At 43.2% G+C, this 64,233-nt stretch overlaps 1 long non-coding RNA gene across 2 annotated transcripts; it reads left to right on the forward strand.

Annotated features, from left to right (window-relative positions):
* Window positions 1-3,439: 3,439 nt before the first annotated feature.
* On the forward strand, window positions 3,440-59,319 carry LOC119234427 (uncharacterized). Of its 2 annotated transcripts, XR_008549864.1 has the most exons (8): window positions 3,440-3,618; window positions 12,493-12,663; window positions 26,705-26,808; window positions 52,501-52,549; window positions 53,340-53,586; window positions 56,800-56,920; window positions 58,853-58,986; window positions 59,089-59,319. It is a non-coding gene; the product is annotated as an uncharacterized LOC119234427 (long non-coding RNA). The 2 variants fall into 2 exon arrangements; XR_005122612.2 differs by lacking the exon at window positions 12,493-12,663.
* The last annotated feature ends 4,914 nt before the right edge of the window (window positions 59,320-64,233 follow it).

Consider the following 64,233-nt stretch of genomic DNA (forward strand, 5'->3'; position numbering starts at 1 on the left):
TGCTAAACTTACACTGGCCCACATGGCTGGCACCATGTTTTTATTGGACACTAGTGCCAGCTCTTCCCTAGGTCTGGGAACCCCTCCCTCACTGCCCACATCTCCACCAGGCCAATTGGTTCATAGAATCAAGACTGACCTGTTCATGGTGAAAATGTCTCAGCATCTCTGACATCAGTTGTTCTGAGTTTCGATGTTAAGTAGGAACTCTGTATTCCTGACCACTAGTATTTACCATGATCTGTAAAATATTGGCCCTTAGGAAATAAATTTCGTTAATAAAGAAGAGTGGTGGCAGTTGCTATTTTTCAAGCACCTACTCAATACGTGACAAGCTTTCATATATATATATATATACATATATATATATATAGTATATTTTCATCCTTATAACCATCTTGAGAGGGAGCCATTCTGAGATCCATTTCCAGATGCAGAGCAAGGTCATAGAGGTGAAATCCCTTGCCCCAAATGATGTAATTGGCAGCATAACTGGTCTCAAAATCAGGTCTCCCTGTCTTCCCAGACTGTTTTTCACCCGTGGTATTAATCACTAAAATGTCCATGAAAATGGCCTTCCTGAAAGAATTGTTTCTCCCTACGGTGCAGAGAAGTGCAGGGGATCACACAGTGCAGCTGGCGGGGGGGGAGGGTCTCCAGGCAGGGCTGGTGTGCAAAGCCCAACTCCACTCTTGCTGCTCTGCACCCCTAGGCATTGCCAGCTCTCTCCCCGCTGCATCAGCGGGGAGCGGAAGACCACTGTTTACTATTGCCCACCACCTCCAGCACAGGGGGAGCAGGATTGTTTTATCTTTAGAGGTGACCCAACCACTGCTTCACAGTGGTTCCAGCCACACCGAGTTCCATTCTCCTTTTGAGCATACAGTTAATCTCCTGCCTCGGAGCCTGTGTACCTGCTGGCCCTCTGCATGAGTGCTCTGCTCCTCATCTTCACGTGGCTGCTTCCTTCTCCCCATTCAAACACCAGCTCAGTGTCACTTCCTGAGAGACCTTTCTAAAGACCCTCACCCACCACCCCATCATCCTCTATCACGCCACCCTGTTGACGTGCTTCATGCATTGATCACTAGCAGGACTCACCTCCACATCTTCCTGGATTTATGCTTCTACACTCCTCCAGAATGCAAGTTACTGAGGACTTGACTTTATCTGCTTTGTTTCCCCTGCCCCTGACACATGCTAGTGAGTGGATGGGGAACACTGAGGTGCTGGGGGCTTCTTACTCCCTTGTGTCTCTCCTTGCCATCAGGACTCTGAGTTGGGCTAATCTCAGAGCCATAGTTCTTCAGCCACCCAGATTGCTGGGGCTGTCCCTCAGTGGGGGCATTTCTAATACGTTCTGAGGAGATGCCTACTCGGATGGGCCGGGGACTGAATTTGGAGAAGAAAGAATACCTGCTGCTGGATAAGCAGGTGTGACTTGCCCTTCATCTGTTGCTCCAGATTATCCACTGGAGCTGCTGTTTCAGAGCAGCTTCCTACTCAACTGGATTCAACAATTATTTCCTGAACATGGTCTGTGTCTCAGGAGTGATGAGGCCTTCATTCTCACTGTACTTCTGGGTAGATTTATAGGTAAGAGAGCTGAGGCATAAGGAGTTAAATAAAGGGTTCAAAGTCACAAAAGTAGGAGAAGGTGAGGTTGGGACTTGAATTCAGGGATTCTGGCACCCTGCCCAGATAGACTCCCATCCTCCCCTGCTGTGTCTCTGAGGTCTTAATTCCCAGAAGCCTTTGGGTATGGTTCACAGGTGCCAGAGAGCTTGGTAGGAGGTTGGAAGGTAAAGTTTGGAGAGTCTGGAGTTGAGCAGCTAAGATTATAGATTTGGGCCTTAGAGATGTAAAGGTTCTGTTCCTGGGTCTACTCCACACCAGCTACCTGACCTCAGACTCAGGATATGATTTCTCTAAACTTCAAATTGGTGCCTATTTCATAGGACTGTTGCTAATGTTAAACAGAGGATGCAAGCACTCTTCCAGGTAGACAGGTGGGTGCAACAGGCCAGTGAAGTTATTTTACATAATTCTCATTGCCTTGGCTATAGCAAGGCTGGGTAGTGGAGCAGCAGGTCTGCACTGCCTGAAAACCCTGGGAGCTTGGGGCTGAGGAGTTGGTAAGTGGAGGACCCAGTTCTCAGTCCTCCTACTGGGAGAGCCATATGTTGCTGTAGAAGGAACAAGAAGCATCTCTCCTTCCTTGCAGGGAGTAATTCCCAAGGAAAGGGGGAGAAATTTGGGTATCTATGCTACCATTTATCTAAGAAGGAGAGAATACAAGTGTACATATATTTATATGTATTTGTTTATATTAAAAGAAAACTATGGAAGAATAAGCTAAAAAGCAAAAATGGCAGCCTATGGAGAATGGAGAAGAGAGGCATGTGGTGTCATACCTTTTTTTCTAGATTTGATGTGGAGCTGTGTAAGTACCTAAAGAATTATAAAACTAATTAAAGCAACATTCAAGAAAGGCAGTCCCTAAAATTGAGAGTAAAATGAAGCAAATGAACTTAATGTGTAGGTGGCATAATTTCACACAAGGGAATTATTTCAAATGATTTTATGAAATATTAATTTAACTTAACATCCATAAGGAGGATATATCCTAACACAAAATTAACTGTAAAATAAAAATTTTAAACTGCCCTCAGAAATATAGCTATAGATAAAGCAAATTGGCAATATGTTAATGTCATTAGACTTGTTTCAGTGTGAGTGAAAAAAGATTTTGCAAACAAAATTTTAGTGATAAGTAAAACAGTACTTTCAAGTTTAATATCAATAAAATTAAATATGAACAAGATCAAATATAAAATCAATGTAAAGAGACAATTTATCAAGATATACTATCTATAAAAAAAAAGTATTTCCTCCTAGAAAGACCAGAAATAATAACCAACACAGTAGCAATGAACCTCCTTTATACCTAGATTTTGTCTCTATAGATTATTTCTTACTAGGGAGAACAATCATTCCCTCATCTGAATCTCAGAAGAGTCTGGAAACCTTTGTCATACCAAAAGACAGATAGGCTGTGAAAATCTCCTGGAGGATCTTTAAAGAATTGAGCTGATTCTAAGAGTTTCCCACTAGCAAAAATTGGAACCATTTGCTCATCAGTAAGAATGAAAACCAATGGGTATTGAAACACACTGTTTAAGCCCATGAGTTCATGATGATACTGAAAAAAAAAAAAAAAAAAAAAAAAAACAGCTCAAACAATCCCCTGTGGTCACCTTTGGAGGACACAGAGAGAAGCTTCTGAAAAGTGACTATTCTGTATGAATTGTGCTAAGTCATCCAGGGAACCAAGCATCAGATGAAGGAGAATTTCTTCCATATGGTAGGAAGAATAGAATTTGAATACTACCATTTTTTAACCCCCTGACATAATAATGGATTAGAATGCTAGTGGGTCTCCTGTGAACATGGACACTGTCTGTGAAGTATTCTTGCCAACAAACCAAATCTAGATCAGAACATGCCTCTACCCTGCATTGAACTACCAGACTGCAGAAATAACAGGACAGAGAAAACCACTCAATGACACCATGAGGAAGTAATCAGCAAAATTTGGGGTGTGGAGGACCCTACAGGGTAAGTCACCTATTTCTTAATAAATAAGTCATTGAAACTGAGACAGGTGGGATACATTGATTAAAAGACACGAAAGAGACACATCGATTGAACGCCAGTACCTCTTTGGAACCTGAGTCCAACAAATCATCTATAGCCAACATTTACAGAACAACGTGGAAAACTTGAGTATTTGATAATATGCCTGAGTATTTGTCAATATTCAAAGGTTCTTGCAAATGTTTTAGTGATGACACCAGTATGTTGAAAAATATTTGTTATTTAGCATGACCTACACTAGTATTTAGCAGTGAAATGATATGACATCTGGAACTTCTAAGTAAATGTAGTGTGGGACACTGGGTTGGTGCATGGACATGAAACAGGATTTCTGAAGATGAATTTTTGTATGCATTTGAACTTTTATATGCACTTGAGATGTTTCATAGTTTGAAAAAAAAAGCAGACAATTCTTGGGGCAGGAGGGGGCAAAGAGGAGGATGAGGGTGAGCTGAGGGGAGTGGTGGGGCAGGGAAGAGACACACCAGGGAGTCTGAGAAAGCGGCTGGCTCTGTGGCAGCCAGGGTGAGACCTGAGACTGCCCCTTGGCCACATGGCAAGGAGGTGGCACCTGGGCCGGCCTGACTCGTCCTGGAGACTCCAGCCTGTCTGGTAACCTCACTTAAGGTTATTTGATATGAAGTGGCTTCAAGGAGGCCAAGAGCTCTACGAATATTGGCAGGTACGCAAGACATCAAAAACTGTCCAACTTTAGAGGTTGGTGGACAAGGCTACACTTAAAAATTTAAAAATTACAATAGAATAAAATATTTGTGGTAGATTACTAACCAAGTAGAAATGGAGTTTATTATTAATGTAAAATGTGCATCTACATTAAAAGAAAAAAAAAAACAGTAAAAAGGTTCTCATGTAAAAAAAAATATGTATATTTAGGCAAAAAAAAAAAAATTACCTAAAAGCAACAGACACTCTTTGGTAAGCAGTGTCTGTTGAATTTGTTGTTGAGATGATTGGCAGTGAGGTGAAGGAAACCTGTTTCTACTTTCAACAAGAGATTATCATTGGACCAGCTTGCAGGGAAAGCTGAGTCAGAGTTTTAGTCACACACCACCCCCTCCTCGTCTTCCACGTCTCCCTGGGGATTGTCCTGTGGGAGGCAGGTGAAGATGAGGGGCTAACGTCACCTATGATGTTGACACCTCTGAATAAATGCACAGGAGGTGGGGCTAAAAAATTCCCTGTGCAGGAGAAGTTTCTCTAAAAAACTCAGAGTGGTCTCCTTTCTCCTTGGGTGGGGAGCAGGGGAGGAGGCCACCCCACCCCCTGAGGCTGGTGCTGTGGCATAGTGACCCTGTCTGGGGCCAAAGCTGCTTCTTGGACACTTGCACATCCATGGTCCCTTTATAGGTATCACCTTTGCTGCAAAGGCTCACCTAGGGCCCCAGGAGGACAGCGATGTATCAATGACCACAAAGGGGCTGCCCAGCTCACATGATTTTAATCCCATCAGAACTCCAGGCTTTTTGTTGGGCGATGGAGAAGTCAAGACTCCCTCCACTGAGGAATTTATTTGCTTTCCCCTGTCTAGTTTTAGAGCATAGAGCAGGAAACAGATACCCATGGTGAGACTAGGACTGGCTCAGGTAACTTGCAAGGTTGGGACAGAGACAGACTGTTCTCAGATGAATAGTTTTGCAGGTCACCACCTCCCTTCCAGGAGTGCTATCTGACCTTTCTGGTCCCAGCTCCCCAAGATGAGTCCTGCTTCCAGAAACTTTCAGAGGCAGAATTCTGGGTCCTGTGATACCTCCTGGACATCCACCAGATGTCATTTCATTGGCGTGATGGTGCTGTCTGGGCTCCCCATCATTTTATGGGGTATTGGTTCCCAGTGCAGCCTTTGAGGAAAGTTTGGCAGCCTCATCACCTTCCATTTTCCAGCAGAAAGAATAAGACTCTTGAGGACTAATGGAAGCGCCACAAAGAGTCCGGCAGATAACAGAACTGGTGTCAGACTCTGAGTCTTTCCTGTTCTTTCCTGGCCTTGGTAGAAGGACCAGCATACAAATTTGCCGAGTGCAATCCATGAGCAGATATGGCCCAAAAAGCCAATAGGCGGGTTTGTTTGACAATTAACAGTTGCTAATTTAGGGCCTCCCTGGTGGCACAAGGGGTTAAGCACAGCACTGTGAAACTATCTATAGCCTCTGCTGTGACCTGCACCCACATGGTGCAGCAGACCTCTCCTGTTAGCCCGCTGCCCTCAGAAATGTATTTCAGTCAATCCTCCTGGTCTGCTCCCTACTCTGTCTCTTGTGAATCCTCTCATGTCCCACACTCTGGTTTGTACCCCAGTTCTTGTATGCATAAACAAATAAATTAAAAAAAAGCAATTGCTAATTTGGACTGTTAGCAACATTTAAAAATCAGGAGGTTTTTTGTGGTGATGGTGGCATTTCTGGTCTTTTTAACCAGAGGTCAGGGAGCAGGTGCAGGGACAGGCAGGACACGTGCCCTTCTGCTGGTCACCAGCTCACATCACTCATTTACATAACCAGCAGGACCCAAGATTGTGTTTCATCTCCATTATAAGCAGAGGATGGCTTAGGTTGCGGGAGAAGTATAGCTGGTCACTACAAAGTTAACCTGTCTCAACCTCTCCCCCAAAGCCAGCTGGGGGGCTGGACCCCAAACACCCAACCCTATCACCATCCTTGTGGTGGACACCCTGGGATGCTCAGAGAATTGGGTGCCGTGAGGCGTTGAATTACGCCTTGAAGAGCACATTAAACACCAACCCAGGAAGCGTTCTGAAGGCATTAATACTAAATAAGCCTTATCTTCAGAAACATTCACCTGCTGTGAGCAGATATGTCTTCATGAAATATGAAATCCCCCCAAATTTATTAAAACCGCCTGCGTCGTAGCGGGAACTCAAACTGAGCAGCCCTCCGTTAGAGCCTCGTTATTATTATGGCATTATTTATTTATATCCGACCCTAAGACAGACATGATGTAATCCAGTAATTAAGATTGTTATGATTGAATATTTATTAAGCACCTACAATAAGCCAGTCACTGATCCACATAAAATGAGTCTTTACCCTCAAGAGGTCCTATGTTGCTGCCATGGGGAGCTCTGTGACTCTCAGAGGGGAGCAGGGGGGAGTTTAATGGATTTTGTCTTCCCTGAGCAAGCTTGAGAAATGATGCTGATCAGAAATTGGACCCAGTTTAGTCTCGCTGTTCAATCTGAATGAAATGAAAACAATCCATCGCTGCCTTAGAAGAGAGATGGGAGTGCAGAGGGGCTGTCCCTAAAAATGCCCCCAGGAGCCCAGCGTCGGGCTGGACTGCCCAAGGCAAGAGGCAGAAGCAGCGTGGTCTGCTTTTGAAAGTCACCCGGGCCTAGACTGAGTGGTTCTTTTGTACTTCTCTTAAAATTAGCCTGACTCCCATGTATCACAAGCCAGCACTTGCAGGATCCCCACTGTGTGTCAGAGGTTGGAGCTGCAGAAGGCAAGCAGACACGACCTCAGGTCCCCAAGGACATCAGCCTCCACATCAAAGCCCTGTGGGATGCTTTCCCCTTCTGCCCTCCCCAAAGTGTCCTGTGAAATTTCCCCTGGCCTTCCCTCTCTCTCTCTTTCTCCCGTCCTGTCTTCTTCCTTCTTTCCCTTGCACTGAACCACTTTTCCTAAAAGGATCTGCTGAGCTGTGCGCTCCGCTAGGCAAAGAGCTTGCTCTCTGGACTCTCTGCTTCTCACTGGTGACTATTTGTAGTGGAAAAGTAAATGAAAGCACAAGCACAGGATGCCGTCGATGAATGAAACACAAACGTAAAAGTGTACCTGGCATTGAAACACGATCCTCTGCGACCAACTCTACTCACTTATAATTTTTCCCTAGCAGATTATTTCTCTGTTTGGGAAGGACATGGAATGTCCCCTGGGTTCTCTGATGCCTTTGGTAGGAGATGTTTTGAAAACTGACACATGCATGTTATGCTTCCCTTAGCACTAGCCCTGATGCCTATATTTGGTTCAGATAAAATCTCCTTTATCATGAAAGGGACTCTGGTTGTTTCCACAAAATAATCAGTTTTTTAAAGTTGTGATTTTAAAAAATTGCAATAAAATACATATACCATGTAGTTTACCGTCTTAATTTTTTGAGTGTACAGTTCTGTATGTTGTTGTACAATGTTGTTGTACAATCATGTACAATGATCACCACATCCACCTCCAGAATGTCTTCATCATTCCAAACAGAAATTCTGTACCCATTAATCAACTAACTCCCCATTTACTCCCCTCCAGCCCCTGGAGAACCTTCCACTTTTTGTAACTATGAATTCAGCTAATCTCAGTACCTCGTATGGATGCAATACTGCAGCATTTGTCTATTTTGACTGGCTTATTTCATTTAGTATAATATCCTCAAAGTGCATCCCTTTTGCATTATATCCAAATTTCCTTCCCTTTTTAATGCTGAATAATATTCCACTGTATGGATAACTGTCATTTTGCATATCCATCGATTTGAGGACACAGGAACCCCCATGAGCTGCTTCTCTGTAGAGCACAAGGCCTGGGGCCATGGGTGTTCAGAAGGTCCTTATCTCTGATTCTTACTTTACTGCAAGGGATGTGGAGAAGCCAAAGTGGAGGGAATGAAGCATATGCCACACAAGTATGCCTTTTGCATAAATTGCTTTTTGGGCGACAAACACATAAACAAATCTTCATTTATAGACAACCTTTCCTCACAAACAAAAAGCCCCACCAATTAGACTGGGCTTGAATTTAGACTAAGATTAGACTAAGATTCTAAATTGCCATAAAGCAGGAAAACCCTTTAAAACAAAGGATTGAGTAACCAGGTAAGTCACTCAGAAACATGATGTCACCTCCCTGGACATCAGTGAGAAGTATGTACACCAGAAAATGGAATTGCCATTCACCATGGTTTTAATCCAGAGTAAGATCAAGCCACCAGACCCAGGCCACACCCTTCAAGAACTATTTTAAAAGATTGCTGTCGAAATGCCAGGTCAGCCAGACTGAAGAGACCTCCAGAGTGACTGGGCTTGAAAGAAGAGCAAGACTTAAAGGCAGAGCTGTGACCTCAGGGAATGTTCTTCACCTCCTCTAAGGAATGTTGGCCAGCCCTCCCCGACCCTCCCAACCCTTCTGGATAAAAGGGGATTAAGAGGCATTCAGAAAAGAGACAAGAACTGGCATCAGGCTTCAAAGTCCAGTTTGTCTCTTACTAGTTATAGGGGTATGGACAGGTTACCTTATCCACCCTCTGTCTCGGTGGTCTTATCTATAAAATAGGCATAATAATATCTACCTGGAAGTTTTTATATTGGTTAAGTAAAACAATGTATGCTCAATCCTTAGTTTCATACTTAATCCAAGCTTGGCACATGGGGGACGCAGCTCAGCTGAACAAAACTGTATTATTTGTGGTCCATGAAAGTGGCTCCTATGCAGACCCGGTCTCTTGCAGTTGAAGCCAATGGGGTGAGCATGGCAAGATGCTTTTTTGCCTTTAGTAAGAGCATTGGGCAAAAGTCATCTCTTTCACCCAAATCTTATGCGTCCCTCCCCAGAAGACAAAAATAGCTCAGTCTTTGATTTAAGTCCCAAAGTAGAACTTGCTGTCTCCACTTCCCCAATGCCATTGCCCCCTAAGTCAGACCCAAGTCTCATCTTTCCCTTTTCAAGTTCCATTGGGTGGTCTCTTTCAAAACATTTCCAGGTGCACTTATGGTACAGTCTCTTGAGGATGGTGTGATAAGGAGACTGTGTACAGTTGTGTGTGTGTGTGTGTGTGTGTGTGTGTGTGTGTGTGTGTGAGAGAGAGAGAGATAGAGAGAGATTGAGTGAGAGAGATAGGCAGGTCTGTGGATCAGACTTTGTATTGTTATCATACCAAAAAGATAACAAGAGGGCTTCCCCTGGTGGTGCAGCGGTTGAGTGCTGGGCTGCGAGGCTGCCTGCAGCCTCTGCAGCGACGGTTCGTTCCCCAGCCGCAGGCAAGGGTCCCAAAAAGAAAAAAAAAAAAGATAACAAGAAGCTGAATTTTACTGTTTTGGGAGCTAATTTTCTAAGACTCTTACTCTGAATTCTTTGTAGATCTGATGTATGACAGAAAAAATAAAATGCATCCCCTGATACGTCTCAGACTTTGGAAGTTCTTCAATCCTGAGAGTTACTTATATATTCCAGGGATTCAGCGTTCCCGTTTCTCTGGTCACTGGGCACTCCGAGATACACCTGGGCCTGGCCCCACCCAGGCGTCCCTTGCGGCCCCCTGCTGGTGGGCACCTCACATTGCAGGTCGCCCTCTCCCCAGCGCCAAGGGGACTCCACTTCACAAGGTCACAGGGCAAACCTGCCTAAGGTACTGCTAGTGGGAGAGTGACCCAAGGAGGCTTCCCTCGGAGGTCAACTTGAATTCGGTGTTGTTTTGGGGGTTGAGGTGTTGAGAAAGCATGAATACGGTCTCTCCTTCCTGGTGAATGTCTGCGTGAGGGGAAAGGTGTTTGGGCAAGGGAAATGAGGGCACAAACTTAAAATGGTGAGGAATTCCAACAACTGGTGAAATAGGCTATCGGAAAGCAGAAGGGCCAGGAACCTAGCTGCGCTCTTCCTTTGGGATAAGGGACCTCCTCTTCTTGGCCTTCCTTTCTCCTTCCCTCCCCAGGTGCTCCGACCCTTTCTTCTTTTGTCCTTTCCTTCCCTCCCCTGACCACCCTTCCTTTGAGAAAATTCTGCATTTTGCTTTGCTGGGAAAATGTCTGCCTCCGCCTAGCCATGGCTCAAGATGTTGGAGGCAGCAGAACTAACACTAGTTTGCTGAGAAAAACTCTGTGTCGGGAAACCAAGAAAATGTCTGAAAGTCTGCAGTCTAGAGCCATCATGCTTTTGATTGCAGGAAGAAATAACATGAGGGAACCTGACTGCAGCTTCATGTCTTTAGGATACTTTTAGGATAAGCGATTCAAGTAGCCTTTGGTCCTTCTATCTTTCCAAATGCAGAGACCACTGGCTGAATTAGCTCTGTAAGATCAAGGGAGGATTTTAAAGTTACGAGCAGTGTTTATCCTTTCTCGGTTAACTGTTTGTTAGAAATCAGCCTCTTTTAGTTACTGAAAATGTTAGAAATTAACTAGATGCCTTGCTTCCCTTGTTAAGAAAAAGCATTTATTCTTTGCGTGCATGTGACTTATCTATAGACACTCAGGCCCCAGACTCCGGGGGTGGGGAGCAGTCCTTCACAGGAATCTAATATTGATCTGTGGGTCCTCGGTCCTCAGTCTGGTTTCCAGTTACCTCTTTTAGTAAATTTCTCCTTTACTGAACTTTGAGTTTGCTTTACAGTGATTATTTCAGTCAACACTTCCTTCCTTCTTAAATTGTGTTCTCATTTTAGACAATTTGATAATTTTCTTGGGGAAAAGAAGAAAGTAGGAGAAATATGCCCACCCAGAAATCTTGACAGTGGAGGAGGCTAGGCATGTGTGGAGTAGAGGGAATATGGGAAATGTCTGCATCTTCTGCTCAATCTTGATGGGAAGCTAAAACAGCTCTAAAATTCCAAAGTTTATTAACTATAAAAATAGCACAACTTCTACCCATATGCACCAGGTGCCATTCATTCATTCATTCACCCACTTTTAAAACAACGTAACTGTGATCATATCATCTGAACAATGTCATAAGCTTATTTTGTCATGACACTGTACGAGATCATTTCCAAGTAATTATGAATTCTTCTGAAACATTTTGAATGACTTAATAGTCTACGCTACAGAATTTCGATATATTTGGCTCCTTAGATGTTTATAAGTAAGACTTATTCAGGTTTATTGCCTTAAGATATGTTTGCATTGTATAATTCTGGGATCAAAGAAATACATGTTATAAAGCCCTGGATGCATTCATCTGGCCAAACTGCTCCCACTGCCACCAGCAACGTCTGCTTGTTTGACCACATCTTTGGCAGCATTGGGTGTTTCCTTTTTCTGACTCTTTACTGCTATGAGCTGTAGGAAATGAATCCTTACAAATCCCTGGTGGTTACTGAGACAGTTCATGGTGGGGGGCCACAGCACAAGACAAGGAGGGTGGGTAAAGCTGGTCATCCTTCCTGTTTCCTTGGTGGGATCAGAGGAAACAAACCAGAGAGGCAGGGTAGCCCAGGGGACCCAGGAGTCAGGATGGAGTGAGGCAGGGTGCCTTTTAGGGTAGAGACCTCAGTTTGAGTTCTTTCTCTGTTAAATTCCTGAATTTAGATTGGACAAGAGATTATTTACTGAGTCTATGTTTCCTTTAATATGTGGTAAGGCTAAAATATCCCAGGCAGAGCTGTTTGGGGAAGTGAAAGGGAGGATCTCTCCTCAAGAGGACTCCAAGTCCCCCAGTAGCCAGGTCACCACAGCTCATGGCTGATGCAACCCAGCTGGAAAGGACATGCTCACTGCCCCCCACCACATGCTGAACCCCACTTGCTGCTGAGCAACTCTGACCAGCTCTGCCCAAACTGAGTCCAGCACATCCCCCAGCAGACGTGACCAGGCCATTCAGTGTTTTGTGGGGTGATCGGGAGCAGGCTGGCCTTCCATCATCCTTCTTCTTTGTCTTTGGGATGAGATCATGCGATGCAGCTGGTAATTGCTCAGGAAAATAAGGCTCCTTTTTTAATCAGGTGCTAAAAGTGCTTTCAGCAGCCCTGTACGGTGTTGCTGACAGGCGCAGTCTCCAGCCAATTTCGTGACACTTCAAAGAGCAGAGGTAAGATTGCTTCTGGGAAATTAGCACTACCCCGCCCCCAACCTTGATTTTCTTGGACCATTTAACACAGGTCAAACCCAGAGATGGGAAATATTGATGTGTCTGCAACACAAATACTGCTGAGACCCTGCTTGAGAAGCAGAGACCAAGTCACCTCCTCTGAGTGTCGTGTTTTGTTTCTTCATCTGTAGAATGGGGAGAGACAGACTGTCTCATTGGATTATGAAGATGGAGAGCTGTGGTGAGAAATCCATAGAGCATATTGTGCCGCAAATGATTCATGTTATATTTCATTTGAGTTTTGCAAAAACTCCAAGATGCGGGGTGCATAGTTATCTGGGGTTGGATCTGCCCAGCTGCATGGCTGGCCCCTTCCCAATGCTGGTGCTGTGCAAGAAGTCCCTCCTTTTGCTGCAAGCATCTGGGGTTGAGAAAGGAAAACCTGGCTTTGTGACACTGGCCAGCATGCCCCTAGCTCCCTCCTGCTGCAAATGGAGCCAATTTGTATTTACCTTCTACCTCCAGGGCAAAGCACTTGGTAATTCACAAAACCTTCCTAACACTGGAAACAAAGATGTGTCCAGAAAGTAGGAACTCTTTCAAGCAGTTAATCAAGGTTGCACAGCTGGGGTGGTTCAGGATGGGGGTCTTTTCCACCACCTCCCTCCTGCTCCCCAAACTTGTTACCTGATAACATCTCAGGTCAAGCATGTGGCTAAATATAGCCTCTCTCCCAGCTCTGCTGTCATCGGGACTGTCAACAGTGGCGCCCCAGTTTTTCAGACTTAGCGTCAGGCTGTGATTTGACAGCCAAGCTTAGTTATGGGCTAAGGATTTTGTTTCCAGGAGTTCCACGCTCCTCCCTACTCCAATTTTAGATACAGAGACAGACCCTATAGAACTGACTGGAAGGCAGGTGGGAAGTGGGGGAGGGCTGGAGAGACCAATAGCTCAGCCTGGCCTGCTGAGAACCCTAAAGATCAGCCTTCTACTCATAGGCCCCATGGCCTTGGGAACTCACTGCCCATGGGAGCTGTAGGGCCCATCGGAGGACAAGGCTAAGGCATCATCTCACTACCAGTAGCCATGGGAATGTGGGCAGCGTTGAACCTTTTTGAGCCACAGTGGTCTCATGTGCAAGCAATAAGAGTAACTTCTTGCTTGCTGCTCGTGAGTAGAGGAATGCAGGGTTGCGCTGCCGCTGGCCCCTCGCACAGTGAGATGGGTGTGTGTTGATTCCACCACCTCTCCATCAGTCCTGCCACAGTCAGTTCAGCCCAGTGAAAATGTTCTAGCATCTCTGGGTGCTGGGTGCTCAAGACTCAGAAAATGATGAGCTCCAGGGCATACAGAAAGAATGCAGCAGAAGCAGATCTGAAATCTGTGTTTGATGATGTTCAAGTGACCACGATTCCCACAGACACTTCACCCTCCTTCCTCCCGTGATGAACAGTTGTACTGCTCTCTGGTTTATAGGTCTGAGAATTCTAAAGTAAGAAACCAAATGAGGTCAGAGGGGCACAGCTGAGTCTGGGCAGGGCTGAGGTGGGGGCTCAGCAAGGACTTGCCCCTGACAGATGGAGCAGGCTGGGGTTCAGGGCTGCCACACTGCCTGGTCCAAAACTCCAGGACCATCTTTCTTTATCAGTGGCATTCCTGGATTTGTGCAGTCTATCGTCTGCGCAGCTGAGTGCAATGGACCTTTTAGGGCCATTGTCCCCCCCCACAAGGTGACATTGATCCCTTAGAGATTCGGGATGGGCGGCACACATTCTTTCCTCATGCCTTGGAGTCCCACAGACTTCCTGGTTGGGAGGAGGGATTGAAGTCAGCTTAGTTGAAGTGATTTATTTTTATTAGCATCTATTCCCCTGTCCAGTGGTGCAATGCAGCATAGCTAGTTTGCTGGGACTTGAATCCATCCTTCATTCTGGAATCATTTGTTTTGTAACCACCATGGGCCAGGCAGTGGGGACACAGCAGTGAGTAAGACAGACAGGGCCCCTGGTTTTGTGGAACTTTTGTTTGGGTCTGCGGTGGGGGATCAAGATTAGAGCAGAGGGCAGACAAGGTCAGCCATATGGAGCCTTGAAGACTAGGGACTGGAGCTTACATTTTATTCAGAGTTACAGGAAGCCAATGGTGGTGGTGGTGGGGACTAATTGGAGGGCCAATGGGATCTGGTGTGCATTTTAAAAAGAACTCTCCTGAATGGAAAACAGGTGCTGGGGCAGGGGTCAATCAGAAGGACATTGTAGGGGTCCGGGTGGTAGAGATGGAGATTCAGAGATGGGGAGAAGGGGTAGGGCTGGATGGAAGGAGGTGACTCGGAAAAGAATTTGAATCTGAAGGCTTGGATGTGAGGGATGAAGGAGAGGAGAAACCAGCAGACCTCCAAGTGCTGGATTCCACAGCTAACAGGCAGTGACTAAATCTGTGTGACTGAGTGTTGGCCACATGTTGATTCATTTTAAAAATCACAATAATCCTATGAGAGAGGGGATATTATTTTCTAAATAATTTGCTCAAGTCAAATTATTGGCTAGTTGCCCAGGCCTCCTAGCTCCTCCAGAAAGCTAGTCCCAGCAATAGCTGTGGTCTTTTCAGGCCACCACCTGCAATGATCAGAGGCAGCTTTGCTCATACCCATGGCTAAGGGATCACATAAATACTTGAGAATTTGACATTCCCCCCAAACACATATTTGCAACCCCCCTTAGTATTTGCTGAAAGTTAAATGAACTATTCCAACTCCCTCTTAAGCAGTAGGTGAGCCTCACCCTGGAGGAGACCTAGAGGGTTGAGACCCATTCCTGAGGGCACCCACAGAAAGACCCAGAGTCCCTGACCTTGGATACCCCAGTGATGTCTTTGAACAGGCTCTCTTTCAAGTAGCCCCATCTTGATGCACAATCCAGTGCAGAGCCTACTTCAATTGCTAGCCGCCAGAGGGCTTGTGAAGTCAGCGGACAGTTAACAGTGGCCACACATGCTGGTGGGACAGATGAGAGGTGCACAAGATGATGAAAACACACCTAGAAGCCCCTGGGCCCCTGCCCTTTATTGTACGTTGAAAGTTCTTAATATGTTCAATATATCTTTGCATGGATCACTGGGCCAGTTCCCTGCACATTAAGAACTGTTCTTCAAAGTCCATCAGGACATGCCAGCTCAGAGCCAGGTTGCACTGCCCTAAGTGTGCATGGGTGTGCTCAGCACTGGAATCTCTGCAGCAGATGCAAATAAGGAGGATGGCATTTGGTATTTGGGACATTCTGGCAGAGAATAAGGTGGAGGTGTAGCCAGACAGTCCCTCAGGGAGGAAAGAGTAGTGTTTTCTTGGGGTTTCCAAGTCAGGCACCTAATTAGGTCAGGTACCCTAATTTCTGCCTTTCAGAGGAAGAAACTGAGGCTCCAACTCACAGCAGTGCCTTATAGTGCACACGCCTGGGTGGTGTGCCTCTTGCCATCACCTCCCTGGCTACACGTGTCCATCCATTGTGTTAATTGAGTGCTTCAACAGCGTTTGAAGGCAAGGTTTTGTGCTTGAATATATTGCCACATTAATAACTTCAGAACATTTCAGGCAGCGTTGAAATAGTAAATTAAGACACGACGGGCCATATATTCAGGGCAGAGAGCTGAAGTGCCATTTTATTACGTGTGCCATGGAATTAAAGGCTTAATTTTCTTTTAAAAGATGGCGATGCATCATTTCCTGCAGCCAGGTAAAAACAGTTAGCAGACATGATTTATCCTTCATTCCGTTTAAAAATAGGTAACTGGAATTCCAGGATCCTGCTCTCTGTTGTTATTTTATCTCTGCCTAGAGGGCACTTGAGACTTTGATCCCCACCATTCTGACTTGAAGGACAGGGCTATGCCCTGGGTGTGGTCAGAAAAGGGAGGCAGGGCTGCAGGGGTGGCTGTCACCCTGGGTTAGTGGAGGGGGGCTCCCTGCTAAGCTTCAGAAGGGAGGCAGGCTGCAGCTTTCCCCTGCCAGGTTGGGCAGCAAGCTGCCTCTGTGGCTGGGCAATGAGCTCTTACAGCCTGGCTTCCTTCCCTACAAAATGGAGTAACAGCAGAAGCTACCACAGGCGGATCTAAGGATGGCATGAGACTATAGGTGGAAAGAAAGTGGGTCTCCAGTGACTCTTACACATGGTGTGACATTTGCTGGCAGAAATTGTTATTAGAACAGCTCTTGTCCCCCCCCCCATAATAATGTAATACATACTCATTGAGAAGAATTGGAAAAATATAGAAAGTAAAAAAAAAAAATAAAGATCAGAGTGTCATATTACCCAAAGATGGTTAATGTTATTTCCTCTTTCAGCACACTTGAAAAATACAAAATCACAATTTTGTATCCTGGTACTCTGATTCTCTGGCTTGATATTGCAGGGTGAGTCATCTGCCTTATCATTAACAACTGTCCACAGATTCTGTGGCAGGGCTGTATTCTATTTCTTTGTAGACATGTGCGTCACCTTTACCAAGTCCCTGTTGGATCTTCACATACTTTCTTTCATGAAACATTTCTTGTTTAGTTTTCTATAATTTATAACTGTAAAAGATACTGATCTTGTTTATGGTTACTGCACTAGATTTCTGTGGGCACTGTAACAAATTCTCACTTATTAGCTTAAAACAATCATTTGTCCTCTCCCAGTGCTAGAGGCCAGAAGTCTGAGATGAAGGTGCCGGCAGAGTTGCCTTCAAAATCTCTGCTGGAGAAACTTCCTCACCACTTCCAGGTTCTGGTGGCTCCAGGCTTTTCTTGGCTTGTGGTAACATCGCTTCAGTCTGTGCTTCCATCTTCACATGGCTGTGTCCACTCTGTATGTCTCTCCTCTGAGAACCTCTTATAAGGATACCTGGTCTCTGGATTTAGGGCCTGCTTGGATGATCTTATCTCTAGATGCTTCATTACATATGCAAAGATTTTTTTCCCCAAATGAAGTAACATGCACAAGTTCTGGGGTTAGGCTCCTCTGGGAGGAGGTACCGGTCAGCCTACTGCAGCCAGGAAGCCAGGGCTTAGGAAAGTCCAGGCCATGGCCCAGGGTCACAAGGCTGTGGGCAGCCGAACTCAGATGCTCACCAGAATTTGACCTAAGCATACTGCACTTGTCTGAGCATCTTTTAAAAATTTTGTTTTAAGAAGATCTTTGACAAACAACATGGGCTTACTGCTGTCTGCCCTCCCCAGGCCCAGTCATTTTCAGAGGCAGAGCCTGAAGACCTCAGATCCACTGCTAGCAGGGAGCAGGAGTCAGGGCCTACCTGACCATCTTCCCACCCCGCTGCCATGTCCCCATCCTCTTGTGGTGCTTGGGTGTTAGCACGGATTCTGACAGAGACAATATTCACAGTCTGGCAGGCACGATGACCCCCACCCACTGCTGTCCCAATCCACTGTCCCCCCATCAGATACCTCAAATTTCAACAGTACCACTTGGATCCAGACCAGCTCCCCTAGCCCATCCTGACTGCTCTGGTTTCTCTTTTTCCAGAGGACACCCCTGAGCACATCTCCTTTGCTTCCTCACTGAGCTCTATAGGGGACATAAATCCCCCAAGTTCCCCCCCGCCCCGAAGCTCTTGACCTCCCTGTGTGGCCAGAGTTGCTGTAAGTCTTAGTCTAAGCAGGGGTGAAGTTGCCCTGCCCACTGCTTTGCCAGTCTGACCAGTATGTAAGATATTGACAGTTTATGGGATTTCCTGGGGATAGGGGTGGAGTCTGGGAGGCACCTCTGATTGGGCCTGCCACTGACTCTCCCCCTGCTGTGGTCCTGCTGTGGTCCTGAATACTCACCCCTCTAGTACCCTAGGTTACTCTTGGTTCATGTTTGTTACTAGGTCTGGGTTCAAATCCTGCTTCTTCCTTTGCTTCCTGACAGGGCCTGTGTCATAGTAACATGAAGGCCAGAGGGAGGATGGCTAGACCCCAGGAGCATGGCTGCCTGGGCTTCTGCTCCCACACAGAGGCCCTGTGGTGTCCCCCACCCACAGAAGAGGGTGTCACAGAACATGGCAGCAAGGCCATCTTCTGTTATGACAGTTTGGGGGTAGCTTTCAACCTTGGGGAGCATCAGAGTCATGGGGAGGGGGTTGTTAAAACCTGGCTCTGGAATGGGACCCAAGAATATGCCTTTCCTTCTAGGAAAGGCAGGGTCCCAGGTGCTACCAAGGGTCCACTGGTAGGAGCTGCCAGTGGGGGCAGGACGGCTCAGGACAAGTGGCTTGGAAATGTGGGTGCTGCCCCTTTCTGTCCCAAGTCCCTGCAGCTGGTGGGGTTCCAAGAGCCTCCACGGACCATAGGGCTGACATAGAGCATGTTCTCTGCCCAGGCAGAGGAGCTCTTCTGCCTCCAAAGTTTGGGGCTTGCTGGGGAGAAAGGGCAGACGTCTCCTGGCAGGGGCTGAGCAGCAGCATCATGTCCACACTACAGCCAGCTTGCTCCGGCCCCACTGATCCTCAGAGTCAGAGTGGGCCCTCCCACTGCTGCTCAGCCTGCAGTCCGGAAGGCTGTGCCTGCAGAGGGTCTGGAAAGAGGTTCTCCCTAGAGGCACTAGAATTGCTGATGAGATTAGGCTGAAGGTGATGGAGACCCACCTATGTGTGTAGAAAATCGGCCATTCACAAAGATGGAGGTGTTCCTTCCCAGCTGGATATGTGGAGGGCACAGGCACACCCCTCTGCCTTTCTCTGCCTGCTTAGCGATGTAGTGTATGTGCACATGAGTGTGTATGGGTGTGTGTGTGTGTGTGTGTGTGTTGTGTGTTGCAGAGGGGCTGTTGGCTCAGTGTTGGTGCCTGGTATATGAGGGGCCGACTCCTGGGGTTTAGAGGGAGTGGGTGCTGGATTGGTGGGTGGTGAAGCTCTTCTCGGGGATGTTTGAACTTGAGGGTCTGGTTCTCCAGCTTCAAGATCATAAGAAAAACCCAGGTTTTGAACCTAAACTTTCTTGCAGCCCCTCTTCCCGCAGACTGAGGGGCAGTGTCCAGAACAGAACAACCTACTTTGAGGGTGGGAGCAGAAGTTCTCTGTCAAGGAGACTGCCCACCTGGTACAGGATAGTCTGGGAGAGGCAGGCACAGGGGATGGGGTGAGAGGGTTCTAGCAGGCTGTTAGATCTCTGTCCACCCTGTAAGTTCCTCCAAGCCACCCTGTAAGTCCCTCCAACAGGCCCTGCTGAGCAAGTACCTTTCTAATGGGAAACACAGGAAGCACAGAGGCCCACTCACCATGACAGCATCCTCCTCACGGCGGCAGGAGCATGGCAGCCACACCAGCCCACACACAGGACTCGGGCTGTGTGCAGGGCACCCGCCTTGGGCACTCACACTTCCTTTCTCAGAGCAGCAATGAGGCAGTGGGAAAGAATCTGCTCCCACCCAGGCAGGCCTGCCGGTGACACCAGATACGACTTGGAAGCCAGCTGGACATTCCTGTGTTAGGCTGTTCAGAAATGGACCAAGGCCCCACTGCTTAGAGAGGCCCCAAGTGCCCCCTGTTCCCACCCCCTTCTTCCTTGCTGAGCTTGGATCTTCTCTGCAACGCACCCTGTCTCGAGGCGCTGGGTCTCTGACCTTGGTGAAGCCCTCGGCCGACCCCTTGCCTGCCCTGTAGCTCTATTCGTTTATAAATAGGCCCATTTCTCATCTTGCCCTGGCCCAGAGCTCCACACCCAAGAGGCAGATGCAACCTCGGGATTCCCTTTCTAGCCAAGGGCAGAGCAGGACCTGATGGGCTTGTGGGCCTGAGGGATGAGATCACAAATTCTCCTGCAAATAGTAACTCATGCTGGACAGTCAGAAACACAAATCAGCTTGCGTGTTGCTTTCCTGTGGCTACTCTGACAAATTATGGCGCACTGAGCAGCTTGAAGCAACAAAAGCTCACGCTCTCACAGTTCTGGAGGTCAGAAGTCCGAAACCCAGGTCTGGGCAGAGCCACTCTCCCTCTGAAGGTGCCAGGGAGGGTCCTATCTTGCCTCCTCAGCTTCTAGAGACCTTGCTTACTCCAGGGCTTGCTGGACGCATCACCCCATGCCCCCTCTGTGTCACATTGCCTCCTCCTGTGGTGTCTGTCTCAAATGTCTCTTTACCTTCCTCTTATGCAAGGGCACTTGTCACTGGGTTTAGGTTCCACCAGGATACTCCAGGATGATGCCTCATCATAGAACCTTAATGCTATCTGTGGAAACTCCTTTTCTAAATATGGGGGTATTCATAGGTTTGGGGAATAGGATGCGGACATCCCTTTTGAGGGTCACCATGCAGTCCACAAGCAGCTTGTTGTCACAAGGAAATTTACTGAGATGGTTGGTCAGATGAGGAAGCCTGAGGAAAGGGGTTTGCAAGAGAGGGACAAAAGCATGCAGGGGGCCTGCTGCTCTGTAGTCACAGGCACCTGGAGCAAGGGAAATCCTGACTCTGATGGGGACTCATTGACAGAGAACTGACCCCAGCTAAGTAGAGGGCTTGGGTGCAGGCTATGTGTTGCCTGGGGCTTGGCATCGGCTGAGACTGTGGGTCAGTCCTCAGCTATCGCTTGGATTAGTGAATCGTCAATAGATCCGGTTGAGCGAAGACAGCTGGAGTAAGCAGGCCACACAGAGGCGCTTGTTATTTCGGCTTTCGTGGTGATGTGGTGTGATTTGCAGCTTGGCTCATAGCCACGACACTCACAGAGTCTGGTCAGCTGTCACCGTGTCATACTCTTCAGTGAGTGAAGATGACTTGAGTGTATTTTATGGTGCATGGAAAGAACGCAGGCTCTGGGGTCACACAGGCCCTGGGTCTGTCCCTTCTGTGTCTCTCGCTGACCATGGGAGACAGCTGGCCTCCTCCAGGCTCAGACAGTTTTCTCCTGGGTAAAACAAGAAGAGACAAAGCCACCTTGAGGCTCTGCTGTCATATCAAGGTTAGATTTGATCTCAGCTGAGGTCAGAATCAAGGTCAGTGACTGGAGACATCAAGTATAGACCAGTTGGTGTGCAACACCACTTCCCAGGGGACAGTCCAATCTGAGTATGACCTGTCCTTTCTCCAAGGTCTCTGAGATATCCAGCCTCACCCAAGAATCTGTGCTAGACTAAAGGGTCTGGGGTCAGACAGAGCCCAAGATCTGGCATCCAAGGGCTTCAATCACTCAGGTCAGATAAGAAATCTTGAAAATATAGGTGGCATCTCCCTCTTGCTGAAGGGCCTGGCTCTGAGTAAGGGAGTAGCCTCAAAGGGGAGGCATTTGGTACCATGATATTGAGGCTGTGAACTGGCCTGAGTGTTCTGATCTATGAGGGTTGCTGGCAAACCTGTGGGGTCCTCACATGTCTGGAGAAAGTTCGGGTACAGCCCTCCTTTTGCCTATGAATGTCTAATTGCTCCAGCGTCATTTCTTGTAAAGACTGTCCTTGGAAACTGACATTGCATAAGGAGAAAACATGCTGAGTTATCCCAGAGATGACAGAGGACATCCTGCTATACCAAGTGAAAAAGATTTGAAGAGGGACTAGCAAATTAAAACAAATAAACAAACAGTAACCCCAGGAAGACTAGAGCTAAGAACCTTTCCTCACACTTGATCTTGCATGGCCTTGCAGTGGTGAGAGTGTGTGTGAAATCCAGGTGTGCCCTCTGTAAATTTCTCTGGTGAAATAGCTGGTGGTGCCTTTTGTCCATTTTCTAGCTGGGTTATTTGCTTTTTATTTTTCTTAAGTGAGTTTTGAAAGTTCTTTATATACTTAGATACAAGGCATTTGTGGTTTGCAAATATTTTCCTTCAGTCTTTTCATCCTTTTAATAAGATCTTTTGCAGACCAAACATTTTTAATTTTGATATAACTCAACTTTCAATTTTTTTCCTTTTATAAATGAGTGCTTTTGCTTTCAAGTGTAAGAATTCATTATCTAACTCTAGATCCCAATGATAGTTCCTAATTTTTTCCTAAAAGATATCATTTTGCAGTCAATGTTTAAATGTGTGATCCATGTTGTGTCTTAGACCTTCAGAGAAGGTTTATAGTAATCCTGACTCTCTTATTCTCTTTTTTGATTGTTTATTTGAATTTTTAGATTCAAAATAAATTTCCTACCAGGATTTTCAAGCATTGTTTCATAATCTCCTAGCATCCAGCATGTTGATACATGGTTGAAAGTATGGATGGTTTTCCTTTGTAGACAACTCAATTTTATTTTTCCTCTCTGAAAACTTTAAGGTAATCTTGTTTGTCCTTATGCCAAACCACATATGCCACAGTATTGATTACTCTAGCTCATAGTAAATCTTGAAATCTGGCAGGTATATGCCTTTCTCACATTGCCTTTTATTTTTTTCACTAGTATTAATATTTTTAAAAAATATAGGTCTTGCATATTTCATAGTAAACTTACTTGAACATATTTCACAACTGTGGGTAAGCATTTTTAAAAAACTCTTTTCCTCTTTCCTTTTCCCCACTACTGAGTTCTCACCAGTAGTGAGAGCTTGGGGCCCTGTTTGAAGTCCTGGGCAGTGCCATGGGCAGTCTCACTGGAACCTCAGGAGTGCTGGGTCCCTTTTATCAATGTAGCTGATAGCACTATGGGTTTCAAGAGGTGCTAAGCAGAAAGGGATGTGGTCCAGTCTAAATTTAAGGAAAGGTTCTGGCTAGTGTGTGTGCTACAGCCACACTCTAAGGATATGGGGAGTGGGGCCCAGCCAGAGGCAAGGACACTGGTTTGGGGACCACTGGTAGAGGAGTGGCGCTGGCCTGGATGACTCAGTAGTGGGGCAAGGGGCCTCCCCTAAGGAGGAATCAGTAGTCCTGACAGAAGCTGCTCCCTTGCAGTGGGCACTAAAGGCCTTCCATTCCTAAATACTAGAGAAAAATTAGGAGCTCCTTCTCCACTAGAGAACAAACTCCTGAGGGGTTTGCTGTCCATCTCCAGTGTGAATATCCACAACTGTCCCCTTTCCTCACTTCCTTCTTGTGGTTAGTTTGCCTCTCTGGCTCCTGACTCCTGCTCCTGGTGCCTGCTGGAACTGGGTCACAGGGGCTGTATCTCTGAGGTTGGACCCTCCCTGCAGGTTCAATCCTGCTGCCCCACACAGCATGAGTGCTGGACATTGCAACTGGCCAGACTGAGCTTAAGTTCATCATGGGTCCTTGAAACTGAGGCTTTGGGCCTTTCTGTGGGAGACTTAGTTTCTACCAGTTATCACTCAGCAGTGCCACGCAAGTCCCAGTTTCTGCGTGGAAGGACACTGGACCTAAAATCCAGTGGCTGCGCGTATAAATGCAGAGCACTCCCCATTGAAGCTGGATTGGAGAATTTCTGGAAGCAGGCTGGACAGAGTTCCATCACACATCAGTTTGCTGTTCTCTTCCACTGGAGAGGCAGAAAACATAAAAAGCCATTGGAATCTATCAGCAAATGCCTGATTGCTCTGCCAGGCAGCCAAACCTGTCCTCCACATAAACCTGAAGTGGTAGCAAGTTTTAATCATTTTTCATAGTCACTAATGAAAATAGTGCTGCCTCTGGCTGGGCAGTCCAAAGTGCCCAACAAATGAATTCTGAGTCCCAGGTGAAAACTCTAGATCTGGAAGGCCTTGGATCAACTAATGACACACCTTGTGCAAATTTTAAACCTCCCAATAATGTCCATGCGTGTGGCCTAATGGTACTACAGAGATTTTAGGATTGGTACATATATTAGTCACTTTAATTAAAATCCTGGAGTTATATTATATGTTATTTGTATGGCAGTTTGTGATGTGTTTAATGCTCCCAGTTTCAAAATTATTAAAGTTACTGTCCCTGGGCTGGCCAAAGTGATAAGCAAAGTAAGAATGTGATCTTATTCCCTCTTGATGGGGCAGGCGGGGAGGAGAATGCGTGTGGGATTTTCTTATAAAGAGACCAAATGCCAAATAAAAGAATTCCAGCTGTGCAACAGGAAAGTTGAAATGGTTTGTTAGGATCATTAATATTGCAATGAAAACTAATTAAACCTGGAGCTAGAAGAAGTTCATTAGTGGTTTGGAGCCAAGGATTTTGCTTCTGCAGAGTTGGTTATAGCACTGTGGAACTTGGAAAGTTGTCAGCTGCACTTGGGGTCATGCAGCTCTCTCCTTATTGTGGCCTCTGGACTTGAACTTGTAATACGCTCTTGGCAGAGATGAGCCAAGAGATGTCCTTGGAGTACTCTAAGTACCCTCTGTCTGGGTCCTCAGGGGAACTGGATAATGCCACACCTGGCTGGACCCTCAGCAAGCAAAATACTGAGAATGGGCTTTTGAAGACAGGGAAGGGTAGACATGCAGACTTTCTCTCTGAGCAATGAGGAGGTTTTTTTTTTTTTTTAAAGATTTTTTTTTTATTTTTTAATATTTATTTATTTATACAAGCACTTGGTACAGTCAAAAGTGTGGGAGGGTGAGAGAATTCACCAGAGCCAGAGCGGGGAGCAGAGCAGGCAGAAGGACCATAGTACACTGCTGAGGGGAGCAGCGGGCGGCAGGAGAGGTCTGCACGCCATGTGGGACCCTCCTCTGGTGGCCGGGAAGCAGCCCGGGATCGAACCGGCGCTGCAGAGGCTGCGGGCAGCTTTGCAACCCAGCGCTCAACCGCTGCACCACCAGGGAGGCCCAATGAGAGAGGTTTTTACAAGGCACTCAACTCACTTCAAACCATTAGAAAAAAGCAACTCAAATCTTCCACAGTTTTGTGCTAACTTTGATGTACATCTTGTTTGCTCTTCTTTCCTTTCCTCACAAAATTGCCTTATCATTTCTCTCCCAAGTTGGTGGCCTGAATGAGGGAAGGTTGTCTTTGTTACAGGTTGGAATTCCTGGGTAGCAGACACTGAAGATGGGGTTTAACTGGAGGGATGCCTGTTAAGGAGGGCTCTGGGACCAACCCCCATGGAAAGGAGAGGCTAGAAGCAGATGTGGGTGGAGAGAGAAGCTGGGACTTCTGGAGCATTGGGGATGCAGTAGCCTTTTAAAGGTGTCTGAAGTTGGGCTGAGCTTGCCAGTTCTTCATCTTTTGGCTTCGGTCAGTCATTGGACAGAGGCCAGCCCCAGAACAGTGGCCTTTGAGTCTAGGGGCTCAGAGTTGATACATTCTGTGAAGATGGAGGCCCCCACCCATAACACCTCCAGAGTAGAAATAGCAAGTCCTTCCTTACTGAGGCTTTTTGGGCAACACATTGTAACATCCTCTGCAGTTTTGTTCCTTATAATCTCTCTCGACTCTATCGTAACACTCGACACATGATGGTTTTTAATATATATGTGTTAATGTAGATAGAATATTTATGTTTCACACAGAGAAAACCAAGGCTTAAGGAAGTGAACAGTGGAACTAAAGTTAGAAGGAAGGTCTCTAACTCCAGAATCCTAGCCCTGGCCCCTGGCCCTTGCTTCTACTAGTGAACAATGAAGTACAGGAAGGCTGACATCTGGGTGATGGCCATCTGACCTCCAGTAGAGCCAAAATCAAATTCATCATTCAACACACTGGGAGGATAGCTAGGTTTTCGCTCTTTCAAGGCCTTTCCTTGAATCTCCAACCAAGGCCAGCCTTTGGGTGGAAGATTATCACTGCCACTAGCGGAAGGACTGGGGCTTGTCCATCAGGCTGAACAAACTTGACCTCAAGTCTGAGGCCATCAGAATGACAGATGGGCTCTGCTGTCTACACTATGGCTCAGCAGTTTTAGCCAGCCCAGTGGTTCCTGGGACTAGGGTGGGGACAAAAAGGGCAGAATGAGAACACACAAGCCTAGGGCCCCCAGCAAGTTGCCCTGAGTTGCTTTTGGATAGTTTATTACAAGATCTTAAACCTTACATAGTTTATTTACATTTTAGAAAAAAAACAAAACAAGCAAATAAATTTGATAACTAGAAAAATAAAGCAAAATGTTTGCTTTTCTTGATTTTCACCTGATTGAATTCAGCACTTTTCAGCATTCCACAAGTGGCTTACAGGAGTGCTAAGGTATCATTCTCCTTGGTCTGGGGAAGCAGTAGACAGGCAAGGGGAGCAGCAGCCAGTCATTTCCCACCACATGCAGCCCCTCCTGCTTATTTCCATATCACCTGTGTGCTGCCACCCAGAGACTATTGGGATGTGCTTTGCTGTAGGGAGCATGTCTTAAATGTTGGAAGCAAACAGTGCTGTGCATCTCCAAGAAGGGAAAAAAATCACTTTCATATTGTGGTAAGGATCTTTCTCAGTTTTCCAAGTCAAATCCCATATTCCAAAATAATGGTCCTCTTTCTCCCAGGGCCTAAAACAGCCAGACTTTAGCTGACAGATCCCAGAGACCCAAAGACTCCTGAGCATCTCATTCAAGCCCCTCATTTTATGGATGAGGACACTGAAGTCCAGGTAGGTAAATGTCTGGGCAATGGGCATAGAAATGAGGTATGTTTAATTTGACAATATTATTAACCCTGCTCATTATTCTGGAGTGATCCCATAAGAGCTCATAAAAAATTATTTAATCACATGCTTTATCTATATAGTATATTTTATGCATTATGTAATTATTGTCGTCATAATTAATGGGTCTGAGTAACTGAACGAGTAGCTGAAAGCAGTCAGCTGAGGGCAGTATTTAAATATTTTTTCTTTCACACATCAAGGTTAAACCTAGGCAGCCTTTTGCTTTTTGTTTAACCACAAGTAGCAGAGAAAGGGCATGAAGAACCCATTTGTGGGACACCATTCACCGACTCCAGTTCTTGATGGTTGGTCATCATTTCCTATTGTGGAGAAAAGAACACACCTCTGGGACATTTTGGGGTGCTCTGCAGTGTGTGAAGTTTTTTTTTAATTTAATTTTTTATTTTTATATTCCCCATACAATTGCAGCCCCCCGATTTTGACCCCAATCCCTCCTTTCCCCGCCCCCCCCCCCAAATTGTGTCTCTGGTTCATAGTTGTTTGTTGATTTTGATTTTTTCTTTCTTACAGTTATTCTTTTCCTGGTCCCTTATTTAGGTTTTCTAGATTCCTGCTATGAGTGAGACCATCCGGTATTTTTCTTTTTCTTTCTGGCTTATTTTGCTGAGCATGATCCCTTCTAGCTCCATCCATGTTGCTGCAAATTGCATGTGTTTATCTTTTTTAATTGCTGAGTAATATTCCATGGTGTATATGTACCACATCTTCTTGATCCAGTCATCTATTTTTGGGCATTTGGGTTGTTTCCAAAGCTTAGCTATTGTAAATAGTGCTGCTATAAACATAGGGGTGCAGGTGCTCTTTGGAATTAATGTTTCTGTGTCCTTTGGGTAAATACCTAGGAGTGGAATTGCTGGATCATATGGAAGCTCTGTCTTTAGTAGGTTGAGGAATCTCCACACAGCTTTCCATAGTGGTTGGACCAGTTTTGCAGTGCATGAAGATTTAACCTGAGTTTACTATATACCATAATTTCAGAGGAGTAGAAAATTCAGTAGTCAAGTCTGAATTTTCCTTGTCTACCTTTCAGAATTAGACAATTTATAATGTTTTGGGTTAAGTTAAACTGCGATAGAATAGGGGAAATCCAAAATCTTAGCGGCTTAAGAAAATCTGATTCGGGCAGCCCAGCACTACAGAGGCGATCCCATAATTATGTACTGATACAAGTTCCCCTCTTTCATCTCTGCACCCTGCTGTATAACTTTCATTCCCAAGATCACCTTTTGGTCCAGGTTGGTTGAAAAGTTCCAGCCATCATATCAGCATTCTAGCCTGGCAGCAGGAAGAAAGCAGAAAGTCAGGGAACTGCCAGCTTAAATAGACTTGAAAGCATTTCCGTGGGATAGTTCATTTCCATTCCACTGCTTAAAATCAGTCACAGACTACCTTTAACCACAAAGGAGGCAGGTAAATAAAAAGGTGGTGCATTTCTTTTTCCTAACCAAAAATCCTAACGGGATTCTATAACTTAGAATGATAGGAGGACAGTCGTTGATGTGCACAATCACTGTCTCTGTCAAGAGATTCCATGAGATAAATGCCAAGACTTTAGCACAGAGCCTGAGACATGGTTTAGTTCCTGTTTACTTAGCAGTGCTTCAGGGAGAGCTTCCACCTATTAAGCCTGAGGCTACAGAGGCGATAGGAGGAAGACTGTCCTTCCTCTCACAGACTCTCCATGTAGTGCTCAGCCAGCTCACAGAGGCACGAACATTTCCCAAGCAGACAAGCATCTTTGAGCCATCTATTTCTGGCTAATGGTACCCTTGTGGTTCTCAAAGCATAGGATTGCATGTTGCCATAAGAAAATTGGGGAGGGGGTTGTTAAATAAAACAAATCTGCAGCTGATGGGCAGCATGGTTTGGTGCGAACGGTACGAGTTGGGAGCCAGAGAATACTAGATTCATATCTGACATTAGTCTTACACGTGGCAAATCAGTTCTGGTCTGCCAGATGGGGATAGTGGCCCTTACCCCAGGACCATCATGAGGTTAGTGTCTCGAATGCCTCTTGTCCAGATGCTGCTGCTATTGTTACATCTGGCAGAGTCAGTAGGCTGCTCCACTCCTGGAGGATGGCAGGGTCCTTGGAGCAGGTTCCTGTAGACAGGAAGAAGAGTGTTAGGATATTTTTCCACAATTCTACCTTCACTCAGAAATTACTTTGTTTAAGTGCAGTTAAGAATACCAAAATAATTCTGCTGTTCAATGATCCAGTCTATACCAAAGTGCCACATGGTACCAGGTGAAGCTAATGGACAAAATGGCCCTTCAAGGTTCCGTCGATCTTACATTGCTGCATTTTTGTATTTTGGCTAAAGATGATTTTCTGAGAGTGGAGGTTCAGTGCTATTGGGAGTGAAGCTGGGAGACTGGACAGGTTGTTACTTCTGATGAGGGTCAGGGTAGGTTTGTTGACCTTATGAGCAGAAATTGCCAGAAAACTTTATATTCTCAACAAATCTACTTTTTGGGTATTCAAAAACTTCTGTGGGTTGACTTTTATAATGAGTCTGCAGTTTTTCTGTAGGTACTTAGAACCTTGCCATACAAGAGACAAATTTCATCTGCTGTCATTTGCCTAATTTGAGGCAGATTCCTCGAGATCTTATTCCTGGCTTGGGGGGCAGGGGTCACGGAACCACCTCCATCAGACCCACTGGGGGCAAATATAGAAATCCTATCCCAGCAGCATCATCAGAATCTTTGGGTCCATGCCCCAAAATCTGCATTTTAATGACTTCCCCTGGTAATTCCCCACACTAAAGGGTTTCTGTTCCTGTCTATCCTGGGTTTGCTCAGTTTGATAAAGATCTGGTGTGAAATAGTCCCACAGTGTCCCACCATTGTGCCTCCTTTTCTCAATGCGTCTCCACAAAGGGTATTAGAAATTCCATTCCTAAACACAGTGATTGGAGGGAATATTTTTTTTTTCTGTGTGTACCTTCAGATCTAGCTCATTGAATATGCCAATTAAACATAATTTTAAATGACACCAAAAATGCAATTTCCCATTATTTAGTTATTCACCTGTGGTTGTAATTTGAACTGTATGTTGTATTTGTTTGCTTGCTTATTTAGTTATTTTGTTTTAAGAGTAATATCACAAAGCCTGTACATACATATTCATAGCAGGTGAAAACTGGAAACAACTCAAATATCTCTCAGGGGATGAACAGGTAAACAGTGATACAGCCATACCATGGAACCCTACTCAGTAATATAAAGGAATATGTGTTTAGCACATGTGACAACTTGGCTGATCTCAAGGGAATTAAGCTGCATGAAAAAAGTCAATTCCAGTCTGATTCCATTTATTGATATATAAGTTCTTAAAATGATAAAATGATAGAGCTAGACAGATAAGAGATTACCAAGAGTTAGGTGTGGTTAAGGAAGGCGGTGAATGTGGCTATGCAGATACAAGGGTCTTGTGGCGATGGGCTGTATTTTTGTGTGGTGGTAGTCCCACTAATCTACACATGTGGTGAAATTGCATACAATTATACTACACTAATGAACAAGTATGCAGGAGAAATATGACTTTCTTTCTTTCTTTCTTTCTTTCTTTCTTTCTTTCTTTCTTTCTTTCTTTCTTTCTTTCTTTCTTTCTTTCTTTCTTTCTTTCTTTCTTTCTTTCTTCTTTCTTTCTTTCTTTCTTTCTTTCTTTCTTTCTTTCTTTCTTTCTTTCTTTCTTATTTTTTTTCTTATTTTTATTTTTATTTTTATATTCCCCACACAATTGCACCCCCCTTATTTTGTCCCTAATCCTGCCTTTCCCCCCAACCCCCATAGTGTATCTCTGGTTTATAGTTGCTTGTTGAATTTTATTTTTTCTTATAGTTATTCTTTTCCCTGGTCCCTTATTTAGGTTTTCTAGATTCCTGCTATGAGTGAGACCATCTGGTATTTTTCTTTTTCTTTCTGGCTTATTTTGCTGAGCATGATCCCTTCCAGCGCCATCCATGTTGCTGCAAATTGCATGTGTTTATCTTTTTTGAATGCTGAGTAATATTCCATGGTGTATATGTACCACATCTTCTTGATCCAGTCATCTATTTTTGGGCATTTGGGTTGTTTCCAAAGTTTAGCTATTGTAAATAGTGCTGCTATACACATAGGGGTGCAGTTGCCCTTTGGAATTAATGTTTCTGTGTCCTTTGGGTAAATACCTAGGAGTGGAATTGCTGCATCATATGGAAGCTCTATCTTTAGCAGGTTGAGGAATCTCCACACAGCTTTCCATAGTGGTTGGACCAGTTTGCACTCCCACCAGCAGTGCAGGAGAGTTCCTTTTTCTCCACATCCCAGGAGAAATATGATTAATGGCACTCTATCAGTATGAATTTCCTGGTGGTGACATTGTGCTGTAATTATGTAAGATATTACTATTGCCAGAAACTGAAACTTTGTATTATGTTTTCTTATGACTGCATGTGAATCTCAATGATCTCAAAATAGAAAGCTAAAAAATTTAATTTTTCTAATTAAAAATGTGAATCATGTAAAAAATGTATGTAGCAATTAAATGCAAAGTAATTACGTACTCAGATAAGACTGTGTGGATCCTGTTCTTTTATATTTTGGTGCTCTTTTTTTTATTAAGGATATATTTGTGGAAATGAAATATCAAATGAAAATATTATTTTTAGGATACCTAATATATGTTGTCAAATATATTTCCAGAAAATGTGCACAATTTGCGTATTCCCTCTCCCCCAGAGTTTGTTTTATGGTACCCGTAGCAATATTAAAGTGTTTCATTCAATGTTAAACACAAAAACAAAAATAATTTTCACTTTGCCAATTTCACATGCACTAGACAATTATTATTTGGATTCCCATCCCATTGATTACTAGTAAGTCTGAGCATTTTTTTCATATATTTATGTCTTATTGGCCATTTGCCTTTATATTCAGTTCATATTTCTATTGGGATCTTGGTAAGTTTTTTTTTTCTGATTTCTTTAAATTATAAGAATATCAACCCTTTGTTGAAAATACATTTTCCTAGTTGTCTTGGCCTTTAATTTTTAAAATGTGGCACCTTGGCTATAAGCTATTGATGATGTGCATACATAAATGTTTAATCTAGTTTTCTTTGTGGTGTTTTTAATTGATCTTCTAAGCATCTCTACCTTTTCAATATCAGTAATTATTGGCAGATATTTACTTCTATTTTCTAAGGTTTCACTTATAAAAAAAGATTCCATCTGATGACTAATCCATTCTTCCCCCCTCTTTTCCCTTCATCATCTTCTTAATTCTTACATATTTTTGAGATTTCTTTCTATGCTTACTTAGTCTGTTCCATTGATCTGTTTGAAAATTCTTCCGCCAATAAAACACTTAATTGTTGGAACTTTAGAATACACTTTAAAATTTGGCAGATGAGTTTCCCCTGCTTTTAAAAAATGATTCCAACCTTTTTCACTTGTTTATATTTCAAATAAAATTTAGAATCATTTTATAAATACTTGTTTCATTAAAAAATTCCACTGGCTTCTTGATAGTAGTTGTGTTAACTACTTCATTGGAAGGGAAAGAACATTAATTTATTTGCACTTATTTGAGGGACCCTGTAGCAAATTTGTAATATTTTTTTTTACCATTTATTAAAATATTACTTTTTCTATTTCAGTAAACTCTCATGTTGATGACACATGTACTGTAATAATTATTCTTGGATAGATTATGCTTTCAAAATCTATCTTAAAGAAGTCATTTTCTTATTATGACATTTTAGTAATTATCATTGACATTTAACAATGGTCTTGATTTATGTTTATTTATCTTGAACCTGACAATCTTATTGATTTAAACAGTTTTTTTTTTTTTTGTCAATCCCCTTGAGTCTTCTTAGTTTATAATCATATTGTCTGTAAATAACATAATGCTGCACTTCCTTTCCTGGAGGCCTTCCACTTATCACTCTTCATATTGAGCATCTCAGACAGAACTTACAATCAACATTCATTATTACTGGTGGTAAGGTTTTAAAAATAGGCTTCATTTCAAAGGTAATAAAGCTGCAATAATAAAGGTTAAGATGGGCTTTTACCCTCAAGAATTTATCATTCAGTTTCATCAAAGTCTTTTCAGTATCTGTCAACATCCTCATTTCATAACACATCTCATGGATATATTAGTAGATTTCCCATCATATGGTCTTTGTATTCCCTAGATAAAATCATTCTATCCCCCTAGTTTTTTCTAATTTTTTAACACCAATTTTAATCATTTTCTTTTTCTTGAGAAAATTTATATCGACTTTTATTTGCATGTTTGTATTTCTTGAAGTCAATTTCCATGTGAGATTTCATAAGAAATGTTGCAATTCATACCTTTGTTACATCTCATTTCACATAACTAATTATGTTTATGTCTTTCCCTTTTTTCTTGTTTAAATTTGCCAGAGATTGCTCTCTTTCTCTCCTTTTTATTCACTCACTAAGCACCAGTGTGAAGAAGATTTATTAATCACTTCCTCCTAAAATAAGGACCTATTTCTGCTTAATTGTTTTGTTATCTGTATCAATTTCTTACTTTATTTCTGTTGTTTTCATCTATTTGTTCCTCTGAGTCATTTTTTCTTCTGGTATCTTTTATGCTCTTCAATAACCTTCAAATATGTATATAATGAAAGTAGTTAGCATTACAAATTGTTTATGCTTCCACTTTGGGCATAACCTTTGAAAGCGCTTTTGTTTTTATTATTTTAACCCAAGAATCTGTAATTGAAAATATAACCTCTATGATTTGAGTTAATTAAGAGTGCTTCCTCTTTTTAATTTAAATTTCCATGGGGCTAAATTTCATTTGTTTGTTTAAACGTGGTCATCAACTTCTAGTGTACTTTGTTTTAGACTGCTGTATATATAAGTTCTGCTTTTATTTTTTTAACCTTTTGTGCCTCCTTTTATAAATGTCCCAGGATGCTCGATAAATAGCAGCATTTTTGGTAGGGTACAAAGTCTAAATTCTTCTGTTAGTCCAAACTTATTAATTCTTATTTTTATGTCTATTATTTTTTTTTCAAAGTTTCATTTATTTATGCCTACAAGAACTAGGGTACAGGTCAGAGGTGCGGGGGGGGTGGCGCAGGGTGAAAGGATTCACCAGAGACAGAGCAGGGAAAGAACAGGCGGATCTACTGAAATACACTGCTGAGGGGAGCAGCGGGTGAGACAGGAGAGGTCTGCTGCTCCAAGTGGGTAAGCTCTCTGGCCCGCTGGGATCAAACTCGTGCCTCAGAGGCTGCAGATAGCTTCACAGTGCTGTGCTTAACCCCTTGTGCCACCAGGAACGCCCTGTCTCTTATATTTAATTGCTTGTTTTGTTGAAGGTTAAAAGATATATATTAAAATCTATTGCAATGACTTTTCCTTTCAGCACTTCATTTCTTCCTTTGAGTGCTTTATAGCTACTGATGCTGTGTTACCCTGCAGGTGCTCCCCTGGGCCAGGGAAGAGGGACATGACACTGTCCTAACACCAGGGAGTGACCTGGCACTGGAGTACCATAATTCAGAAGCCCATTAGTTTGTCAGGGCATCTGCCCTCTGCATGGGGGACGAAGTGTCAGGGATGGTTATCTGCATTTTATCATTGGGAATGGGGTTAAGCGGTTTGTCCTGTGTCACACAGTGAGTCGGTGGGGAGCTGGAGTTATTAATATCTTCAATTAACTCAGGGCCCTACTTCAGAGAAGCCCAGAGTCTTCTTGTCTCGCCTAAGACTACTTACTTGCATCTGTAGCATCACAGATGGTGAAGGCAGCTTTGGTTGGGTGTGACACTCATGCTTCTTGGGAAGATGGTAGATGGGCCTTTTTATCAATCATCTCAGGATGAAGGAGCCCACACAGGGTCCTTGACCTCAAGAGCCTCAGAAGGGGAGAGAGTGTCAGGTCAGACATGATGGTACCTGGAGTAAGGAGTGTTCTAATGCCCAGCCTCTCCTGGCCTAACCAGCCCATCTTGTCACCCAACCTCAGGTCCTGGGCTTGAGCCCCATGTAGCAGCCCTTCTGGAGTGACTTTCTGCCCTGACACCTGGGGGGTTATACTTATGTTTTCCCAAGCTCTGCCTCCCTGGGGAAGATCAGGGTACAAGCCCTGTCTGAAGAGGGCCCTGCTTGTGGCTGCTGAACTCAGGACCCCCCTCGAGGGGGAGGGAGCTCCTGGACCTTACATGGAGGTGCTGACATCAGTATTCTCTTGTCCCAGCCGCCCTGTACTAATATCTCCCCTCCTTGGCTGCTCTTCCTCTCCGAGGCCCTGGAAGTAACCAAACTACTCAAAGGCCAAGTGCCTTGATAGCAAGAAGCCATGGTGTGTCTTCCACTTCCAGCTATGTTGATTCATTTTCCCATGCAGCTTACTCTTCCAAGCCACGGCTGTGAGCTCAAGACTGACAGACAAATGCCTGACCAGAGCCCCAGGGAGCTCAGGTTTGCTCTCCGCCAGAGCAGCTGGGCCGAGGCTGGCCAGACCCAGAGGACCACAGCGATCCAAACTTGGCTTTGCAAGGACTCCTGGCTGAGCAGCCCTAGCAAATGTTGGATCTCAATTCCTCTAAAGTAAGAGGAATACTTTCTCGCTTCCCTGGGGTGCCTTGGCGATGAATTATTTACTATTTGCAAAGCACTTTGTAGGGTTCAGTATCATTACACAGGGACCACAGGGCTCAAAAGCAGCCCTGGATGCCTGACAGGATGGTTGTTACTATTAAGCATTTATATAGCACTTTACATTTGCCGAGTGCTTCCCAATCATTTCTTAGTTAATTCTCCCAGCACTCCAAAGCTGTCAGCGGACTTCAGCCACCATGTTCTCTTGCCTGGAAATGAGGTTGCCGAGGTCAGGAGAGGCCGGTGGCCTCGCCCAGGGTTACCCCATGAGGTGGCATGGAGCTCAGGCCACACCCTGTGGCTGGAGTGGCTGGCTCTGCCTTTGACCTGAGAGCTAGCTGAAGATTTCGTTCCTTATAACCTTGTCATCAACCCACCCCAAGCCACCCCTAAGGCGCCCTACAAGGATTGCTATAATTTATGGCCTCAGTTGCACTCCCAGGAATGCTCTCAATTTACAGCCTCTGGTGAGGGAATGAGCACTGGCTTTGGAGTCAAAAATGTGGTTGTGCAAATTAGAAACAGTGTGGCTGTGAGCAAATTTCTTAATGCTCCCAAGGCTGGGATCCTTGATTATCAATTAGGGAGAGAAAAACCAAGGAGGCTTTTGAGGTTGTGAGGATCAGAAATATGAAATGTAGAGAACTCGGAGAATAAAATCTTAATACTTGTTAGCCCCTGATTACTGCCACGGCACAGACTTCAGCTTCAAAGATGACACAGCCAGGCCTATGGGAAATGATAGGAAGGAAAGTTTTGGATCAAATCTCTCAGCTTTGGATTAAATAAACCCACTGGGACTCCACATAGTTCCTGCCTTTAGCTTGAGATCCCCAGAGTAGAAAGGGAAGGAAAAAGAAAAAGCTGGAATTACTATTCTAGTCATTATATACTAATAAATCATGGTATTTAGAATCCATACTGCTCTTCAATATGTTTTTTTTATTTATTAATAAATATTTACTAGATATCTCTATGAGCAAGGCATAGTTTTAGGAATGAAGGGTTTGGCAATAACAAGAGAGGAAGAAAAGGAGGAATCTGGTCAGCTGGGGAGGGTGCATGATTTCTCAGTTGCTGTGTGTATCCTCAAGCCTTCAGAAGAAAAGAATCTGAAGACCCAGCATTGTTGGATTGTTAGTCTCTCAACTTCAAGAAGAGTGTTTTCTTAGAGATAGACTGAATGCTTGTGTCTCTCCTGAATTCGTACGCAAAAGCTTAATCCCCAGAGTGATGGTATTTAGAGGTGGGGCCTCTGGAAGGTGGCTGGAGCTCTCATGAGTGGGGTAAGTAAGTGCCCTTCTCAAAGAGTCCTCAGAGAGCCCCCCTCACGACTCCCACCGCGTGTGGGCATAGCAAGAACTTGAGACACTGTGAACTAGGAACCAGGCTCTCCTCATGTATAGGAGCCTTGATTTTGGACTTCACAGCCTTCTAAACTATAAGAAATAAAGGTGTGTTGTTTGTGAGCCATTCAGTCTATAGTATTTATAGCAGCCAGAACAAACTAAGCCACTTAGACTATGTCTGAAACACAGAACCCAGGGAGGAAAGCCCTTTTCCTCGCCTGCACCTTTTGCCAATAATCCAGCAATAGCCATCATTTGGGGGATGGATTTCGGGGAGCCTCACCTCCATGACTGCCTATTTGATCTTACAAGAATCTAATAGGCTTAGTGAAATAAGCAACTTATGGGGGCTTTATCCTTCCCCAGTGCTGGAACCAGTTTTGACCCCGAAATCCAGACCCTGAAGGGCTTTGTTAACTGCCATTGGTCATCCTTTCCTGCCTCCCTTTGTGGGATTTGCCTGCAGACTGGCTATGAAAAGCTTGTATGTCCTAGTTCTCTTCCTTTTGATCTGGGGAAACCAGTCAAACAACCACGGCTTCTGTCATCTCAGAGTTAAGACAGGTGCCCGAAGGTCCAGATGCAGTTCTTGGGGTGCCGACATAGACTGTGTAGACAGTCTATGTGGGAATCAAAGAACTTTCTAAGGAGGGTGCTCTAGTCAGCTGGGAGTTTGCAGTCTGGCTCGAGAAACAAGACTTCAACGCCTTGCATTTACAGACTTATAAAATGCTATGGTTCGAAAGAACCTTAACATCATCTGGTCGCTCAAGATAATGGCTGTGATTACCTGGCCATAATTAATTACTGGATGCATCAGCCTGACACTGTATGGCTAGGAATCTGTGCCCAGCCTAATGCTGAGTTTCCTTGAAATCCCTGTCTTAGGGAAACCCATTGTTGAGAAGCTTTTGAGAAAAATAGAGCTGAGACCTGAGGTTGTAAATGAACCCACGAAGCACTTAAACGTATGTATTTTTTACCTTCAATACAATAAAACTAAGACAGGATACTAAATAAAGACAAAATCATTGGCCTCTTACACATCATAAATTTGTAATAGCAGGAAGTTTATAATTAATTTCCATTTACCATCCCTTCCTCTGTAGAAACTTTTGATATCGCTTCCTCACAATTTCAGCAAGATGCTTGTAAATTCACTTGGCTTACATTCAGAGAACATTTTTAAAGGGGATAATATTTTTGAAGTATTTTCATATCTAGTAACTCTTCATGCCCTGGGCTCCCCACCTGTGCTGGATAGAATTCTTACTAGCAGACAACAAAATCCATTCTAGTTAGTTGAATCAGAAAGGGGATTTAAAAATCATATTAGTTTGCTTACAGGATCTCCTGGGAAACCATGGAATAAACTTGGCTGCCACACAGCCAGGAAAATTACCCAAGCACACTCAGGACTGTTTTAGCAAAATCCCACTGCTGCCACCACCCGCTGTTCAACACCTATGACATCAGACACTCAAATCCCATTTCAGCTGCCATTTCAGAGCCAGTTGCTCTGCTATCAAGCTTTCTGGAAGATACTATGTCCCGCTGTGTGACCAAAGCCTCTTGAAGAATCTTTCACGTCATTTTCCAAGTTCTGAGAAGTCATTTCAGCTTTGCAGGTGCTGGGTCACATGTGGAATTATATGGAAATGCAGCGGTTAGGCCCCGGTGTCTGCAGAATAAGAAGTCTAGTGAGAAGGGAGTTGGCTGAGGGACCAACCTACAACATCTGCCACTCCTCCCATGCCCCAGCCCACCATGTCGCAATAGCTTTCAATGCTTCCGGTAGAAGGCAGATATGAACTTGAACTGCATGCCATTACTCAGCAGTGACTTTTCAAATTAAATGCTTTTTTTTTGGTTCTGGTTCTCCAATAGGGCAATAATCATAAGAACCAAGATTTATACAAGTCAGTCTTCTCATCTATTCAGACCTTTGCATGGTTGGATGAGCCCCATTATGAAGGGCAACCTACCTTAACCAAAGGCCAAGGGCTTAAATGTAAATCTTGCTTAGAAACAGTCTTACAGAAGCATCCGGAATAATGTTTGACCACATATCTGGGCACCGTGGCGCAATCAAATTGACACATAAAATGAATCATCTGTTCCCAGTTACTGGTCACTCCTTTGCAAGATCTTGATGACTCTTCAAAATGGAGACCCTTAACACCTCTTACCCCCAACTTTTGTCCCCAATAACAAATTTGGGAACAAGAAAAAAAACTGTAGTAAAAACAAAACAAACATCCTCTTTGTATAATTTCCCAGAGATAACAATTACAGATGTTATAGCCTTTAAGTTTTCAATTGATATGTACTCCCTGTCAGTCTCTACTGCTCTGTCATCCTCTCCACCCCAGCCTTCCTGATCACATTTATATCTATGTCTATTTCTAGCTACTTTTTGTTTAAACAGCTTTATTGGATATAGTTCATATACCATGCCATTCACCTATTAAAAAAACTTATTCACAGATATGTGCAGCCATCATCACAGTCAGTTTTAGAAGATTTTCATCATCTCAAAAAGAAACTGATATTATTAGTTGTCATTTTCCCATCCCCCGTCTCCATTTTTTGCCCTAATAAATGACTATCTTGCTTTCTATATTGATAAATTTCCCTATGCTGGATGTTCATGTGAATGTAATTGCATGATATGTGGTGTTTTGTGACTTTTTTCACATAGCCTACTGTTTTCAAAGTTCACCTATGATGTAGCATATGGCAATATTTTGTTCAATTTTTATGGCCGAATAGTATTCCATTATGTGAATATATCTCATTTTCATTTATTCATTCGTCAGTTGATGAATATTTTAGGTTGTTTTCATTTTTTTGTATATTATATTTTCATTTCTCTTGGGCATATAACGAGGAGTGGAATTGCTGCCTTGTATGATAACTCTATATTTAATCATTTGAGGAACTGCCTTTCTGTTTCTGAAGTGACTGCATCATTTTACATTCCCACTTGCTGTGTAGGAGGACACCAACTTCTCCATATCTTTGGCAACACTTATTATTATTTGACTTTCTATTTCTAACCATCTTAATGGGTGTGAAGGTATGTTGCATTGCAGTTTTGAGCTGCATTTTTATGATGACTAACAATGTCATATTTTTATATTTGCTACTGATAACATCTGAGTTGGAGCATTTTGTTGCAGTCAAAGTCTGTTTAACTTTGCTAGAAAAGTCAAGAGTACAGGTAGGTCGTAGCTGGCATGGAAGTATGGGCTTTACTGTCAGAGGCAACTTTCTTTTCACTGTCTTTCCCATAGTGATAATCAGTCTAGAAGCTCAACTCAATTGGCTAGGTAGTGCTGGATCCCCTCACTTTGCAGTGAACCACAGCTCAGTGCTCTCTTCTGCTCCTTTCCTCTGCCAGCTTTAGGTTTTTTCTTCCCCTCCCCAGACCTCCTTCCAGACCTCAGAACATTCAGAGCCTGTTGACTGATGTCAGAGAGGCTGAGGGCACTTCAGCATTCCGATTCCATCATGCTAAACCATAAAGTTTGTTCCAGTAAGGGTTGCGTAGACCTAAAACCAGAGTATATTTGATAATGTATGTTGTGGCAAATCAGTGTTCTTTATATACCCCGGTATATAAGAAGCCTTCTAAGAAGCATGGGTGTGCTAACTGGAAGGTCTTTTGTTTGCTGAGTGCTCACAGTTATCATGCTCTGTGTAATGGCTTCCATAGACTTGAAAACAGTATTGATTTGGGTGTGTAAGTTTAAAGGCAGAAACCAGACAATAGTAAATGGCTCTCCATAATAAGAAAGGAGTGGCAAACTGAGTGGTCCTGGGAAAAATTTAGGAGTGGAAATAGTAATAGAGGAGATTTAGAGCAGCGATTGCATGCTTTTCTTCAAGGGGTAGATAGTGACTATTTTAGACTTTGTGTCCCATTGGGTCTGTCCTGGGTACTCTAGCTCTGCTAGCGTAGTGCAACTCCAGTCCTGGAGGAGTCAGAAATGGGGGTGGGGGGGGCTGTGTTACAATAGAGCAGGTAGTTGTGATATGCTGACCCCTAAGAAAAGATAGAGGAGGGAGGGGCAGTGTGTGTGTGTGTGTGTGTGTGTGTGTGTGTGTGTGTGTGTGTAGAGAGAGAGAGAGAGAGAGAGAGAGAGAGAGAGAGAGAGAGCTTGAAGTCCTATGACTTCTGATGAGCAGTTGAAATATGGCACTGGGGAGAAGAGACAAACTAATAGAAAATTTTCCACTGTGGTTCCACAAAATGCTTTCTGATGTGGACAACTTTTTTATAATGAAAACAAAAAATTGCTGACTATTGCCTCACAATTGGTGACCATGAACACAGAATCTGCACCTGTAGAAAGCAGTGCCCTCCTTAGCTGTGGGCACCCAGGAAACTCTTAGGATGATGTCGAGCGGACTCTGACCAGGATTAAAACTTTTCTGCCTCTTAATTATGTGCAGGGTAGGAGTTTTGTGTAGAGTTTTCCCCTTCCTCCTCCCTCCCTTCCTTCCTAAGAAAGGGGAGATTTGGGCTTAGTCATTATCATCATCTTGGTCATCAACAACAGTTTCTTCACATCTAAAATGCCATCTGTGTTCAATTCTTCCTGATTTTTTTAAGTGTCTTTTTATAGTTGATTTGTTCTAATCAGGATCCAAACGAATCTCATACTTTCTGTTTGGCTATAAGTATCTTAAAGCTATATCAATAATCTATAATTTATTATGAAAAGTACTCCTTCATGTCATTTAATTATAGAAGAATTGATTGTCCTGTGAATCTTCCACAGTATGAATTTCACTAATTTTATCCTAAAGGTGTCATTAAGTGTGTTTCTCTAACCCCCACATTTCCTTTAACCGGCAGTTAGAACTGGATATTTGTTTATGTTGCTTAGGTTCAGCTTTGGCTTGTTTCAGAAGGAACCCTGGCTAGATGGTATTGTGTTCTTCCTATTGTATCATATTATAAGGAACACTGTGTCTGGGGGAGCCACATGGGTCATGATTGATAGGGCCCCACCGACAGGCCATGTCAGTTTCTATTATTATGAAGTTTCTTGTCAACCTTTTACCTAATGGCCTTCTAGCCATTGATGAGTATTGCTTAATTTCGTTGTCCTGAGATGATAAAACTATGATTTTCTAATTCTGTGGAATGGCACTTAATATCCGCCCACACTTAATGTAATGTTATAATATAATTAAAAATATAAATATATGAGAATGAAAGTTTCCACAATATGGAAGTAAGCTGAGGCTAGATAGCATTATTCACATGAAAGATTCTTAACATTTTTTAAAAGATTTATTTATCTATCTATCTATTTATTTATTTATTTATACAAGCACTGGGTACAGTCAGAAGCGAGGGAGGGTGAGAGAATTCACCAGAGCCAGAGCGGGGAGCAGAGCAGGCAGAAGGACCGAAGTACACTGCTGAGGGGAGCAGCGGGCGGCAGGAGAGGTCTGCGCGCCATGTGGGACCCTCCTCTGGTGGCCGGGGAGCAGCCGGGGATCGAACCAGCACTGCAGAGGCTGCGGGCAGCTTCGCAACACAGCGCTCAACTGCTGCGCCACCGGGGAGGCCCGATTTTTAATCTATTTTCCCAGATAGCCTCTTGACTACTCCTCCTGAGAACACACTGAAGTTTCCAAAGATTGAGGGGTTTATTTTGGGAATGTATGTGGCCAGTTAAATCCCTTCATAACCAGGAGAGAAGCACCAGGATATTCACTGCAGTAATGTTTGCAACCATAAACAAACTGTAACACTCTAAAGGGAGTGTGAATGGAAGAGCGGATAAATTCAGTGTACATATAAGGATACTGTACAGAGTCAAAAGGCTTAGATTCAAGAGCTTCCTGAATCAATGCAGATACATCTCAGAAACCTAATGTTGAGTGAAAAAAATAACACAAGGACCAGAAACATTCCTTTTCATGCCAGTTATGAAACATGCCACACAATATTACACACACACACACAACCATAAAAATGAATTGAAGGCAATATGAAACTCACAATAGAGATAGTCACTGGGTTGAGGGCAGGGTAAAGGGCCTTCATTTTAGCTGACATGTTTTATCATTGGTTAAAAAAAGAATTAATATAGTATTTTTGAATTTTAAAAAAGTATAAAAACAAAAAGATGGAGAGAAAAATATATCAAAATAATCACAACGATTACTTTTAGTGGTCTGAAACATAGGTCTCTGAGGTTTTCTTCCTTTAAAAAAAAATTCCAAATAGAAGGGCAAGAGCTTGCTCAGTAGCAGCCAATACTTGTCCAAAGAAGATGTGTGTGGAGGCCTCTGAGCAACCATGCTACCAGTGTGAAGCTCTGCCTGCAGTGGCAGCTCTTAGTGGAGAGGGTCTGGGGTGGTGACATCTCCCGGAGGCCTCAGGGCTCCGGCAGTCTGGGGCTGCCAGGAGACTGTAATTCTGACTGCCTTTTTCCCAGTGGCAAACCCTGGGCCCTTTGGCTTCTCTCTTCTCCTTCTCTTGCCCTCGCAGAAGCAGACAGTCCCTGAGTGTGATTTTCCATGCTTTCCTCATGGATGTTCCCGCTCCTCTGCAAGCTTCCTCTCTGCATTCCTGCTGCACGCATTATCCAGGCTGTGCACATTTCTTCCATACCTGTTATAAAATAACAAAAAGGTAATAGCTACTGCCTGCTGAGTACTTGGTGTTAGGTGCAGACAGGGTTATTAACCGAAGCCATTAGTTTGATGAGAGATAGATGAGAATCCAGGAGAAGGTTGGCAGGGTCCAATCATCAGCCCAGGACTGGAAGTGGCCTACCTTGACCTGGGCCCAGGAACGCCAACCAGAAGAGGGTCCACTTGAGATCATTTGGGAGAGAGCCAAGGCAGGGGGTAATGTGAGAAGAGGTCATTTTCAGATGTCTAGAAGGGAGCAGGTTTGGAACATGCCCAGTGACTGAGAACCATGTCGCTGCTGCCCCATGAGGATCCAGAACTCCAACAACAGGGAGAAGGGACCAGGCATCCCATCATCTCTGACTCTCAATCCTGTGCCCATTGCCCTGCCTTTGGCTTTAAAAAGCAGAGTGCTCTGGACCTGGCTCATACTTTTGGAGCTGCCCTTGTACCTTCTTGTGCTCAGGAGCCTGCTTCTCTGCCTATTGTTCTCAGCCCAGTGAGGAAGAGGTCCCCCATAGTTTAGCTCCAGCCTTCTCTTTCTACATGATCTCCAGTCCCTCATCTGCCTCAAGGGGACCGCTGGTCCTTTTCTCAAAGTGTTTAGCATTTCTCTTGTCTTAGGGCCCAAGACTCTCAGTGGCTTTTGGGGTATGTGGAAGGACTGGCTCTGAACTAGCAGCCTGGACAAGCTCTTATTTAGGACTCTGCCTATCTGTCCAGACTGCCCAGGTGTCCAGGCCAGGACTCACCTCTCAATGGGCTCACAGGGAGCAGCATCATTACTAGACAATGCAGAGGAGGTTTTCCTTGCTTAGGCCTAGTGGCCAAGGTCAGAGACCAGAGGAGGCTGCAGGATCACATCTTGGAGGGCAGGTGACACCTGTAGATCAGCCTCCCAGTCTCAATGGGGAGGCAGCTCCGTCAAAATGCCCAGCCTTCTGCCAACGGCTGGTGGCATTGGCTGCTTACCAGGAAGCCTCAGGAAGGCAATGCATTTGGGGGGCATTCAGAAGGCCATCACCTTCCGGAATGAATGACATGGAGCACTGGTGGTTTTACTTTTACCCCATGTTTCTGGAGAAAGCCTAATGGCTTCGAGTGCTCCTCTCTGTTCATGAAATTTAAAAGGGGGAAAAGGAGCACACATAATTATAATCCCACAGCAGGGCAATTGGCTTGCCTCTGACTATTAAGTCCCATTAAAGATGTAATATCTGTGGTGTCTCAGGAGAAATTCCTACTTATTTATGCTTAGTATTAGGGCAAATATTAGTTAGCATCAAAACAGGATGCAGTTAAGTCTAATCTGATGTCACCAGCAGAGCTTGCCTTATAAACAAAATAAGTGGCAATTACTTTCAAGCTGAACTAATAATTTTTTCAAGTGATTCCATTTTGTGTTCATCGGAAATGTCCACCAAAGGAAGGTGTGTTCCAGGGAAATGCGCAGGGTGTGCCTTTTAATCACACTTTATTTAAATACACACACCGAGGCCATGGGGTTGGCTCCTCCTCTCTCCTCTCTAGGTTTTCCTCTGGGACAATAATTAGGAAATACAACCCAATATAGGAAATGAACATTGTTGCTTTTATGGGGATTTTAAACCGAATGGCTTTGCTGCTGTCACTGAAGGAGCCGTTCCTTAAAGGGCCAGCAGGTTGCTCCATGCTACCAGGTACTTCAAGACATTTGGAAAATGACTCCTGGGCCTCCTGAAAAGGCATTTTGGGGGTAGGACCCCATGCATCAGGAGAGGGTTCCTAGCACTCAGCTGGCTGTCGGTGGCAGTTTGGGGGCAAATCCTCTCCTTCTGCGTTGAGTCTTCTCTGGAAGCTAATGGCTGCATGCCCTATTTCTTTACCCTAGCAGTTGGACTTCTAGCACATTCCCTGGAGGCATAGAATCCTTAGCCCAAGCTTGTTGGCCAAGAACTTATTCAGGCTGTTAAAGCTACCCTGTCTTGCAGTTCAGCAGCCTCAGAGGATGGCACCCACACTGATGCCAGAGCTCTAGTCATTCTTGTTAGATGGGGCTGCGAATCCTTCTGTCCTCCTGGGAGCAAGGTGGGTAGGTGGTTGGAGGCAACTGCTCTGACTCTGGGGTTCCATTTACAGGCATTTTCTCTGAGTGGAGAGATGGCCCCAATCTCTTTGCTGGCAGACATGGGGGCAGAGCCAAATATCCCAATGTAAGAGGGCTGAGCACCTGTCCCCTGTGGGACCCTGGTTCCATGTCCACATTTTTGTCTAGCATGGACCATGAGAATGTCCATGAGAAGTTCTGATTCATTTCCCCTCCCCAAGTTCTGTCCTTTCCTTCATAATTTCACTCTAGCATGAGGATTTACTGGGCATTTTCCATGGATCAGGCCTGCAAGGCCGAGGGGCAGATTTAGAGATAAATGAGGCCAAATCCTGCCTGCATCACACCTGTAATTCTAATTGAGAATTGGTGAAAGAAATTACCAAATACCCCACACTGAGCCACATAAGTAGTAGACTGAGCCACCATATGGTAGGTGGCAAGTGGTCTAGGGGGGACCTCTGGTGTGGGAGAAATTATCCACTTGGGAAGATCAGAGAAACCTTCAGAAAGGAAGCTGCACCGGTGTCCCAGCGGTTGGATACAATGACTCCACAGGAGTGAGCCTCCAGGGCTGACATTCCAAGCAAAGGCAGCTGCAGGAAGACAGGAATGGAGGTGGGATGTGAGGCAAACAGAACAACACTGGGTAGGGAGATAAATTACGTTTTTTTATTTAAGCAGCAGAAACCGAGTTTTGGTCTGGCTGGACAAGCTGGTTGGGATGTAGTGGTGGACACCAGCTATCTCAGGGGACCTGAGTAAGACCTGAAAGCCAAGACTCGGAGCTGCAAATTGGCAGTAGAAGCTCCATGGCCTCAGCAGGACCTCACAGGCTTCCCTCTGGAGCCTGCTGTGGGGTCAGTGCCGCCACCTCCCTCCTGAGTTCTTATCAAGAATGTGACGGGACACACATGATCAGGTACCTTCCCATGGACCATGGAGGCAAGGTGGCCCTGGGGTGTCAGCTCTGTATTTCTAGAGAAAGGGGAGTTCTCTGCTTGGTCAGCCTGCCTATCTCAGTCTCCAAGAAGTATCTGCTATTGTCAGAAGAAACAACTTCTAAAGGGAATAGCAGGTGGAAGGGAGGAAGGTTAGCTCAGCAATAGACTTTCAGGGCACGCCAAATAAGGGCTTTTGGACTTGTCTTGTGTGCAGTGTGGAGCTACGGATAGTTTTGGCAGGGGAATGACTTGATATGCCAATGCGTTCATGCCAGTTTCTCCAGTGACTCAAAGCTGCTGTCAGCAGTGTTCCCTGCCAAGGGTCTGACCTCTTAGAGTAGCTCTGTGACCCGACCAGTGTTGGTGTACCTGTACTGGCTCCCATACCCCATCATTGACAAAAATGGCCTTCATGCTCACCACAGGTCTCCTGACCCTCCTCTGCTACCTTCCCCTCCCTTCTGCTTCCCTTCCCTTCCTTTTTCTTTTCCTTTCCTTCCCTTTTTCTTTTTCTTTCCCTCTCCCTCTGTAATATATTATACATATAGTATATATTTGAAATTAAGTTTTTAAAAGCTGAACCATAAACACTCTGCAAGATGTCTTCTAAGAATGAGTCTTGGTCAATCTCATATATTGAAACAGGACTGGGGTTGGTACAAAGCCTGGACTCAGGAGCTGACCCACTGCTGCCCCAGATCAGTTGCTGAACCCCCTGTTTACTTGTGAAGTGGGGCTCCATATGTCTCCTCTGGTCTACAGAATGCCACAGAACTCTACTCTTCATAATTCAAGCTCCCACCCACTTTTTGTGGCAGCCCAGGGTGGGAGGCAGACTATCACCAAGAAGGGAGTGTCTAAAAGAAAGAAGTGGTAATGTTAAGTTACTAAATATACTCAGAAAATAAACTTGTAAAAAGGTCTGTATATGGTCATGCCGGTTTGGAAATCTTTTACATGCCAATGTTGGGCTAGTAGAAATAGAATGTAATGAAACAGCAGAATTCAGTGGATTTCCACAAACACTTCACAGTCAGCAGGAAGAATGTGTCTTGGTCAGCAGGACAGTAGGAGATGCAGGGCTGATAAAGAGGAAGAGACTAGATCTGATACTCTCCCAACATCCAGAGGGAGGCCTGGGTGGAGTTGATGAGAAGCTGTGTAGGAGACAGAGATGGGGTGTCTTGGGGAGGACTTGGGCATGCACTGGGGGGACACTGAGCCTACTTCTGGAGATGCCCTGAGCAGGGACCTCACTAAGGAGGGTCACAGCATGTGTGTTGCGTGGGGTCCCGAGTGCACACTGCATTTGCTGCATGCAAGGAATCCTAGGCCGGAGCTGACAGCTCTCCTCTCCTCCTGGCTCCTCTGAGCTGGCTACCTTGTTGGCTTCAGGGGAAGCCTGCTGCCTCCCTGGTCTTCACAGGGCAGATCCTTTCCTGGGAGAGCAGGATATGGAAGCCCCGCACCCCACCCCCTCATGTTCCGTCACATCACTCTCTTTACTCTTTGCCTTGACACGTTTGAGGGTCACACCATCTACTTGAGAACTATTTTAAGAGCCATGTGGTGTTATCAGAAAGCACAATAACTAGCAGGCTGTCTGAAAATTATCCCCGGAGTCTGTCTGGGGCCTGACCTAGGAAGTACTCCAATGGGCTGCCTTCCTGGGAGGTCCTCGGTGCCCATAGGAGGGTAAGATGACAAGGCAAAGAGTAAAGAGAGTGATGTGATGGAACATGCGACAAGTCAGGAGACAACAGCTTTTGGGTTTGCTGCTTAAAGCTCTGATTATAGGAGTAGAGGTAGTATGTTTCCAAAGTAATATTTCACTGGTTGCCTAACCTTAAAATGGCAAGAGCCTTCTTTTAGATATTACCTAGTCACAATGTGACTCAGACAGGACCACTGGCTGGTCAGGGTCACTCAACAAGCAGGGGTGGTTCCGATCGAGCCTGGGCTCTCTGCCCCCAATCCATCACTCACCTGTTAGTGTCTTATAACCCCCAAGTTCAGCATCAATTCCTGAAGCAATAAGAAACTAGTAATGAAAGAAGGAAATCCTGAAAAGTGAAAAGTCCTGATAAGGCTGAAATCAAAAGCTTAAGTGTTGAGAAAGTCCATGTGCTGAGTTTATAGTTAAGCACATAGATCAAGTATCATGTCCAGATAGAAGGGGTAGGGAGTGTAAAATTAAATTGAGTTGTAAAGGGTGGAAGTTTTATTTTTGCTCTCTTCTGCTGAATACCTTCCTTTCCTCCATCTAGCTACCTAGCTCTGTGGTGCTACAGGGAGCCTGAAGTGGCAAAGTTCTGCACTAAGCTACCATGGGGTCTCTGTGACCTGGGTCCAGTGAAGTGTTCTGCACCCTCCAGACCACATATGTATGCAGAGCAGGCCGCTAAGCCCTCCTGTCAGGCACGCCGATGACACAATTCCAGAGGAAGAGAATTCTGTTTTGTCCAGCAGAGATTACAGGGCCAGAGATGTGAGCTATTCACTGTCTCGGCACTAATAGAGTCTCAACAGCCATTTGGCTTCATTTCTACATCCACAAGACACTACAGCTCTCATTTTCCCCTCCAGCAATTAATAGAAGAGACATCTAGAGCTATTTCGGGGAACATGAAGAACCACTCAAAGTGGCCAAATTGCTAGCAGCCGGGCTTGGAAATACAAGGTAGAAATAGCGCTTCCTTCCAGTGCAGCCTCCTGCTCCTGAGACACACAGAGCAGATGCTGTCTTCAGGCTGACCCTTTTGCTGATATTGTTAGTATTTTGTCCTTTGGGGTATCATGATGTTGTGAAAGCACAGGTTTTGGAGACAGATAAGCCCAGATTTAGATTTTGGTTCCCTTTTGGGTTGTCTGGGGTAAACCTCACAGCCCTCCCAGTTCCACTCTTGATGTCCCCAGTTGTGCTTCCCAGCTCTATTGGAAGGCCATCCACTCCCTGGGCAGCTTTGGGCAGAGTGTGGCTTACCTCCCCTTCCCAACTGCTGAGGACACCTCCCTGGGTTCCAGATACTGATTCCTTAGGGTCTTGCATTCTCTTAATAGGTTCACCAGGAGGCCAAGACCTTGTTGGTTGAGGGGTGGGGGGGGGTGCTGCTGGGTGTTTAACATGGAGTTGAAAAGAGGTGCTAAGTTCCTTCCTGCAGATCACTGAGCTGCCTGAGGGGTGATGTGGCCCTCAAGATGTGGTGTCATGGTGGCAGCCCGATCATAGCAGGACGTGCATGTGAAGGTGAAGAATGGAACACATTTGAAGGATCAACAACTTCCCCCATATCTCCATTCTGCTTGGGGTCTTGTCACCTCCACCACAGAGTATGGGGTCCCCCATGTTGTCTTATGCTAGTGCCACACCTAGAGTCCTTATCTGTCTAACACCCACAGAAATCAAACACCATTCTTCTCTCCCTCCTGCCACCCTCCTGAAAGCTGACTTCTAACTGCTGACTCTGATAACTGCATTATTTCTGGAATCATTCTATGCAGCAGTTCTTAAAAAAATCAGAGCTAGGGAGATTTTAGACAGCCCAGATAAATCAATATGGTGGGCACTATTACGATTCCTTTTGTGAACTGCTTTTGAAATGCTAAATATCTTCCCAGTTGTGCTTCAAAAATCATTTGATCCTGTAAGCCCTGAGTTACTCTGAAGATCACAGCTTATTTGCTCTTTAGTCTAATCCTATCACTGGCCTTTGACTAAAAGCAATAAAACCTGATCCAAGCTGCAAGTCCTTTACATAGAGAAGCAGACAATTACAATTCTTTTTTTTCTTGTGTGTAATTTTGTGTATTCTGAAAAAGAATATGATCAAGTAAAATCAGTCTAAGCAGGAGTTTATATTAAGTTTGTCCTGGAACTGTTGACAATTTCATTCCTCGTGGGAACAATTGATTCTTAGGCAGGGCAAGTGAGTGTCAGAGTCTGCTCTCGACGTTAAGAATTGTACTCAGGGCTTTAGTTTTCTTGCTTTCACAACTTCCTGCCTAGTCTGAGATAACTGGACCCGGGGATCTCAGTCCAGACACTTAGAATGCTGTTCTGCTTCCTTTATTTCTTCAGAGAGCTGTTTCTCTAAACACATGCGTCTCACTTTTCCCTGCCGATTTTTGATTATGGGCTCTGTATGCACCTCCCGTGGTCCCCTAACCCCCGGCTTTGATAAGCGCTCATGATCGACCAGGATCTGTCTCCCTCACCCTGATGGTTCTTGCTTTTTGGCTCCTTGCAGGGAGAAGGGCCCAAGAGGGCCCAGGGCTCACACCTGAGGTAAGCGGTGAAAGGATGAAAGGATAGTGCCTCACCCAGAACCACAACATGATGTCTGACCATGGAGAAAGCTCTTCTTGGCTGCTCAGCAGCAGGCAAAGCTCAGAACAGGATGAGATGAGAACACTAAATTCCAGTGGAAATGACAGGAGGATGCAGATAAGCGGTAGATGATTGTCCCTAATGGGACCAAAGCAGAAGTTTGACACAAATGGAGCCTTGGTGACTTGCATAAAATCAAATGGAATAAAATCTTGAAAGCAAGAGAGAAGTACACAGAGCTTTCTTCAGCTCTGTGACTTGGGGTTGCTGCACAGTTCCAACCAGGCTGGATTTAGGTTTGTATGAGCCTAAGTCATCAGGGAGCTGAACACAGAGGGGCAGGTCTCCCCTGAAAACATTACCAGAAAATCTCCTGGGATGGTCTTGCCTGAGGCTACTTGCCAGCCTGGTGACTGAAACTACATGTTGGGAGGTTTTTGGGGACAGTCATTTAGGGACAACTGGGATGGGTTGGGCTGAGGGCACTTGTAGTGGTTGAACCATTGCGTGGTTATCCAGTGAGTGCCATGGGTAATACAGAAAAGATGGGAGGAGACGTTGCTTCTTCCGGGTTTATAGTTCAAACTCAGTTATTGTTATTTTGTTACTTTTTTTTTACAATCTCTTTTTCCCCACGATTTTTATGATTATGCTGTAAACACATTTTGTATGCTGTTTTCTCCTCACGTGGGCTGCTTTATGCTATCAGTTTGTAAAAGTTGTTATTAGTTGTGCTATGTCCCACCAAGTGTGTGTATTCTAATTTGGTATTTTTCTCTTTGCTTTTGTCCCCCCATTGCATATTCCTTTTATTTGTTATTTATAGAAAATGACATTGTCACCCAACCTCACACTCCTGTGTCTGCCTGGTCTAAATCATTTCATAAAATAGGTCTTATTATAGATCTATTTTATATTTATAGATAATGTATTTATAGATCTAAATAGTTCTATTATAAGATAGATCCCAGGTATTCCCAGGTACCTGACTTCCTTAGAGGTAAGAGCACATATTCAGAAACAGTTGTGATGAAGAGATTTATGTAGCCCAAAGGCCTTTATCACCTCACACAATTGGAAATTACTTAAGGTAAGATATACATATGTGTGTTCATATATAATAAAATTGTGCATATTACTTCATATAGAATCTATACATCATGTACTGCTTATTGTCTGCATGCTCGTAAATTTATACTCAGAACCAGGGTCACATGGTACAGGTGTCTTTGTGCGTGCTTGTTTCTGTGACCACAAGCCCATTCCCACAGTGACTCAGCCTGCAGGATCCCCAGAGACCCCTGGGAGCCAGCCCAGGGCCCCTAGTGCTGGGAACCAGTTGGAACATGAAAGGAAGCCAGTAGCTGAATTCCTGAGTATTTATTTGTTATTTATTTATTTATTTAATATATTTTTTACATCATTTTTCATTTGTGCACAATGTATGCATTTCCATCTTGGTTATAGTCCCCATACAAATTCCCACCCCCCTTTATTTTGACCCTAATCCCTCCTCCCCCGCCCCACCCCATAGTATGTCTCTGGTTTATAGTTGCTTGTTGCTTGTTGATTTTTCCTTTATTATAATTAGTCTTTTCTATGATCCCTTATTTAGGTTTTCTAAATTCCTGCTATGAGTGAGAGAATTCCTGAATATTTAACTGGTATGTTCCTTTGGGTTATTTCTAACTTTTCATTGCTATATACACACTTGTGCATGGGCTATTTTTTTTTCTTTGACAGTATTGTCTTAGAAAATATCCCAGCATGACAGTTTGTATATCAAACAAACCAACAAAACAAAAAGCAAACCCAAAACCCTCTTGAAAACATTACCAAAAATTACTAGTGACCTTGAGAGGAGGTCCCTGTTACAGCATTACTATCTCTGGGTGAACACGGAGCCTCCATCAGATCCCGCCTTTCAAAGAGGCTTTGGTCAATTTTGCTACATTATGATCCTGTTCATTCATTAGTACCTTCATTGTTCATTTATTCATTCATTCAGCAGTTCCTGAGCTGCTGTATCCCAGGAATTTCTGTATGTGTAGTGGAAACAAAACTAAATCTGACACATCCCTGCTATTCAGAAAATTCAGTCTAGAAGAGAAGGTAGCATGAGTGTGTGTTTGTCACTGTCCAGTCCGGCATAGAACTGGGCTGCTGTGGTGGAGATATCTGTAGTTTGGATCCCACCAAGTCCAGGTTCAATTCCCTAATCCCCGTGTTCCCAGGAACTCCTCCCACACCTCTCCTTTCCCCAGAATACACTTCTCTCTCTTCCATCTCAGTGTCCCTTGGACTCTGACATCCAAGTCACAGAACTCTCTGCAATCCTGAATCCATAACCATGTCTTCAGATCCCTACTTAAGCTATCTCACCTTCTTCAAATTTACCACGAATTCAGATTGTCTCATTCATTTAATGTCCTGATGCTTCTGGTTTCCCTGCAGCCCAGGGACTCCTGCATGGGCTCCCAGAGCCTCTGCTCTCTCTTCTCTACACAACTCAGTCTGTCCTGAGTTTCGCAATCCAGTTTGGAGGCAGAAACGATAGCCGTTTGAGTAGAGGCTGCAATAGCATGGCAGAGCCATGGCAGAGACACACGGAGCCCCTGAGAGCATTTCTTCTGCCACCGTGCCACTTGGACGGCCTGCAGGAAAAGACATGGGCAACAGCCCTTCGGAGAATGGAACAAATGTGAGTATTTCAGGGAACAGATAATTGTTTTCTTGCAGCTTCGTTAGGTGCAAGCTGTTGGCCTGACGTTTTAATGTTCTTTTCATTTTTCCTGTGTCATAACCTGTTTTGAGGAAGGAACTGTTCATTCAGTTTGATTTTTTTTTTGGCAACTCCTGCACAAAGGCAAAGTTGATAAGAAGGAAGTTTCTCCCTGGTCCCGGAGGACTGTAACAGTAACACTTTAGCTTGGCTCTAATTACAGCCACCATGACAGTTCATATGTTGTAGCAATAAAAATAACCATAAACCTTACATAATCATTAAAGTTAAGCAAACAGCCCCTCACTGCATCATAATGTACAGGTAGTTGCTAATAATCCAGGAACAGCATTGGGGCATTCAAGGAACATCTTTCCTATCTCCACAGTTTCTTAAACAACTTTAGAGACATATTTTTATTAAGTATATGCAAGGCAGATGATCTTAAACCTCAAGAAGAGTGTGCATAATAATTGTGTACTCTTCTAATGCTCTCTAAAGACCTATTCAGAGTCCATTCTGAAAGACAATAATATATCAAGAAGTTCTGCAAACTTCCTCCTAATGAAGACATGCCAATTTGAGACCAAGAATGTGGCCTCAAAGGACAAAACAACCACCGCTCTCAGTCTCTCGGTGTTTTGCTACTTTATTTCAGAGTGATTCAAAATCTAATTAAATTTCTAAACTCTAATGAAATTACAGAAGAAAAATCATTTAGGATTATATTATGTACAATTACTCACTGCTGAAAATTACAGTTAACCTCTTTCACCAGGATGAAGTCTCCTGGGAAAACCCTCATTATTTATCCACCATATAAATCTGACACTTCTCCCACTATTTACAGGTTGGAGGTAAAGCTGAATTAATTAAATGTATAGATCCTGAGCTGTAACAGACAGCTGGGGAAGAAGTCAAGGAGAGAGAGAGTAAGCATGTAGGGAGGGAGTAAGCATGTAGTTTCCCTCATGTGAGAAGTTTGGGTGAGTAAAGATTGACATTGAATTTCTTCTAACAGAGAAGTGCTCAGAGTCTGGAATCTCTTGGCAGCAGAGGTGTTGCTTGTGGAAGAGTAGGGTGAAGTCTTAGATGATGAGCTTTAAGTGTAGGATGTTAATTTCAAATTCTGTTTGGCTTTGAGAATCTTAATTTATTTTTCCTTGAGGAGACCTTGCCATCAGAGGTTGGCTTAGGGGTGCTGCCTGAATTTCTATTTTAAAAGGATTCAATAACTTGATCAATCCATGTTAATATAAGTAATCAAACTCTTTGAAGTCTTCTGCAGCTGATTAACAACTTCATGAACTCCATCTGCTTGCAGTCTTAATTTCTGTGATTAGAGTGATTTTTAAGATGCTTCCATGCTTACAAGTATTTTCTTATACAGCAATATTTGACTTTGGGGGATTTGAACTTTTAGGACCATATACGAAATAATTTGGATCATTTCTTTCATTAAGAATGAATAGAAGAGCTAGAAAAAATATTTTTAAAACATCAGTTTAAAGTTATCAGAGAACTAACAATGCAATGAAAAAGCATGAGAACAAGTTCTGAGAGAAACAACTCGAAATGAGCCTGGATGTTGAAAAGTTTTCCCCCCAGAAACATCTATCAATCCTATAAGAGGTGATTAAGAGGCTGAGGAGAGAGGGAAGCTTTAAGGGGATAGAACTCAGAATCTGCTAAGAAAGAGGAACCCTGGTAACTCCCTCAAGTTTTGGTCAGGATGTTGAAGGGCTATTCCCTGGAAGAAATGGTGAACCAGAAAAAAAGTATCCCTCAGAAGTCCAGTTTTATTTAACCTCAGTGCCTGGCATTATATTTAGGTATTGCATTTTTCACTAGTGAAATCTAGAAGACTGTCCAAAACAGTACATATCCATTTGGATGGAGATAGAATTATCCCTTAAAATGATAATATACTAAAATTTTTCATTTATATTATCAAGGACTCAATAAAATAACAGGCATATGAAAATAAAACACACTGGGGAGGGGGGAACAAGAGAAACCATAGACAATGGAAACAGAACCATAGTCAATTCAAGAAATGGATTGACTTTAAAAAACTATGCTCACACTGTCCAAAGCAGTAAAAGACTGTGAATTCTAACATAGAACTGGAAAATTTAGAAAATAATCAAGTGAAACTTTTAAACTGAAAGTGACAATAACCCAAATTAACTCAATAGTTGGTTGATCACCTGACTGCATGAAGCTGAAAACAGAATTAGTGAATTGGAAGACAGTTTAGAAGAAAATATCTATATGGAAGCATGGGAAGCCAAAAGAATTAAAACCACAGAAGATAAGAGACACAGGGCACGTAGTGAAAAACACTAAAATGTGTGTAATTAAAATAACAGAAGGACAAGAAATAATCAGAAACAATATTTGAAGAGATAATAACTGAGGGTTTTCTAAAACTAATGAAAAACATCAAGTTACAGATTTAAGAAGTCCTAAAAACTCTTAGCATGATAAATCAAAAGAAAATTACACTCCCTTATTAATTTTATATCTATATTCCTAAGCAAGTGCCTATTTTGTGCTTGCTTTATTTGGTTTTGGCATTCAGGTGAGATGATCCTTTATTAAAATGAGCAGGGCTGATTTTACTGAATTTTTTTTTTCCTGTAAAAACTTGTGTAAGAATGATTTGTTCATTCTTACATGTGATTGAACTCGCTTAAAGGCCATCTAAACATGGGCTTTTTAAAAGAAGAATATCTGTGATTAACTTTTCAATCTTTTGATGGCTATTTTTAATCTACCTATTTTTCATGGGCTAACTTTGCTTTTTATACTTTTTACCAAATTTTGCTCATTCTTGGAGTTTTTATTTTGTTCATGTACATCTTTATAAAATTCTTTCTTCCTTCCTGTATTTGTTTATTTAAATGAAGTATCATTGTTTTACATCCTTGTTAACATCTTGATAGTATAGGATTTCTCTTCTCAGGTCACTGTAGCTTGCCCACCACCAAACCACCATAATCTTCTTAAAAACGCTCAATAGTGTTAAAATGTCTTATTTATTTATATGTCGTTTCTCTTTCCTTCCTCCACAAGTCTTGCTAAAAGTCTATTGTATTGGTGTTTGAGCTAGTGCTTTGTTAATCATTTGCATCATGTGGTTCTTTTCTCCCCCTTTACCTTATTCATAAATCTCTCAATTTAATGCAGGGCACATGGATGAAAGAATATCTCCCAATCTCTTTCCAATAAAGCCTGATCATATGAGTAAATTTTGTGCCAGTGAAGTCTAAGAGGAAATGATGAGTCACAAAATTTGAGTCCTTCTGTGGTAAGTATTAATATATTAATATGAAATTCTTTATAAAGAATTATCTTCTTCTTCCCTTGGTTTCCAAAATAGAGGCTCAATATGATGTTTTCCAACTATAATTGTTTATTTCTCCCTATAATTCTTTCAGTTGTTCCTTTATGTATTGTGAAATTACATTTGTAGGTTCCTACTTATGTTGATCATTTTCTTTTCCTTCTTTTTAAAAAAACATTGTAATTTGTATTTTTGCATTATAATAATTTGCATAATTTTCTGTCATGGTATTTTGCACTTTACATTTTATTTTATTCAATATTAAAATTGCTACCTTAATTTTTGTATTTGCTATGCTTTTTGTTGCTTATTTGCAACTTTTATAAATTTCTTTTAAAAATGTCTTTGTTTAACAGCAAATGGACAACATATGCAAACTTTTAAAAATCCTTTATTAGTGTTTATAACTTCCAGTATCTTTTATTGGCTTCTTAAATAACTCTTTTAACTGGAGTATTTCTTATGTGCTGAAAAAGATTCTGAAATTTTATGTCTGAGAATATCTTTATTTTACCTTGGCATTTAAATGAGAGTTTAGCTGGATATAAAATTTTAATTAAATGTTCTTTTCTCCCAGTAATCTATTTTATGGTGTATCCATTGTTTGGTTGAGATATTGGCTATACCCTGATTCCTTTTCCTTTGTCAGTAATGTGCATTTTTCCTCTAGAAGCTCTTAGAATTATTTTTGTGATGCTGTTAAATTTCAATAAAATATAATTAAGTCTCTCACCCAATCCCAATATTCTGTTTAACATTCCTTGAGTCATTTCATCTTTATTACTGAGAAAGTTATTTTTTCTCCATTTATATCAATGTTAACACTTTTACTTTTACACTCTAAACTTCACATTCATTTTGTTCTTTCTGACATTTTCAGAGAGATCTTATATCTGAATTTTCAAGGCTCACTAATTAATTTTCTGCAGTATTTTTCTTCTACTAACCCCTTCTATAGTGCACCTTAGTTATATACTTTCATACTGAGTGACTCCATTTTTATTGTTTTTCATAACTGCATGTTCCTCCTTAATGTTTCCAATATCCTTTCTTATCTCTTTGGGTATTTTTATGCCTGTGTTAAATTATTATGTTTTCTCTTCTTCCATTAACTCAAATTCCTCTGTCATCATATGTTTTTTTTTTTTTTAAAGATTTATTTATTTATTTATACAAGCACTGGGTACAGTTAGAAGCACGGGAGGGTGAGAGAATTCACCAGAGCCAGAGGGGAGAGCAGAGCAGGCAGACTGACGAAGTACACTGCTGAGGGGAGCAGCGGGCAGCAGGAGAGGTCTGCATGCCATGTGGGACCCTCACCCGGTGGCCGGGGATTGAACTGGCGCTGCAGAGGCTGCAGGCAGCTCTGCAACCCAGCGCTCAACCGCTGCGCCACTGGGAAGGCCCTCATCATATGTTTTTTTACTTTTCATACTCAGCACTTGTGCTTTTTAAAAACTTTGCTATTTTTCCCTGTGAACACATATCATCTTAAGATGATCAGTTGCCTCAGTTGGTGATCTGGACCAGCGGAGCAACAAAATCCTAGCTCCAATTGTGCTTTATTGGAAGAACTGGGAGCATGATGGGTAGGTTCCTCTGGCTTTATGATGTGGACATAAGCACCCATTATTTGCATGCCTTTTTCTACACCTGAGCCAATGGACTTAGCAGTCCTTAGGGGGCTGCTTGGTAATTCAGTCCTCCTCTCGGTTATATGTATCAAGTGGCTTCTTATTACTCCTTATGATAACCATATGAGTACATTTTCATTTCTCTTTTACAAATGAAGAAACTAAGACCAAGAGAAGTTAAGTTTAGGGTCACGGTCACACTTTCCCTAGCCTATGCTCTTAATCACTACATTATAGCCAATTTTTAATTTCTTTTTAACAGATCAACTCAGCTCCAACATTATTTCTATTTCCAAAATTTTTGACTTCTTCTCCATTCCAAGTGTTACTGCTTTAGTAAGCAATATATCCTAGCAGCATTATTACCCAAGTGGTAAGATCTTTGGACTTGTGCAGGTAAGATGAGATTTTTTTTCATGTTGATCCATTTTCAGAATCTTTATGTAATGACATCTGTTAACATAAATCAGCATTTACACTAAACTCTTATTATTCCAGGGTAGAATTCCATCTGCAAATTGGGAATTTGTAGGTGTTTCAAGTTTTACTTCCTCAGCAGAGAAGCCAGGAAAGATTTTAATTCCTCCTGAGAAAATGAGGTGAAGAAAATGAACACGCAAACATTTGGTGTGTTCTCGAAGAAACTTCCTAAGCTTCTTCTACAGCATCACTTAAAATGACCAGATAGCAGACAATCTGTTATTCAAGGTGGAAATAAAGAAATAGGCATCTGGGTTCATGTTTATGTTTTTACCAGTGTTCAGATTTGGTGAATGCTAACATTTGCAACCTTCTAAGAGATATGGGCTGAGAATGTAGTGTCTCTTTTCGGAAGCAAGGGAAATACCACATACACCATAGTCTCCTAATTCTCACATAGCCTAAACATGGTCAAGAATGGGTGAAATTGGATGCCTACACTGAGAAAGATATTCTGTCCCCTAAATGCTCTCTGAGCTAGCTCTCTAAACAAGTCGTGCCTTGGTTTCTTTGACCAAGAGCCCCTGAGCTTGAGGCTTTGTGTTATCAAAGTTGGTTTTATTCCACAACTTCCCCGAAGTCACTCCAGAGGATGCCCAGTTCCTTAGAGCCCTTGGGACACCAGAAAAAATTTGAGACTGAAAGTTGTTTTTAGGTTTTGGTGGTTTCATTATTTCAAGATTGATTGCTTTAATAATGAAGTTTGCATTAGTACCTTAATGGACTTTATACTTTTTATCATGACCTGGCCATATTTGAGAAAATTTAAAATCATAATGTTATTCTTAGGTCAGCAATAGAACTGTGTACAGGCATGCAGAGATAGGAAAAGAAATTAAACCCCATGTATTTAAAGGCATAAATATAATTTTTATAATCAGTAATGATATTAAAAGAACACCACATATGAATTAATGGTAGATTGGATAACATTTATGTATATGATTTCCTGTGGCCCAAACCAATATACACATATCTTAACTTTACCTTATTTCTTCTAACCATAGTCCAAGGTTTCACAGTTCTTTAATTGTAAAAGGCTTTGGGCAAGTGCATTATACCACACACCATGTTTGCCTACAATCTTTACCTTTCTTCTTTCCCTGGAAAGAGAGGTATTTTTATCAATTTGCTTACTGAAGCTAAGCTGTCTGCTATTTCATTATAGACTTGTGCCAGTTGAGGTTGGTTATGAGTATTTTACTTTTTGCTTTGATATTTAATTTTCAATAATTCTTTAGTGAACATCTTGATATATACATCTTATATATTTGTTCAATTATTTCCTTAAAAATATGCCTAAAATTTGGATTAAGGGGTCAAAGCTTGTGTAAAATTTTAAAGCTATTAATACTTTCTAATAGAATGGTTGAAACTCTTGAAATTTCTATCAACACAACCTTGTTGGTATAATTATTTGCTTTAATTATATTTTGATCATGCTACATCCTGTAAATATACAATTTCCCATAACATATGTGGGTTATGAATAAAGATGCTATAAAATTTATGATCCAAACAAGGGATTTTGTCAAACCTTTGGGAGTGAAAATGTATGCAATTATAATTGCACTAAAATAATGGATATAAGCCAAGACTTACCTGGGAAAATCTTGGTACATGATCATCGCTCTAATGAGGCATAATAATACAAATATCTATGCATCCACCTTATAATTAAAGAACTTGAACCTTACCTCTGTAAAAAATTGAAAATACCTGATATTTTCTGCATTATAGGATTTTTCACTATTTGATTGAATTTGTAAGCAAGTATTAAGACTCTTGCAGCTTTCTGTTTTCCTTGAATCTGTTTCAACAAGTTACAATTTTTGGACACTGTGCTGTCTCACCTAAGCTACCAAAGGTTAATGTGTCACCACTACTGTTTCTGTACTTGTCTCCTTTTTATTCTTATTGCTACTTGTTTTTGTCTTTTTTATCTAGTCTGTGAGAAGTTTGTCACATATTCATGTTTTAAACACAAACTTTCAGACTCCCTGAGCATCTTTGCTTTCTGGCTCATTCATGTTAAATCTCATATTTATTACCTCTTTTCTTCTTCTTCTTTTTTTTAAAGATTCATTCATTTATACAATAACTGGGGTGCAGGCCAGATGTGCAGGAGGGTGAGAGGATTCACCAGAGACAGAGCGGGGAGCAGGACAGGCAGACAGACTGAAACACTGCTGAGGGGAACAGCAGGTGAGGCAGGAGAGGTCTGCTGCACCATGTGGGATTCTCCCTGGCTGGCCAGGAATTGTACCTGCACTGCAGAGGCTGCGGACAGCTTCACAGTGCGGCGCTCAACCCACTGCACCACTGGGGAGGCCCTATTACCTCCTTTCTTTAAAAGAGTTACTCTTTTCCAAACTTCTCTAATAGGTTGTTTGACTCTTTTCTTTTTCAGTCTGTCCTTCTTTTCTAGGAATTTACATGTATACACTTCCTTCTGTTTTGTGCTTTATTTGTTATGAAAATCTGACATGAAAATTTTCATTATCATTGATATCAGTTCTAGCTATCTTTAATTTTCACCCTAAATTTTTCTTGAGTTTTTATGAGTTACTTAGAAACATGTTTTTAAATTTTCAGACATATGAAACTAATTTTTGTTACTGTCATCTGATTCAGTTGCATTGTGGTAAGAAATGTGGTCTCTATGTCATCCATTCTTTGGAATTTTGAGAGTAATTTTATGATTCAGATTGTGGTCATTTTTGGGGGGCTTAGTATTGCATATATGCTTGAGAAAAATGACAATTTTCTCATTGTTGGGTGTAGAGTTCTATTGAAGTCCTATTTAAGTCAATGTATGTGTTACATCTTTCCTATCTTCTCATTAAATTTTTTCCCCCATAATGATAATGGACTTGATGCTTTCTCCTGACTTATACTACATGCATGTGTCAGTGTGCTCTGTGGCTGGTGTTGAAGCATGGTGGTGGGGATGGGAGGGGAAGCAGCTTCCTCTCATGGCCATGACCATTCTGGAAGGGGGGACAGTGCCCTGAGTGTCCTGCAGGACCTCAGAACCACTGGGAGTGGGGCTCATTCTCTTAGACTGACAGAGCCGGTTACCTTTCCAACCACAGGTAAGGTTCACATCCGCACTGCCAGTAGACTCATCCTGGCTGAGGTAAGTAACTGAGTTAATGCTTTTATTCAAAAAGAGCTGTTGAGACCAGGTGCTGCATCAGGCATTGGGCTAGGTGCTGTAGCCCCAGCTCTCATGTGCTCCCAATGGAGTGAGTCTCCAGGCCCATATGATGGGAGCAGCCTCAGGTTAAGAACCAGGCATCATTTTAGGAGCAAGGGGTGGGGTGTCCACTCTGGTTGAGGGGTGTACACCATGAGATATCAAACAAGGGGTCACGCCCAGTAGGTTGGCTGGACGTCAGGTCGTCTCTTTGTTGGGGCAAAAGGATGTCCTGAACAAACTCCACAAACTCAGGTTTTATGGACCCCATCCTCACCCTAGACCAAAAAGATGCAAGGCACCAAGGACTACAAATCCCATAATGTCATCAGCACCGAAGGGAGGATTGCTGGGAACTGAGGGTGGAGTTAAGAAGCCAGGCTTGGTATATAACCAGAGGCACGTGGGTCTTGGGGGTGCTTGATTTTTCAACGACTTTCAGCATGCTGTTAGGATCCCAGCTCAGCAGGACTGGTAGGATGCATTCACCAATATATCTCTCTCTTTCTCCCCATATTATTCCTCTCTTCATTTCCCCTTTCTGTAAATAAACTCTTTTTTTTTTTTTATAGAGGCATGTTTTTATTTATTTATTTATTTATTTTATTTGTTTGTTTTGTTTATACAAGCACTGGGTACAGTCAGAAGCATGGGAGGGTGAGAGAACCCACCAGAACCAGAGCGGGGAGCAGAGCAGGCAGAAGGACTGAAGTACACTGCTGAGGGGAGCAGCGGGCGGCAGGAGAGGTCTGCACACCATGTGGGATCCTCCTCCGGTGTCCGGGGAGCAGCCGGGGATCGAACCGGCGCCGCAGAGGCCGCAGGCAGCTTCGCAACCCAGCGCTCAACCACTGCGCCACCGGGGAGGCCCAGTAAATAAACTCTTTATTAACCTTTTTGTATGTGCCCGCAGTTGAGTCTCATTTAAGTCCTTTTTAAAAGGGTGTGGGTGAGGACCCACACTCAAGCAACCTATTTCACATTGGGGTTGCCCTTTAACCTCTTCAGATTCTAGCTCATGGGGTATATTGAGCCTCTGTATTTCTCCCTTCTTGGTTCAAGTAGCTAGCAGACACTGTGTTTTCTGGCCTCAGGAGGTTGTGACAAGGTGAAAAGCAGAAGTTGCTGCAGAAACTTCCCTTCCTGGGGTTAAGTATGAAAGGTCAAGCTCTGAGAAAGATTTTGAGAGGTATTCTAGAGCAGAAGGGACACAACGGTGTTTGGTTGACTTGCCCCTTGTGGAAACATTTAAAAATGAGTTGCCATTTTAATAATGTTAATTCTTCTAATCCATGAGCAGGGGATGTCTTTCCATTTCTTTGGGTCTTATTCTATTTCTTTTAACAGTGTTTTATAACTTTCTTTGTATAGGTCCTTCAACTCTTTTGTTAAGTTTATTCCCAAATATTTGATTTTTTTGGGTTTCAATTATAAAAGGGATGGTTTTCTTGATTTCTTCTTCTGCAGATTGATTGTGTATAGGAAGGCTACTGATTTTTGTGTATTGATTTTGTATCCTGCCACTTTACTAAATTGGTTGATTATTTTGATTAGTTTTTCTGTGGAGTTCTTAGGGTTCTTTATGTATATTATCATATTGTCTGCATAAGTAAAAACTGGAAACAACCCAAATGCCCAAAAATAGATGACTGGATCAAGAAGATGTGGTATATATATACACAGTGGAATGCTATTCAGCAATCAAAAAAGATAAACTAATGCCATTCACAGCAATATGGATGGAAGGAATTATGCTCAGTGAAATAAGTCAGAAGGAAAAAAAAAAGATTGGATGGTTTCACTTATAGGAGCAATATAGGAGAACCAAATAAGACATCAGGGGGAAAATAATAACAATGCAAAACACAACACAACAAAACAAAAACAAATAGATCATTATAAACCAGAGACATCCTGCAGGGGAAGGGGAGGGAGAGGGATTGGAAGGAGGGAGGGAGGAGCAC

Source organism: Talpa occidentalis, unplaced genomic scaffold (assembly GCF_014898055.3).
Source record: "Talpa occidentalis isolate TD23 unplaced genomic scaffold, MPIMG_talOcc4v2.1 talOcc4.8, whole genome shotgun sequence".
NCBI classification, from domain to species: Eukaryota; Metazoa; Chordata; class Mammalia; order Eulipotyphla; family Talpidae; genus Talpa; species Talpa occidentalis.